Below are 69,260 nucleotides of genomic sequence, written 5' to 3'. Positions count from 1 at the left end.
AAAACCTCCCCAAAAACAAAAGCCCAGGACCTGATGGATTTACAAATGAATTCTACCAAACATTCAGAGACGAATTAGTGCCTATCCTTCACAAACTCTTCCAAAAAATTGAGAAGGAAGGGACAATACCAAACACGTTCTATGAAGCCAACATTACACTAATACCAAAACCGAATAAGGACAACACAAAAAAGGAAAACTACAGGCCAATCTCCCTAATGAACACTGATGCAAAAATCCTCAATAAAATTTTAGCTATCAGAATCCAACAATGTATCCATAAGATAATTCACCACGACCAAGTTGGATTCATTCCAGGGGCACAAGGATGGTTTAACATCCGAAAATCAATCAACGTTATCCAACACATCAACAAAAAGAAATATAAAAACCATATGATAATATCAATAGATGCTGAGAAAGCTTTCGACAAAGTGCAACACCCATTCATGATAAAAGCCCTTGAAATTCTTGGGATACAAGGAACATACCTCAACATCATAAAGGCCATCTATGACAAGCCAACAGCCAGTATCATTCTCAATGGTGAAAAGCTGAAAGCAATTCCATTAAGATCTGGAACAAGACAAGGATGTCCACTCTCACCATTGCTTTTCAATATAATACTGGAAGTCCTAGCCAGGGCAATAAGACAAGAGAAAGACATCCAAGGAATCCAACTAGGAAAAGAAGAAGTCAAACTATCACTATTTGCAGACGATATGATATTATACATAGAGAACCCCAAAAACTCCACAGAAAAGCTAATTCAACTCATCAATCAGTTCAGTAAAGTGGCAGGATACAAAATCAACACGCAAAAGTCAGTAGCCTTCCTATACACAAACAATAAATCTGAAGAAGAAGAAATCAAAAAAACCATCCCCTTTGTTATTGAAACAAAAAAAATCAAATATTTGGGAATAAATCTAACAAAAGAGGTAAAGGACCTATACAAAGAAAACTATAAAACACTGTTAAAAGAAATAGAAGAAGACACAAAGAAATGGAGAGACATCCCCTGCTCATGGATTGGAAGAATAAACATTATTAAAATGGCCATCCTTCCAAAAGCAATATACAGATTCAATGCTATTCCAATCAAAATTTCAATGTCATTCTTCAAAGAAATAGAACAATTATTGATGAAATTCATATGGAATCACAAAAAACCCCGAATAGCCAAAGCTCTCCTGAAAAAAAAAGAAGGGAATGGAGGCATCAGACTCCCAGACTTCAAACTATACTACAAAGCCATAATCATCAAAACTGCATGGTATTGGAACAAGAACAGACATACAGACCAATGGAATCGAATAGAAAATCCAGAAATAAACCCACAGATTTATGGTCAACTCATCTTTGACAAAGGAGCAAAGACTATGCATTGGAGCAAAGAAAGTTTGTTCAATAAATGGTGCTGGGAAAACTGGGTCGCTACATGCAAAAGAATGAAGCTTGACCACCACCTCACACCATACACAAAAATCAACTCAAAATGGATTAAAGAACTAGACATAAGACCTGAAACCATAAAATATATAGAAGGAAATATAGGCAAAACACTACGTGATTTGCACATCAAAGACATCTTTACAGACACATCACCCAAAGCAGTGATAGTGAAGGCAAAGATAAACAGCTGGGACTATATCAAATTAAAGAGCTTTTGCACAGCAAAAGAGACAATAACAAAAACAAAGAGAAACCCCACCAACTGGGAGAACATTTTTGCACCCAACACTAATGATAAAGGACTGATCACAAAAATCTGCAAAGAGCTGATGAGACTCAACAACAACAAAGAAAATAATCCAGTCAAAAAATGGGCAGAAGAGCTTAAAAGAAACTTCTCTGAAGAGGAAATGCAAATGGCCAACAGGCATATGAAAAAATGTTCAACATCACTTGTCATCAGGGAAATGCAAATCAAAACTACCATGAGATACCATCTTACACCAGTGAGAATGGCACATATTAAAAAAACTAGCAACAACAAATGTTGGCGAGGGTGTGGAGAAAAAGGAACTCTTCTGCACTGTTGGTGGGAGTGCAAACTGGTCCAACCACTGTGGAAAGCTGTGTGGAGATTTCTGGACCTACTAAACATAGAGCTTCCATATGACCCAGCAATTCCACTCCTAGGTATTTACCCAAAGGACACAGAAACATCAATTCCAAAGAACACCTGCACCCCTATGTTTATAGCAGCACTGTTTACAATAGCTAAGCTTTGGAAACAACCCAAATGCCCAAAAATAGATGACTGGATCAAGAAGATGTGGTACATATATACCATGGAATATTACTCAGCATTCAAAAAAGATAAACACATGCAATTTGCTGCAACATGGATGGCGCTGGAAGGGATCATGCTCAGCGAAATAAGCCAAAAAGAAAAAGAAAAATACCGGATGGTCTCACTCATAGCAGGAATCTAGAAAACTTAAATAAGGGACCAGGAAAATGAATAACTATAAGAAAGTGAAAATCAAAATCAACAAAAAACTATGAACCAGAGAAACTTTTAGGGGGGCGGGGGCGGGAGGGGAGGGATTGGGGTCAGAATGGGGGGCTGCAATTGTATGGGGAATATAACAATAAAATTTATAAAAAAAAAAAAAACAAGAAAAAAAAAAAAAAAAATAAAACTGGCACCAAGACTAAAAAAAAAAAAAAAAAAAAAAAAAAAAAAAAAAAAAAAGCCACTGCCAAGGGGTTAAGTCTCAGCACTAGGAAGCTGTCCGCAGCCATTGCAGCACAAGTTCGATCCCCAGCCAGGGAGCAGCCCACATGGCGCAGCAGGCCTCTCCTGACTTGCCCGCTGCTCCCCTCAGCAGTGTATTTCATTCACTCCACCTGTTCTGCTCCCCGCTCTGTCTCTGGTGAATCCTCTCACCAACCCACCCCCCACCTCTGGCCTGCACCCCAGCTCTTGTGTGCATTAATAAAATAAAAATCTTAAAAGTAAATAAATAAAAGTCATTGCCAGCAAACACCTGTCCTCCCTCAATCAACCCCTCATCAGGGACTCTCTGAAGACTGGGGAGAGGAAAGCCCCCTCTGCAGCGCAGCAGGTCAGGGTCACACACACCAGCAAAGACTTGCTGGGAACAGGTTTCCCCATGTCCATCCCCCTGAGAACTTTGAGTTCTCCAGTTCTCTGATGCCCAAGAGACCAAGGACATCATAAAACGCATCAGGAAATACATGGCCAGAGGGACTTGGAATGAGGAAAATGTGCAAACACTTGCTGGCCATGCTAGCCAGCTACCCTGCCCAGGACCAAGGGCCAAGCCACGCTCCCCTCCCATTTCTCAGCACCCGTCCCCACACCGTTAGAACCCCCCAAGATGTACCGAAAAGCATTGCAAATATGGAATGAATCAATTAAAAGCACAGAATGGAGTTCACTGATCTTGAGCATGTTTGTGTAGAAATGAGTACAAGTTTTCACAGCTACACCTGTGCAGGCAGGGCTAGCTCCCCCTAGAAGTGTCTCCAGATGCCAGTCTCAAGCTCTAATTTCTCTCCCAAGACACCCAATGAAATAACTTTTCAGGCGCACATAGGTGCACACAGGGGCCTGTGTGCATTTTATGAGCACGAAGAAGACATTCTCTGGGGCTGTCATGAAGACCAAGTCATCTAAAGGCCAGGAGGCCATGGCTTCCTTACGAAGGCAGACGAAAGCTCAGTCACATCCTCACATCCAAAAGCAACTAAACTTAATCCCACGTGGGACTGACCGTGGCCCACCTGGATGGGGAACGCTTGTGTGACTGTCACCCCGAGCAGAAAGCAGTCAGCTTTACTCCGATCCGCCCACTCCCCTCCGGCTGGAATAATGTCAATACACACCTATGTCCTCCTGCGTACCAGAAAGCATTGGTGTGTCACAGGAGAACACACACCAGAGGGAGCTGGCTCAACCCAAACTCACATTCTCAACTTTATTCACCATCTGAGCCATGGCTCTTCCTTACAGTGAAGAAGGAAGGGGTACCACCACCGGGGGGTGTGGAGGACAGTACAGGCCAGACTTGACCATCAGCAAAGGTTAAGAGGATGACCCGAGACTGGTCATCCAGGGGTGGCTCCTTCCAAGTCTCCTCAAGGACTCAGAGCAAGTTCCAGCGCCCCAAGAACGTAACAGTGCCAGCCCCAGAGGCTGGGGTCTAGGAGCCAACAAGGAGCACCCAAAGGCCCCAGCCAGGCCTAGAGGGCAAGAGTGTCTTTGATGAGCCTGCGCATGGTTGTGGTGACGGAGGTGCCCAGGGCATCAGTGATCTGGAAGGAGATCTTGTAGAGGTAGGGCTGCACATCCCGCAGGCCCGTGTCAAACACGTTGTCCACCTCCGACTGCGTGGGCATCTTGGGCAGGTACTCGTGCCGGTTCATCACCTCCACGATGTTGATGATCTTCTCACAAAGCTTCTCGCCCACCTTCTCCCGGCAGATCTGCCGCTCCTGCTCCGTGGCCAGGGCTACCACGTGCACCTTGACTGTCCACACTTCCCAAGGGATGCACTCGTCTGAGAAAGGCCAGCGAGACTTCTTCTTCTGGTAGAATTCTAAGGACATCTGCCCCAGCCCATCGCCACCTGAGTTTCGCAGCGCATCCTGGGGAAGAAGGGTGACAGGGATGAAACCAGACGAGTTCTCACCCGAGGAGTGCCTGCTTCCGCCACCCCAGGGAATTACGCTCTCCTGGCTCTGCTCATCCCTCAGCAAGGGCAGAGAACAATACCCACAGAGGACAAGGCGAGTGAAAGGACAGAGCAAGTGCCAGCCTAAAATTGAGTGGTTGGAGCAAACCTAACTGTCCTCGCCCGGCTGCTCCGGCCTTGTACAGACGCATGACTCAACCTGAGCCGAGCACTTTACCACAGAATCCCACGGGCTTCTCTCAACCCCTCTGGGAGGCAGGTAGGCCACCTCCACTTGAGATAAAAAGAGGCTCAGAAGAGTAAGGTAACTTGCCAAAAGTCCCAGGTAACTTGCCAAAAGTCCCAGGTCAGTGAGTGGCGGTGCCAAGGTTTGAATCAGACTCAGATTTCAAAATCTTTGCTTTTCGCCTTTACGCGAAAGCCCTTCTCCTTCCAGAATCCCCCACACGAGAGGAAAACTGACTGCTTTTCTACTTTTAGGCCCCCACCTTCATCATATTCACAAAAATCACCCTCCAAGGTCTCCACCCCGGTAACTCCTCTTTGCCTTCCCGCCGCCAATTAAACACAAGCCTCCCACGTCGTTCATGTGACACAGCTTAAACTCAGTTTCGAAAACAGAGAGGGGCCGGCAAAGCCCAGTGACTCTTTTTACAAAGGAAGCCAAGGACAGAAGGGGGAAGAGACATGGACCACAGACCAGACCTAGTCCCTGGGGCTCCCTCTTCTCTTTTGATAAGCAAATGGGACCAAATTCTGCCTATCCTGGGGGGGGGGGGGGGCCTTGGGAGGGAGTCCCCTCATTCCCGTCCTAGGACAGCTGGGACCCTGAAGCACCCTTCCATCTGAGTCAGGGCCAAGCCAGAGTGTAAGGATACTCCCTCAATCCTGACTGCCCTCCCAGGGAATAAGCAGATAAACCAAGCTCGCCTGACTTCAACGATAGCAGTAACGGCCCACACTTCAAAGCTCACTATGCGCCAAGCAGTTTCAAGCACGTCACGTATTTGACTAAGCCCACTGCTCCCTGCAACCTCTGCGGTGAGTCCAGTGATCATTCCCACTTCACGCACAGGGAAACAGAGGCCCAGAGGCATGGAGTCTCTTGCCCAAGGGCACACACTGGTGCGTGCCTGTCTCATGGGCTCCTGAAGACAGAGGGCTGAGCAGCACAGCCTCCCTTGAAGAGGGACCTGGAAACTTCTTGTAAACTTGCTCCTTCTGGGCTTGGGGGGTGGTGGGCCACAGGTGAGTGCTTTGGGGAGGGCCACCCTACACTGGCAAGCTCCTACAATAAGCACACAGTGCCTGACAGCATAGAGGAGCTCCAGACAGACAGATGACCCTCCTCCTCTGGCCCGAGATTAGTACCTTAAAAAAAGTTGCCTTGGGTCTCCTTGGCGGCGCAAGGGGTCAAGTCTCAGCACTGTGAAGCTATCAGCAGCCACTGCAGCATGAGTTTGATCTCCCGGCCAGGGAGCTACCCACATGGCGCAGCAGACCTCTCCTGCCTCGCCCTCTACTCCCCACTCTGTCTCTGGTGAATCCTTCCTCTCACTCCACCCCACCCCGCACCTCTGGCCTGCACCCCAGCTCTTGTATGCATAAATAAATAAATCTTTTTTAAAAAAAGTTGCCACTGTTATTTTAAAATTTAAAGATGCCCCACTTGTTGAAAGAGAGAGGCAGTGCTACCTGAACAAAGCAGGGTAAAACACTGCCCTCCCGTTCTGATCTAAGTGCACTGTGGCGGGTGTCTGCCAGACCCATCTCCACACCCACACAGGCACGAACAAACATGGACAGCCAGGCCCAGCAGCCCTCCCTTTCAGGGAGTTCTGCCCAGGAAGGGCTCAGAAGGTGAGGGTAAACGTGGGAGCAGAAGCAGGTAGAAGGTCAAGACCACTGGGACAATGACCAACTGCCTGCCGAGCCTGCAAGGGCTTCCTACTCACCTTTCCCAGGTTTTTTCTACAAGGGCCTCACATTCCCACCCCGCACCTCCCCAATACAGACAGACAGCCACACACACGCAGGCTCCGCCCTCAAAGAGCTCTGAGCAAACCTGTTTATTAGAACCTGAAAGAACCCAACACACACACCCAGAAAAATGAGCTGGCTGGCACTTGGGGTCCACTTGTCACCCACTGTGCCATCCCCCTACCTTGAATTCGCCGACAACCTTGCGCAGGGCGCGGTCCAGCTCCTCAGAGGAGACGCGAACATAAGTGAAGTCAATGAAGTCACAGTCAACGTCCTGGGTGCCCACGGTGCCGATGGAGTAGGTGCCCTCCTTCTTGTAGTGGAACTTGCCGGTGCTGCGGTGCAGGAGCACCGTGTGCAGCACGGCCAGCATGGCCTCCTCCACCTGCCGCCCCTCCACCGACACCTCCAGCACCTCCGAGCGACAGTTCATCCTGCAGCCAGCGGCCCACGGCACAGCAAAGCCCAGATTAAAGTGCTTCACCCCAACAGGGGTTACCCTGCAAGAGAAGCCCAGGTCAGAACGCGGACACCTTCTGAACGATCTGTACCATGTCCTTCTAGACCCTTCAAACCTTCCAGACCCAATCCAGCCCCTGCTCCCATGGCCTTGTCTGCATTTCAGTGGCACATACTCTCAGAAATATTATTAGGTTGAGAGAGGGGAGACCTTCAAATTACCAATCCAAACAGCGGGCCAAAGCCGGAATTCCATTCTGGCATTTCGTGCGGTTTATAGCAAATGCTCGCCGTGCAAGAGCTGCCAGCCACTGGCCAGTCAAAGACAAGCACAGCCCCGCCCCTAAGAAGCCACCAGGGAAGGAGAGACAAGCAGGTAAATGCTACCATTCCCACAGCGGGGAGAGCACAACGTGGAAAGAGAAAAGGCAGAATGGAATCTGACTTCCCAAGACCTCGAATGACCGAGTTAAGGAAGTCAGACTCTGTCTTGAGGACAATGAGGAGTCCATGCATCACTGGCGAGATCAAGTCTGTGCTGCAAAATTAACTCTGGCTCAAGGAAAACCAACGGCTCCTAAGTTCTTTGGGGTCACAAACAGCGATGAAAAAGGCAGTGAAAGTTATGAAGACTGGGCTTTAAAACCTGACTGACACCTGCACAAACACACCAAATCTTGCCTATTTCCAGGGTCCTCCAAGACTCTCCGGTTAGGACTTGCAGATTCAGGCAGAAAGTCTGTGTGAGCGCATGTTAGAGGGCACTACGGGAGAAGCAGTGGGGCGGGGTGCAGGGCAGTGTGGAGGTTTTCATGGCCACCAGTCCTGGGTTTGAATCCCAACTGTCCTCCCTCTGCTCTATGACTCAACCTTTCTGAGTCTGATTTCTGATGCATAAATTTGGCTTGTTGTGAGAATTAATGAAACTAACATCTGCAAAATACTCTAGCAAAGTCATTAAGAACAATGACTCTACAGTCAGACAACCTGGGTTGCAGCCCCAGCTCTGCCATTTGCTTACTGGAATCTTGGGCAAGCCGGTTAATTCCTATGAGCTCAGTCTCCCCGTCTACTAAAAGTGGACAGCAATAACAACCATCGTGAAAGGAGTCGATGAGTTAGCATCTGTAAGGACTTAAAGCAGTACGTGGCACGTAGTAAACAGTAACTATCAGCTGCTGTAATCTGGTATTATAATGTTATTGCTGAGATGACAGAGGTTACACTCCAGCACTGGAGGAGCCAGGGGAAGGAAAGAAGAGACTTGAGAACTAGAACTTGGTAAGTCACCGAACATGAGCCCGGGGGAGAGTGGCTAGTTGGGTCCAGCTTACACACCGTCCCTGACAGGGGATTCATCACCTGTCACAGCAGACTACTTCATCTTTACACCGCTCTACTGAGTCATTCCTTCTACCAAAACCTTCTGCTTCAGTCCACGAGTCTTAGCTTTGATGTCAGGAGCCACGTAGAGGAAATCTCAACCCTGTCCCACAAAGGAGCCTTCCAGATACTCAGAGGTAACTTTTCTATCACCACCCTCACTCCTACTACAAGTTAAAGGTCTCCAGTCCCCATAAACTGGTCAGTTCCACATCATGTCTGATCTGCTTGGGATCCTGGCAGCAGAGTGTTTTTCCATCTGTGTCCAGCCCCCTGCAACAGCAGCTCAGCACAACACAGGGCAGCAATTTGCAGGCGGCTCAGAGAGGGTGCTGGCTCTTCCTCTCGGGAGGCAAGCAATGGGGTCCATCTGCACCACCTGAGCTACCAGTCACCTTCTCACAGGTATTGTCCTGTGCCTCCCACTAGGCAGTTCCTTGACAGCAGAGACTAAAATCCAACTCATCACCATAAACACAGTTCCTGGAACCTACCCCAACATAACTGCTAATTCCTACACTGCTCTCTAAGCTACCGCCAAGGGCTGCGGGACAGCTTCCTCCCACACTCTCAGATGGAAGATGAGCAGGGATCTCTCGCTCATGTCCGCCTCCAGATTAACTCCATGGAGCAGCTCTGTCCAGCTCCCCTTTCTCCCACAACTGCCTCCCTTTTATGCGCCCCACACACCTTCACATAGGCCACCTCTCTGATCACTTCTGGCCCAAGCCCAGGCTCTTCGCCCTCGTCTGCAGAGCTATTCTGGGATCCAGCCCTGCAGGATGTCGGCACTGACCAACCCCAGCCTCCTTCCCAGAGCAGCCAGCTTTGGTCTGGGATGAGCTGGTCTGTCCCTTCGTCCTCACCCCTACCTCTGGTGAGCAGAGCTAGGCCCGGCAAGTCCCACCCTGGGTTCCCCCCAGCCCAAGCCTGCCGAGCACAGGGGCGGAGGCCCTCGCAGAGCCAGGCTGGCAGCCAGGGCACCCCAGCCCCACCAGGCGCGGAGGGGATGGGGCGCGGGGTGGCTCAGGCTCGGCTCTCGCCCTGCCTCCTCCTCCCCGCGCCCAGGTCCAGCCCCCGCCGCACGCCCGACCTCCGCGGCCAGAGCCGCGCCAAAAGCAGGAGGAGCAGCTGCCGGGCCCGGCCTCGGGCGCCTCGGCGGGGCGCAGGGAGACACCCCGCCCGCGCCCCGGTTCTCCCCCCGCCACTTCCCGCGACCCTCCCCGCCCCGGAACAGGGGCGGCGCCCGGCCCGCGGGCGTCTCGGGCGCGGGGCCCCGGGGGCGAGGCCGGCCAGGGCCCTCCGGCTGGAGCGACTCCCTACCTGCCCGAGCCCCCGTCCGGGCCCCGCAGGCCGCGCAGCGCCCTCCGCCCGGACGCGCGAGCACACGCAGGAGGCGGCGCCGGCGCCGGAAGCCCCGCCCCGCCCCGCCCCCCGCCGGCCGCCCCCACCGCGCCCGCCTCGGCGGGGGGGCGCGTGCGGGGAGCCGAGCCCCGGCACCGGCGCGGCCGCCCGGGGGCTCTCGCCCACGCCAGGGGACACGCGGAGGCCGTGCCGCCCCGCCGCCCGTGTGCCACCCCTGTCCCCTCGCTGGGCCTCGGGTTCGCAGGTGCGGGGGCGAGACGCCCCCCCCGGCTTGGGCGAGTCCATCCCGCCCACCACCGAGACGTGTTGTGTTTCGGCCGCGGCGCCGCCTTCCGCCATAGAGACGCGCGGGCAGGAGCGGCCGCGGGCGCGGCGCCGCCTCCCTCGGCCGGGAGGAGTCATCGCCGCGAGCCCGCCCGCCCGCGGGCAGACGGGGTGGGTGGCCCCCGCAGGAAGGGGCGCGGGTGCCCGAGGACGAGGGCGTGCTGCTCGGGAGGGGCCCTGGAGGGGAGCCCAGGCCCGGGTGCTGCAGATGCCGAGCGGATGGCAAAACTGGGGTTCTTGGGTCTCCCCAGTGGCGCAGCGGGTTGAGCTCAGCGCTGTGAAGCTGTCCGCAGCCTCTGCAGCGCAGGTTCAATTCCCGGTCGGCCAGGGAGAGTCCCACCTGGCACAGCAGACCTCTCCTGTCTTGCCCGCTGCTTCCCTTAGCAGTGTTTTTTAAAAAAAAAAAAAAAAATTTAAAATAAATAAATAAATAAAAGAATACTGGGGTTCTCCCCATATGCCTAAGAGACAGCATCCCTGGTCCCTCAAAGATGCTGGAGGAGGGGCCGAGCCTGCCTCTGTTGTCTTCATGCGGGGTCACTGCCCTGCCGTGACCCATCTCGGGGGTTCTTGCGAGGCTCGTAATTCTGTCCTTGCGTCCTGGGTGACCCTTGACGTCATTCATCCTTTCTGATGTCCTTCTCCGTAAACGGGGAGACGTTGCAATGCTCACAGGAGAGAATTCCTATGAAAAACTTTTGTGAAGTGGAAGGTGTGCATGCCTTTCACTGCTGTGTCATCCCTGAGAGTGTGTTCCGTTCTCCTTGTGGGTTGTAGGCTCGGGGTAGACAGGTTTGTCCTGTGTTCTGTTAATGTCTGCTGAAGCTGACACGCTCCCAACATCAACAGGAGGCACTCTTGAGTTGTTTACTTGGGGATTAAGAGCCATTCCCTAACACACCCTTTCTCTCCCGGAATAATAATAGGTAACATTTATTGAGTGAAACAGAAAGGCCATGGTCCCAAGTGACTCCTGTATCTATCTGTCTTATCTATCTGCCTATCTATCGAGAAATTTCAGCCTCATACCAATAAATGCTGTGAAGTAGGTGAAGAAATTAACCCTGGAAGAGGTTAAATAACTTGCCCTCTGCCACTCAGTAAGTGGCAGAGTCTGGAGTTCAAATGCAGCCGTCCTTACCACAACAGAAACTCTCTCTGGTTTCTCCACCCCACCCCTGCACGATCTCTCTCCACTACAGCCCACCCAGTATCTGCTCTCTGGTAGGAAAATAGCTTGATTTGTAGCCTGTGCCGATTTTTACCATGGCCCATGTCAGTAGAAGGCCTGAATAGAATAAAAGGACTCATCTTCCCACAAGTAAAGGATCTGGCCCTTTCTGACGGCCTTTAATCTGGGGTGTGGGTTTTGTCATGGCTTCACATTTGAATTGAAACATCTGCTTTTCCTGGGTCTCCCTGTTCTTCAGAATTTGGAACGACTCACCTGGTTCTCAGCATTTGGACTTTGAGGGGAACTACATCATCAACTCATTAGCTTTCCCACTTACTGACTAAGGATCTAGAGACTTGCCAGCCTCCATAACCATGTAAGCCAGGTCCTCGTAACATCTCTGTCTCTCTTCCAATGTATATGTGTGTGTGTGTATATATGTGAGTGTGTGTATGTGTGTGTGTGTGTGTGTGTGTACATCCATTTAGGAACCTAGTATATTTGCCAAGACCAAAACCATACGACACTCTTTCTTCCTTCCACTCATCTTTCTACCCACTCTTGTCCCTACTCCAAAACTCACCTCTCTGGGGATCCTTTCCTGACTAAGAGGGAGGCTGGGCCCTCTCACCTCTCATCTCAGGCCCCATTACTGGCCAGTCCTTGCTTATCACCCCTCCCTGATTCCTCACAGAGCCGTTCTCACTGCATCTCAGACCCTGGGTCCTAAGCCCCTCTAGCTCTATCAGGAAGGGAAGGTCTAGATCAAAAAGAGTGAGACTGTGTAGAATAAATTCCCCATCCTATAGCCATGATAATCAAACATGATGGTCCGTTCATTTATGCAACACAACTGTAACTGTCCACATGCCCTGCCCATGGCATTCCAAGGTGGGCAAGTCACAATCCTGGCCCTGGGGGAGCTCAGAGTCTTACAGAGGAGATGGACCAGGAGATGGACCTGGACATGAACACATGACAGGTGGCGTGAAACAAATAGCTGGTTTTTCAGGGGCCAGAGAGATGGAGGCCCTTGCTGTCATCCCGGAGAGATCCCCATGGCCTAGAATAGAAAGTGAGAGAAGAGAAGAGAGAAGATACCTAAGTGCTGCCTCATCAAGTTGGGATGTGATTGGACACCAGGATAGCTGCAGAGAGCACAGGATGGCAACCTGAGGAGACGGGTGGGAAGGGGGGAGGTGTTGGTGATTCCAGGAAGAAGTGGGGCTGCGGGGAAGCTTCACGGAAAAGGAACTAGAATAGAGACCTCACTGAAAGCAGAGGGTGAAAACGGAGAGCAGGGTCCAAAACAGAGCAGACTTCCCAGAGCCCAGAGGCCCAGTGAGCCAGGCAACCAGGCACTGGCTGAGGCCTCTGAGCCATGCCTCCAGCAGAGAGAACTTGAAGGCCAACCCAGGACCTTGGGAAGAGGCAGCTGGCTCTGCCTGGTGAGTGTGGCCTTGGATGGCCCCACCCCATCCCAGCCTGAGCTCAAGGGAAGAGCTGAGCCCTGAAGGTGGCCCTGTAGTTCACCCCCAGCCGCTCCAGAGCTGACCCCAGTGGCGTCACAGGGATTGACTCAAGTCCCAGCAACAACAATGAGTGGGACTGACGTCAGGCTGGGGGCTCCTGACGGTGGCCAGCCTGGCTGGGTAGCCAGCACTCTGACCAGCCTGCTGACCCTCTAGCCCAGGCCAGGCCACAGGGGTGAGGAGGACCAGCTGTCCCCATCGCACAGCTTGTCCTGGGATCCAGGCAGGGGCTCCTCCTCCTCCCGCCCTTCCTGAGATGTCACTCCCAGCCCCCCTCCCCCGTGGCAGAGGAAACGACAGGGCGGAAGAGAGAGTGGCAGAGAGCGTGAGAAAGAGGCACCTCCCAGCCCTCACCTCCTTCAGCAGCCTCTAGACCTGGACTGGGCCTGGAGGCGGCGTGTCTGCTGTCTGTCCTCCTGGAGCAGGTGGGGATCTGTCTGCTGTGCTGGGGAAGCGCCGCGCGGCCCTTTCTCTGGGAAGGTCTGTGTGTTTGTCTCTCTGACCAAGCTGGGGTGGAATAGGGCTTTATTTCTGTCTGTCCCTGGGGGTAAGGAACTGTCCCTCCTTCCGGCAAAGTCTGTACGTCTGTTTCTTTGGGGGGCGTGTGTGTATCTGTTGTTCTTTGCTGAAGAGAATTCTATGCAATTGTCCTTGCAAAAGAAGAGGGTTGTTTATCCAGCCCTGGTTAAGGATATCACTCTACCGCCCCGGGAGATGTCCTTTCTGACCCTAGTTCCCTGTATCTACCCTCATGGTCTCCCAGTTAGCTGGGATGGGGCCCAGTTTTCCTGCTGGGCCCTCCCCAAAGTGGTCTCCCTGCCTGAGGACTACTTGCCTCTCATGTGCCCAGACAAGGAGCGCGGTGACAGTCAGCACCCTGCCTGCCTGGCTTGCAGCTGGGCACTGCTTCCTGCAAACTCAGCAGCATGTACCAGGAAAGGCACCCCCCCCCAGCCCCGCCTTGCGCCCTCACTCCCCTCCCAACCCAGCTGCCACCCCCAGCCCCTGAGGCTGCGCCAAGCCTGATTTATGGTTCTGAGTAGGAGCTGGACAGTGCCAGCGCATGGGTCAGACCTTGAAGGAACCTCAAATGCTCCCCCCCCCCCCCAGCACTGCCTGGCAGGGTCAGGGCCCAGTAGGAGGTAAAGAGGAGCCAGGGTGTTGGGGACAGGGACCGTGGCCAGAGTATTGCCTGGGGGTGCAGGCGCTGGTAGGAGGCAGAAGCCAAAGCTGAAGCTCTAGTGCCCCATAGCCCTCAGGCCAGCTCTGAGTCCAGCTGTGAACCCTGGAATGTGCCTCCTGCCCTCAGAATGTCCCCAGTGAGGGGAGGAGATATTGAGGGGGGGAGGGGGCTCTTGTTCAGCATTGCACTAACTCCTTCTTGTCCTCACCACAGGAAGGAACAGCCAGCTTAGGCCTTACCAAACAGTACCCAGCCTGGGGTCAAGGCAGGGCTTAGCAGAGGCCGAAACCAGAGAAGAACTGGAGATGGGTTTGGGGCTGGGCTCTGGCTGCCCCAGGACAGAGTGGCTGCGGCTGAGCCATGGGCCTGAAGACCAGACCTGAGCAGCTCGGGAAGGCAGATGAACAGAAACCCAGCCCTTCAGTCTCAACCTTTGAGAGGCCCAGCAGCTCAGGTTCTCTGCTACAGTCGGGCATTTAGAGGGGCTGATACTCACCCAGATGTAAGCCAGAACTCCCTGGGAATCCCAGGCATAGCTCTCACATAAGGGGAGCCCGGCACTGTGCCCAGCCAGGACATGTCCAGCACAGTTGCCTCATGATCAAAAACAGACATCGCTACCGACGTGCCAGGATACAGAGTTAGCCATGCGGCACGGTGCAGCTGAAGACAGCCTGGTCCTGTCTCCTGGAAGCCAACTCTCACCATCTCCCTCCATGACCAAGTCCTGGTGATCAGGAATCCAGGTGTGAGGCAGCCTCTTATATCCCAACCCTAGGGAAGCACCGCCAGGTAGCCCCTTGGGGTGCAGAGCCCCCATTCACATCCTGGAACTGAGAGTCACCCCTTCTCAATCACAGTGGCACCCCAAGGCTGGGGAGGGGGCTGGAGCCACTGGGCACGGGGCCCAGCATTCGTGGGTGGAGTGGGGGGAGCCAGGGGGGCTGGCTTCCTGGGTCTCCGTGCAAGGACAAACAGCAGGCTTTGAGGCCTTGGAAAATCCCGCTCGGGATTCCAGGCCCGCCAGCGTCACTGCCTTTTGACTATTGTTCCTGTCGGAAATGGGCCCAGCCCCCGGCCAACAGGGACAGAGTAGCCATTGTGAGGCCCCACCAGACTCAATGCCCCCTTGTTCGCCCTCCTGGCCCCTAGCAAGACTTGGAGGCCAGATCTTCCAGTTGTTGAGTGGAAAGAAAGGGTCTTCCTCCAGGCTGCAGCCCTTGGGCGGGGCAGGGCGGGGCTGAAGAATCAGTCCCCCAAAGCAGCACCCCCATGGCTGGAATCCTGGAAAAGAGCCATCACCATCACTGGAGCTTCTTTTATTTACAAAACCCTGGGCAAGGAGACCTGGTAAGTCATGAGACACACCCAGCTCAACCCCTTACAAGCCAAGTGTCCTTGGGAAAGTCATTTCCTTTCTCTGAAATGATTTCTTTTGTAAAAACAATGAGCTCTTCTTGGGTGCTTGCTGCATGAGGCACTGTTGCCTCACCTTCCATGGATTCTACTCATGTCATCATTATGGCATGAACTTAGTACCATTATCTTCCCCATTTACAGATGAAGACGCCCAGGCACAAAAGGTTAAGCAATTTCCCCCTAATTCCACACCTAGGAATAGCTGGAACCAAGATGTAAACCCCACCCCAGGGAGCCTGGCTGCAGCGCCCTTCCGCCTTTCTGCTCTGCTGTATCCCTTTGAGGTGCAAATAACCACACTTCACTTCACGGATAGAGTAGAAAGGACTAGGAAGGGGGTGGAACATAATACCTGGCAGCTGTCATCTCTTAGCCACCTGTAAGGACCGAAATTCCCCGTTGCTTGACCCCATCCCCGGTCTCCTCAGCATCCCTGTGCTGTCCCTAGAGGCCTGCCCTGTTCCATATCTATCTGTGTGATTGGGCAGGGACACGGAGAGCCACTCATCCAGCCTCAGCTGTGCGATTTCTTAGCAAGCTCTGCCACCAGCCGGAGCACCGTCACCAGACTCACAGCCCTCTGAACAGACAGGGAAACTGAGGCTCTGTGAGCAAGAGAGCCTTCTCAGAGAGCAGCGAGGAATTGGAGGCAGGCTGAGAACTGAAGATCTGACACCACCCTCATCCCCCACTTACCAGGCGCTGGCGCTGCAACGAGGGCTCCCTTGGGGTCCAGTGGAGGTGTCAGGGACACGTACTGCTGGGAGTGGTTACCGGGCCCAGGGCTCCGGAGCCCACCCATCCATGGCCTTTCAGGCCTGAGACTGGACTGCCTTCCCAGAAACATGCCTTCCCAGAAGGCATGTCGTTGTGGGGTCTTGGGGAAGCTGCAGGCCGTGGCTGGAGCATAGGGAAGGCCCTTGATTCTCAGTCTGGAGCAGAGCCCTCCTTCCAACAGCAGCAGCCCTCCTCCAGCCAGTTCTGGGGCTGTGACTCAAGAGGCTGGGGGACTGGGCCAAGGGTTGAAGAACAGTCTTCAGGGCTCTAAGCCCTGGAGGAGGCTGAGACTGCACGGGCCTGCGTGCAGTAAAGGGGATCAGCCTCTGCAGGGCACCAGCTGCCTTGGGCTTGAGGCTGGAGCTGATCTAGATGCAGATTTTCTCCAGAGGCTCCCTGAACCACTTCATCAGAAGCTTCTGGGTGTTTGAATCCAAGTACATATTCATAACCCCACCCTTCGCCAAAAATCCTAGTCCCTGGGGTAAACCCTAAGAATCTCCCTTCTAAGTCAGCTAAGCAACAGATGAGCTGGGAGTTTGGAGAACCTGTAAGAGGGCTCCCGGGCACAGGGAGAGACCTCAGAACCTTCTTCTTGCCAAGAAAGCAAGGGTCGTCACAAGGTGGATCCTGTTGCTGGGGTGCTGGGCATGTGGGGAGGAAATGTTGAAAATGGGTATGAAAAAACTGGTGACAGCTGCGACCACTGCTTTTTGGCTGACTTCTACCCAGGCCCGCCCCCCTAGCCTGCACTGAGCACCACACACTCTCCTGCAGTCCCAGCAGCAAGGCGGGGTGGGTAGGCCCTTTTCCTGCTTTACAGGTGTAGCAGCAGAGAATGAGCAAGCACCGGCCCAGGCTAGGAAGCGTGCCAGCCAGGCCTGCGGGTTTCCCTCCGCGGGCAGTCAGCCGCCACGGCAGGCCCCAGCCACGAGTCAGGCGAGTTTGCGAGAGGCTCTGCTTGACCGCCCCACAGAGCAGAGGCCATTATTACTCACCTTTCATGAAAGCGGAAACGGCCTGCTGTTAGCTCAGGTTGGTGACGTAGATTTATCGGGAGCCCCCTCTGTCTTAGGTACTGATGGGGGTGGGGTGCAGGGGAAGGTGTCAGAGACAAGACCCCAGTTTCAGCTACATGACTATTTTTTATTCAATATATTAAATATATTAATCAGAAAAGTCACATACTATAAATCCAAGAAAATACACAAATATAAATGTCAGAATCTGTCATTTGTCTTCTCCTTAGAGTGAGTTTATGTACATGTGGAAAGGGAGCGGGAAGAGAGAGCAAGGAGGAGGTTGGGGAAGGCCGGCCCGGGCGTGGGGGGCACTGTGCCTCCCCTCCAGCCCCACTCCCAACGCAACCTCTTCCTGTATTTACAGCAGCATCTGGCTTATTTACAGCATGGCGGCGTGTGTTAAAAATGGTTTATCTTACAAAAACATGAAGGCCAGAACGGGGCTGGGGGTAAGACAAAGAGTAGGGGTCACCTTCCCTGCCCCCCCGTGAAGCATCCCTCTCCCCCAGGATGAGAGCTCCACGCCGACCTCCCAGAGCAAGTGAGGAGGTTGGTCAATGTGCAGCTCGAGCCCAGGCTGGGCGCGCCCTGGAACCCAGGGGTCACAGGCTAAAGGCACATGCGGTGGCGTCCGAGCACACACAGTGCACGCGTGTCCCCAGGCCGGGTCAGAAGGGCAGCGTGTCCATGAAGATCTTGTCAACGATGGGCGGAGGGGGCACCAAGTCCTCCAGCTTGAGGTAGAAGATGCGCTGCAGGCCCTGGGTGCACAGGGTCCGCAGCTCGGGCAGCTTGCCCAGCAGGCGGGACAGGCAGCTGGCCGGCTGGAGCTCACCGACCGTGGCCGAGACGTGCTCCTTCAGGCAGCCGGCGATGCAGTTCTGCAGCTCCTCCACCCGCCGGGGCTCCTGCAGCCCGTGCCGGTCTGCGGGGAGGACACAGCTGAGTCACACGCCTGCGGACTGGACCCCAGGGCGAGCCAGCCTCCCCCAGATCTCTAAAACCGAGGCCACAACTGGCCTGCAAACTTCCCTGGCACTTTGCCAAAGCCTGCCACACAAGCTCACATCCACCTATTTTTGAGTCCCAGCAGAAGTCTAGAAGGCAGTCATGCTCATCCCTCACCTTCCAATGGAGAAACAGAGGCCCAGAGAGGTTCAATGACTTGCCCAAGGTCACAAAAAAGAAATAAAACGCCAGGGCCTCCCTGGTGGTGCAGGGGTTAAGTCTCAGCGCTATCAAGCAATTGCCAGCCACTGCAGCAGGAGTTCGATCCCCAGCCAGGAAGCTGACCCACACGGCAGACTTGACTGTCTCGCCTGCTGCTTCACGCAGCAGTGGATTTCAATAGATCCGTCTGTTCTGCTCCCCACTCTGTCTCTGGTGAATCCTCTCACTCCCCACACCTCTGGCCTACACCCCAGTTCTTGTATGCATATGTAAATAAATCTTTAAAAAAAAAAAGAAAAAGAAATAAAACTCCAACTCAGGTTTTCATTGGGCCAGTGGGCTCTTCCCCAGACTGTTCTAAGAATAGCCAGAGGCGAACAACAGAGTGTAGAGACCACCTCCAGGAATACAGGCCTCAAAACCCACCACACCACGTGTCTCAGGCTTTATCCTAAGAGCTCGGTCCCTGGGAAATTCACAAAAGGAAAGAGAGCTGCCCATCTCCACATTTAGCTCCAGGGAGTCCATCCCGAGTGATTACATCCACAGCAAGCGCACCAGGGCTAGGGGGGCTAGTCTGTGCACAAGTCAGGTGGGGGCGGATGGGGGGGCGGGTCCGAGGTGCTGGTCATGCCTCTCTCTTGATGGAGGTGCTGGCTCAGCAAGTGAGCTTAGTCTGCGTAAGTTGGTCTCTGTGCACCTTTCTGTCCCTATACGATGTAATTAAGATTTCAAAACGAGCCAAAGGCCTCAGCCCAGGATGCCCGCAGCTGGGCCAGGGCTAGTGTGGGTCATTCTCAGACTGGCTTGGGCCTTTTGGTCACATGCAGCTAGGCCTGAACCCCAGTTCCGCTCTCTGCCTGAGCAAGTGCCTGCCCCCTCTCCACGAAGAGAACAGTCACCCTCGCTTCACACGCGGCCCAGAGTCCCGCCCGCCAGTCCTCCCCAGTTCCCTGGGACCATGTCCTCCAAGGACCGAGCAGTTCCCACCCCCGGGGACGCAGCGTCGAGGTGCTGGTCACTCACCTGTGATGAGGACCAGCGCAGACAGACAGGCGAAGGCAGGGACATCAAGGACCAAGCTGTGCAGGGACCGAGAGAAGGCCAGAATGCTGTCGATCCAGTCCCCGAAGCCGCGGGCGCACTGCAGCCGATGCAGCACCAGGCCTGAGCAGAAGATGAGCTTCCCCTCAGCAGGCTTGGACCTGGTTGGGGGGGACACAGATAGGGTCAGGGGGCTCAAGGGTGGGGCAGCCAGGAAGGGGACCCATAGGATGGCAGGTGGCTCACCGGTAGGCCAGGCGGAGAATGAAGAGCTCTAGGAAGGCCGACTCCAGCAGCAGGTCCTGGTCTCCTGGAGACAGCTCGGCGAAGCCAGGGATCTTCTCGGCCCACTTGCGGATAACCTCCAGGGAGCTCGAGAGCAGGTCGTAGAACTGCTGCACGTCCCCAGCATCTTCCTTCCCAAAGTGAGGCAGCACCAGTTCCTGGAACTAGAAGGGTGGTCCAGGTGAGGGGGCCGGAGAAAGTCAGCTCTAGGGTGAGAGAGGAACTGACATTCCCCCAGGCTCTTGCTTGCCCATTCTCAAGTATTAACCTGGGCTACAGGTGCTAGGAGCAGCACAACTGCCAGACTGGCCACCCACCCAAGGGGGTACATTTTCCCATCTGGTCTACCCAGACTGGGCTCCTCTTTTTTCAACTTGTCGAACTGGGGGGGGGGCGCCCTTTTAATGTCCATACAGGCACGGAATATGCTGGCAGGAGCTGGCCGGGGCGGGGAGGGCCTCACCTTGGAGTAATCCAGTTTGGCAGTGCTGGGCCCTGAGTCCAGGTGCGCCCGGACCAGGGAGGTGAGGAGGTTGGCAGGGGAGGCATCCGGAGGCTGCTTGGGCTTCGAAGGCAGTCGACCCCGCCGCCCCTTCAGGCTGTCTGTCCGGACGACTGCAGAGACACGGCAGGGGTGAGAAAGGCCGGAAGGGACCCAGGGAAAGAACTCTAAGGCCAAACTGTGTGGACCCATACTGGGGAGCACCCCCGAGTCCAAGGACCTAGAGCCCCTAAGATCCAGGGAACCCTCCAGGACCTCCCCCCAGGAGCCAGGCAGGTGGACCAAAAGCAGATGAGAAGGGCGGTCCAGGCGTGCCCTCCCGCAGCCCACCGGGACAGGTACTGGGTGACGCGGCCTGCCCCCCACGGCTCGGGTCTGCTTCTGGCCCCCAGCCCCGGCCCAGCCACCCACCTTCCTTCACCATGCCCACAGCCAGGCACTTCTGGAAGCGGCAGAACTGGCAGCGGTTTCGCCGCCTCTTGTCCACAGGGCAGTCCTTGTTAGCCAGGCAGATGTACTTGGCGTTTTTCTGCACTGTGCGCTGGGGGGGGGCAGGACGGAACAGGCTGTCAGAGTGTGCATGGGGAGGGGGAGCCCGGGGAGGGGACCGTCCAGATCCTGCTGCCATCGCAGACAAAAGCGCTCTCTGTTCACAGCTATTTTTCTAACATTTGGGTGGCAGGGGAGGGAGAGACGGAGGGGGTGGGGGAGGGAAAGAAAGTCTTGGGGACACTGGGGAGACTGCTGCCTCAGGTGGAAGACCCCAGCACACAGGATGAGGGGCGAGGGGCTCTCTGGAGCAGGGCCACCTGTGCTTCCTGACGTGTCTGCTTCTGCCCGCCCTTGGGGGGCTGGGGGTGGGTGAGGGCAGACCAGAGATGGGGGGCGGGGCCGGGAGGCCAAGCAGGCACCCAGTGCTGGGACAAACACACAGCCTGTTCCCGCGTCCACCCCCAGCCCTCGAGCACCAAGTCCTCTCCCGAGCGTTTCATCTCACGCCAGGAACATGAGTGCCTGCGGCCCCTTCCACCAGGCCCCGGCGTGCGGGGAGGGCCGGCAGGGGAGAGCCAGCGGCCGGCCATGGCGACTCGCCCTCCTGAGTCCCCCTGAACTCTGTGCCCTGGCCCATCTCTCACCCCCTCTTCCTCCCTCTGCTGTCGCACTGGCCCTGCAGGTCCCAGTGAATCAAAGGTCTCGACTGTGCCACGAACGGGCCCCCAGGAGGGTGGCCCGCATGGCAGAGCCGCCCCCTTCCTGACAGCAGGACCAGCTGGAAAGTGAACCCCAAGGAGGCGACCCCACGCCCCAGCCTCCCGCCACCTCCCCCAGTGGCGCCCAGGCCAATCCGTACCTTGAAGAAGCCCTTGCAGCCCTCGCAGGTGCGGACGCCGTAGTGCTGGCACGAAGCGTTGTCCCCGCACACGGCGCAGCGGCCCTCGCTGCCGCCCGGAGCCCCGTGGCGGGCCTTGGCTGCGGTCACGGGGACGTCGAGCATCCTTGATCCGTCAAGGTGTGGAGAAGTGGGCACCAGGCCCGGGAAAGCTGTGGGCATGGAGCAGCTCTCTGCGTCCCCCAGCTGGTGGGGGGCTTGTGAGGGGAACAGCTTCAGGGGGCTGTGGGCCAGGCCGGGGCTGGGGCCTGCAGGGGGGCTGAAGGAGAAGAAGGTCGGAGGCTGGGGGAGCCCCGAAGCCTTGGGCAGCTGCTCTGTCCATGCCCGCAGGCCTTCGTAAGTCTGGCTGGGTGAGAAGGGGCCGAACGAGCCGTCCCAGGGGGAGAGCTGGGGCGGCTGGAAGCTGGGCGTGGAGGGCGAGGGCACCGAGCAGGGGCTGCCGTAGTAGTCGGAGCCGCTGGAGGACAGGGTCTCGTCTAGGGGGCCGCTCAGGGTGCCGGGGTAGCAGCCGTACACCTGGAAATCCTCGAATTTGAAGGAAGCAGAGGCAGGGGAGGTGGCAGAGGAGGAGGACGTGGAGGAGGCCGAGGAGGAGGCCGAGGAGCACGGCTGCCCTGTGCCCGGCAGCTGGTAGAGGAAGGTGTCGAACTCCCCGGTGTAGCTGTCCATGAAGGTGCTGAAGCTGGGCAGGGCGGTGGGGGCCGCGGGGGCCGCCTCAGGGCTGGCAAGGTCCATGGTGGTCTTGCTGAGTTCAGGGGTCAGAGGGTCATTTGCCAAGTGGTCACGGGGCCCTGGGCTGGGTGCCGGTGTCCCATATTGGGCTTGGATACAGGGCATCTCTGCAGAGGAAGGAGACGCGGGCAGGAGGGAGGAGTCAGTGAGTGGTCTGCAGCCTGATGGCGAAGCACAGGCCCCAGAGCAGCCACGTGGCCGTGTCCCGGCCAGAGAAGGGACACTGAGGCATCCGGGCCACGGCACGCCGCAGAGCCTAGACGTCCCCGGTGCCTGGCCCGAGCACCACTCCGACCTTCATGTCCCAGAGCCCCGAGGCAGTGGCCCAGGGAGAGTGGGCTCAGGAGGAAGGCCAGCCACACCCCGGTCAGCCTGGGAACCCTGGGGAAGGCAGCCAGCCAGCGTTTCTCTGCTGGAACAGGGGGAAGCTGTGTTCCTCCAGCCCCCTGCCCCTCCCGCACTGGGTAAGGCATGGGTGGGGGCTGGGAGAAGGGTGGGTAGAAAAGGCAGCAGGCAAAGCCTGAGCCCAGGCCCCAGGAGCAGATACGCTGCTTCTCCAAGCAGGCATTTCTGGGAATATTCCCAGGCACAGCCCAGCCTCTGCAAACCCCCTCTCTCCTCCCTCCACAGTTCCTGGGAAGAGGGGAGGGCCTCCCGAAAAGGAAGAGGAGCCAGGGGTTAAGGCCGGGTTGTCTGAGAGAGAGGCCTAAGGGCCTGTCCCCATGCTCGCCCCCACCCTACATACTGAGCAAAGGCTGCGGATCCCACGCACACCCGAGTCCTGCCATCTGGGGATGGGCACCCACTCTGCCTGCCTGGGATGCTCCCAGATGCCTCCTCACCCAGTCCCCAGCTCCCAGGAGATGGGGTAACCTGGCTCCAGACCTTTAAAGGCCATGTGCTGGAGGGAGGCGAGGGGGAGGCTTGGGGGGGAGACCCGGAGAATCCAGCCCCTTGGACTTCCAGGAGAATAGACAGTCCCTGAGAGGAATCCATCTGCTACCCCAAAGCATTTCTCCCTGTTATTTTTGTAAGAGTGCTCTCCAGGCCGGCGAGAGAATGAGGCAACCTATGCAGGAAATGGAGCCTGCTGGTGGGAGATGAAGACAGCCTGCCCATGCCTGTGTCCCGCCACTAAACAGCCTCTGTACCCCACAGAGTCCGGGAGCTCAGGCAAAGAGGCTACAACTCCTCCCATCCTGAGAGCCTAAAGGAGCAGAGAGACCTCCTTGGGGGGGGGGGGGGGCTTTAAATCCACAGGCTGCCCGTAAACCGAGAGAAGGCTCCAGGACTTCTCCTGTCCCACCTCCAAGTTCAGAGTGGCCTCCCCGGTCAGGGAGGAGACAGGGTGACAAGCAACTTCCAATAAAGATCAAACCATCAAGGAGAACAGCAGGAGGGGGCGCAGGCTGGCACCAACTCCCCGCCAAGAATCCAGGGGGTCCTGGGTCCGCGCCCCTCTACCGCCTCCATGGGCCCTCATACAAGGCAGCTGCACCCCTGAGCTGACGGAAGTTCCCACAACCAACACAAACAGAGCCCCTCCAAGCTCTGGCCCCACGGGCCAGGGGCGCCCATCCACAGACACACGGCACCTCTGGGAGACACGGGGAGCACAGCCGGCAGCGGTGGGTTTGGGTGGAGGAGGAGAGCACAGTCGTGCAGGCTGGGCCGTCCAGTCTTATTCAAATCCTGTTTCTCCACTTGGATGTCCCACATCCGGATCAACCCCCACCAGCCCATCCTCCCCCATTAGCGCAGGTACTTCAGGACACAAGATAGGGGCCTACATCTAGCCTCCAGGTGTGTGGGGGGGGGCGTCCCACAGGGAGGAGGAAGAGGCGGGGCTGGAGGAGGGAGCAGGGAGAATCCGGCTTCAGGCAGGTCCTGGCAACAATGTGGTTTGCACCTGTTATGCCCAACAAGCCCTGGGGCTGCACCCTACCTGTGGGATCCAACAGTGGCTGCGGGGGGAGGGGAGGGCACAGTGATCAGCATGTGGCGCTGGAGCGTGTGTGCGTGTGCGTGTGTGTGTGTGTTGGGGGGGTAATCTCCCAGGTAATATCACACCAGAGACTCCAACATTAGCAACTCCCATCCGGGATCCCCAAGGGCACCGGCTTTCCACCTCACACACAGCCCATAGGGGAGCCGAGCCACCGCTCCAGCAGTCCTGCTTGAGCCTCCGGGCACCCTCCCGCTGCCCCCAAGACCGCACATCTAGCGGCGCCCCCTCCACGGTTCAGCCGCCAGGGCTGGCAGTGCCTTCAGGCAACTCTGGCTTCGCCGTTTAGTTCTAGTTGGGGATCCCTGCACAGCGCTAAGGAGACAACCGGGGGTCTGGCTGAAAAGGCGGGCACGCTGGGGGGAGATCCTTTCAGGAATCCGGTGGTGGTGGGAATCAGATGGATCCCAGCTGCTCAGGCTCTGGATCTTTGCCCCCACTTTTTGAGACCCCCATCAGCTACGGCTCCCCCATCGGCTGCACCCCACTCTGGCACCCTGGGAGTCTGAACGACAGTGATCCTTCTGCAGGACAAACCATCACACCCGGCTGGCCCCTACCCCCGAGGATTCCACCTTGCACAGACACTCCACCCGCAAGAGCCCCTGGTCCAGCGCACCCCAGTTCGATCTCGGTCACCCACCGGTTCCGACCGCTACAGCCCGACGGGGCCGTAGCTACTACACCCCGCTCTCTGCACGCGGACCCGACAGCCCCGCTCCCGCCGCGCGCACCGCCTCCTCCAGCAGCGCCCCTGGGCGACACCGAGCGCCCCGCTTACGCGCACCCCCAGCGCGGGCACCTACCTCCCCGGCGGACTCCGGCTCCCCAGCCTGGGACCAGCGCCCCGAGTCGCAGGCTGGCCGCTCTCGGCTCTCTCGCTCCTGCACACTCCCCAACTTTCGCAGTCTCCGCCACTGGGGCTCCCCGGGCGAGCCGGACCCTCCTCTTAAGCGCTCCGTGACGCACGGGGAGGGGCGGGGGCGCCGCTGACGCAGGCGGCCCGGGCGCTGTGGCCATACAAGGGCGCGGGGGGCGGCGCGGTTCCGGCGGGAGGAGGCGCGGGCCGGGGAGCCCGAGGAGGCGGGGCGAGGGGGGGCCTGGAATGTCTGCGCGCGTGACGCACGCGGGGTTCCATTGACGCAGGGAGCGCGGATTGTTTGATCTATAAATAGGCCCCTCGCGCCCGCCGTGCCGGCTAAAAATAGCAGCTCGCGGACGGGAGAAGCTCCCCCCACCCTCCCCAGGACCCAGCTCCGGGCCCCCGGGTCCGAAATAACCCAGCCGGAGGCCGGAGCCAGCGAGAAGGCGCTGCGGAGCCGCCGGCTCGGGGCTTCCCCTCGGAGGATCTCCTCACCCTCCGGCTGCTCCCGGGAACTCTGGCCGCGCCCGGCCCCTCCGGCGCCCTCCGAGCCGGGCTCCGCCTCTGCACCCTCCCAAAGCGTCTCTGGAGGCCCGGGGTGGGGGTGGGGCCGCGAGGGCCCGCCTAGGGCTGGGGCAGGCAGCTCGGGGACACCCCCGGGGAGCCAGCACCCCACCTCGGCCCGTGGCGCAACACGTGCGCTGGGCCAGTCATCACGCAGGGTGTCGCCTGAGAGGCTGCCCCGGGGACCACGCTTACTACCTCCCTGTCTCCCCTGCAGAGCACCTTCCCAGGCCTCATCCAAGACCCAGGAGGGCCAGTGAGCTCTGCGCCACTCTCGGCTGGACGTCTCTCCAGGCCCTCGCCCAGCCCCTTGCGGGGTGAGCGCACCCTCCTTGGGAAAGCACCAGATTTCAGAACCGGGTGGCGCTGAGAAGTCCTCCAATTTGTGTGAACTCTTCCTTATTTTATAAATAGGCTCTGAGAAATAATGCCACTTGCCCAAGGTCACAGGAGCGGGGGTGGCACACTGAGGTGGGAGCCGGGGCTGTCTGGCTTTCTAGGGGATCATGTCACACCGGCTACCAGGCTACCAACACACCCTCCCCGCCCGAGGCCAGAGTGTCCGCACTGGCCCCTCGCTAGCACCTGCGGGGCGCGGAGAGCCTGCAGGAGAGGGGCAGCCACCTGGAGGCTTCCACGGTCCCGTCGGTGGTCACCCCGCCACCCACTTTCTGCCCAAGTGGAGAGAGCCCGCCCCTTCTCGGTGAGGGAGAAAGAAGGACTAATGTTTACGAGAAAACCACCTGCCGCCACCATATTGGGGGCGCGTGGGTCCTCCCCTCATGTAAACTCAGGGTTTCTGCTTCCACTGAGCCTGTGCCCGCCCACCCACCGGGTTCTCACCTCCTCTGGTCACCCTGGCGCACTTCCTCCTGCCCCAGAGGCACTTCCTGAGCTCACCCTGCTCTCACCTCCAGCTCCGGGTTTCCCTCACTGTCTCCAGCCCCCGCACCTGCCCACTCCAACACCCCGCCACCACCTCAAGCTTCATTCTTTCCAGAGCTCGTCAGCTCTGCTCCTGGCGCCTGACATACAACTTTTCTCTTTTGGCCTGAAATTCTACATTCGAACCCCTCTTGGATTCCCCATGCCCACGGCCAGCCCCTGCCCAGGTCTCACTGGACTTAAGGCAGTAGAGACTCTGCGTGTGGACAGTGACCCCCGCTTTGTCCACACCCACCACGAAAACTGCACCTTAACATTTGTCTCCTCTTTCATTGACTGCCGTGGGGGGTGCGGGGAGCAGTCTTCCCTGGACCCCAAGCTCATTCAGTGATCAGGGGGAGCCTCCGTGCATCACCACAGCACACAACCTCAAGGTAGCCCAAACCATCTTCAGCATCGCTCGTCCCAAGCGGGAAACCCACCCCCCTTCAGTAAGGTTTGTCTTTCTTTATCTTAGGGTTTTGCCTAAGATTTTGTTTGAGGGAAGGAAAAAAAAAGGGATTCCACCACTTACCAAAAAAAAGGTTTGAAACTACTCATGTCATTCAAATCCTTACACTCTGCAGAGCAGCCACACCCTGCTCATCAGTGCACCTCAAATCTGGGCTAGTGAAACTAGCCCCCCATTTCTTGGGCTGGCTACTCCACCCTAGGATGCCTCCCCCACCTCAGGACTTGGCTCAGAAAATAAAAACAATTTTAACATGTCGGCAAGAGATGACTTAGACAGGTCAGTACGCTTCCCTCCCTCCGTCACGAGTGGAAACAGGTAGATCGGCTGCTGCTCAAGCCCAGATTCAATCCAGGCTTTTGAAGGCTGGGCGGCCTTGAGCCCCAGCGCCCCTCCCCCCGCCCACCACTTTCTGTGTGTTAAAAGCAGCCCTGGCCATCCCTGCCCTGTGGCGGCTGACCCACCCAGGAGACCCTGGGAACCTGTGCGGTGAGGAGCTGCCAGGCCCCTGGCCTCGCTCTCCTCATCCCAGCATGAGCCCGCAGGGTGGACCTGCCACCCAGCCCAGCTCCCGGCCCGTGGCAAGGGGCTGCCGTCTCACCGCCCCAAGGTTAGCGGGAGGATGAGGCAAACGCAGTGGTCACCAGGCTGTGCTTGTGGACATGGAGATGGGGGTGGGCGAGTGAAAATAAGGAGGCAGGGGCAGTCTCTTTGTGGGAACACAGTGGAAGCCACTCACTGAGACATCCATGTGGATGACCTAAAGGTTAGAGGGGCCTGGGAATCCCCAGATTCAATCCTGCTGGCCACAGACCCTCAAGGAAGGTGGGCTGGGTCTCTGAGAGGGGGCAGGGTCAGCTAAAGTGGAGTTCTGGGGAATTATGGCACAACTCATGCAGACTTGAGCTGACCCCAGGCTGTGCATGGACGCCCAAGGGGCAGGGAGGCAGAGGTATCCCCAACATGACAGTGAGGACCGGAAGATGGTGCTGAAGACAAGAGACAGCCACACACACAGCAGCCCACACTCGGGCACCCATAGCCCCGCTCGGCCTAGCAACCTGCTCCCCTCGCCCTTACAGAGGGACCCCAGGCTATGCGGCCCACACACCAGGCACGCTGCGCCTCTTCCTCCTACTCTAGTCCTGCTGATGCCCCAAGACTTCACCCCACACGTCACCTGCCTCCACTAGCCTTAATAAGCACCTTCCTGGAGAACATGGGGTTACAGACCAAGGGTCAGACCTCAGGTCAGGGCTGGATCACATGGACTCTTCCACTTCACCTCTCCCCAACCTTCCAGGATTGGAATCATATGTATGAATCTCCCACATTTCACAAACGAGGGGCTGGAGGCTCAGGGCAGGACTTGCTCAGACCCCCAACTCCCACTTGTGCTGGACCCAGTGCCCCTGACGCGGAACTCCAGAGACTGTGGCTTCTGGTCCCGTGGGTCTGGATTCTTATAAGGGCACCACAAAACCAGGTACACACACACACACACACACACACACATGCTGAACACAAAACAGTGATGGTGACAAGACAAGGGTCTCTGTTGGGACTCGGAGCATCCACTTCCCAATCTGGACGCTGATCACCCAGGTGCTCACACTGCAAAAGTCCTCAAACCTATGATTTGTGCACTTTTTTACACAGATGTTTCAAAAATAAAAGTTCATTTAAATAATAGTGACATCTAGGTCAAGGGGGGAGACCTTGATTCAGAAGGTGCTAAGTACAATCCATTCACGTGTGTGTTTCTGAAATCACAGAGGAACAGTGGCTGCTTCTCATTAGGCACTTGTTCTACTGACATTTCCTTAGCGGGCAACCCGGGCTAGGAGGGGCTGCAGCAGCTGGCACTGGGAAGGGCTCCTCACACGTGTCTTCTGTCACTGCGGTCTGCTTTCTAAACCAATCACCAGGCCCTCGCCTCTCCTCGTCTTACAGCCCCGGGTTTCTCACGGACTCAGACCACCCCTCCCTCATCAACAGGTGGGATAAAGAGAGGGTGAGGCCCTGTCTCCCCCACCTTGGCAGAGGAACCCCTCATCCTCAACAGTACGCCAGGACAGGCCCCAAATAGGCAACTGATACCCACCACTGTCCCCCAGCCAAGAGGGTGGGATAAAGGGTGGAGGAAGTAGAACTGCACCGCCCCTTTCCCACGCAGCTCCCCCCTATCCCCACCTAGGCAGGAACTTAACCTACTTTCCCCAAGATCACCCCCACCCACGGGCCTCCACACCCCTCCCTCAGGGTGGGCACCCTTCCCTCCTGAGAAGGGGCCCTGGGAGTGTCCCCTGCTCAGCCCCAGGCCCTATGCCAGCCCTGACCCAGCCACTTCCTCTTCCTGTCCTGGCAGCAGGCAGGGGGATTTGTGCTGCGGGCAGGGAAATACTGCCTACTGCCCGGGGGGGCTTCCCATGGCAACTCTGGGACTGGGGCTCTAGGGTCAGGTCCAGCCTCTGGCTCTGATCTCCGGGCCTATGCCCGGGCCCTGCCATCACCTCACATGTTGTTACTGCCCTGACAACAGCTCCCAGGACGCAGGTAGGTCAGTCCCTGGCCCCCGCCCTTCACCCCAACTCCCAGCAGGGGCAAAAGATGGAGATGCTCTCAGGCTTCTCAGACCAGGAGCCGGCACGCCTGGCGTGTGGCCTGGAGCGGCCCCTTGCCGTCTCCGTGACCATTTCTTCATCAGCCCAATGCAGACATCGAAAGTTCCAGGGCCATGAGAATTCTATCCATTCATGGAAGAGGGGGGCTCCCTTCCACTATCTGGGGTCCAGGATTCTAGGACCCACAGCAGGACCACGGGGCAGGGAGGGGCACGGCCGGGAAAGGAAACAGCAGGGTCCTCAGCTCCCGCGGGGAATTGGCAGGCCCTCGTCAAGAACCAGAGATGGGCTGTCACCGTACCCCTACCTCCCCCTCCCGGGGCCGGGTGAAAGGAAATGAAAGTATGTCCAGCGATGTGGCTCCACCCAGCACCAGGGACATTCCAGACTGGATGTAGTAAGCGCTCAATGAATACTCTGAAAAAGCTGGCTCATTAACGAGGACAGGGTCTCTAGAAAGACTATCCTCAAGAAGCCTTTGAGCCGCCAAAATCACTTCAGTCATTTCTTCACCACCAGCCCCCGTCTGAGGCCAGAAGGAATCAACACACAGCACAGAGGCGCAAGATCAGACTTCAGAAAGAACAGCCAGCCGGCGCTGGAAAGCACAGCAAGAGCATGGCGCTCCTTGGGGAAAGGTGGGCCCACACCTCGTCTGCACCCTCCTCAAATCTCCTTCCTTGCCCCCACGGTCCCCTCAGCTCCTGGCCAGCTCCTCGCCCCTCCACCCAGGGAGGGTCCCCACTGCACCTTGCAGGACATCAACACCCACCCGGTTCTCCTGCCCAAGATCTCCACCCAGACTTCTTGGGCAAAATTTCAAATTCCGAAATAAAAACCCTCTGATAACCAGCCCCAGCCGGAAAGACTGATGCATTTTCCTATTGTTAAAGTATTTTTAGTCACAGGCTCTGGATTCGTTTAAAGACTCACGTTCAGAAAGGGAAAAAATGTTTTTTTGAGAACTGAGGAGCACACAGCGCCTCCCACGTAAGGAGCCGCCACTTATTTCATGCCGGGCCGAAGCCCCTGGCCCCGGGCCCAGAGAGCGTGTTTGTGGCAAGCTGGTTGGCAGACTTGCCAGGCCTCGCACCAAAACCAGCTGGGAAGCAGAGCAAGGAGCTGAGGGCTCAGGGAAGCCAAGGCCTGGTTCAGCCAATTAGCCCCCACCTGCCGGGGGAGGGGCTCAGGCACCCTACTCAGAGACCACAGCTGAGGCGCCCCGATGGACACCTCACCCGCATCCCTCACCGGCCTGAGCAGAGCAGTGCCTCAGCCAGGCCTGGGGCACAGGAGAGAAGGGCCAAGACCCTGCCGGGAGGCTCCAGAGAAGGAGAGAAACAGCATCGCCCCGTCTATTTCCATGTCTCCTATTCCCGGGTCACAAGGTGCTCCCAAGCTCAACTCCCATCACCCAGCTGTGGTCAAGCCCTTACTTTCCTTCCTCTGGGTGGACAGTGCCCCTTGCTTCCTCCTCCTCTTCCTTTCAAGGCCAAGAAAACCACAACATAGACAGTCACAGGGAAAAAGACCCAGGCGGGCCGCCTCCCGCGCCTCGGCTCCCCTTCCCAAGACTCACCGGCGTCCTGACAATCCCAGACGTCCTGGCCAACAGCACTGAGGGAGACGCCTGGGCCCGGTCGGGGGCTCTCGCTGGCAGCCTCAGGGGGGCCTGTGGGAAGAAGAGACGTGACTGCCCGGTCAGTCCGTCCTGCCGGCTGAGGCTACGCACCAGCTGAGAGGGCTCGGGGCTCGGAGCTGTCTCCAAGCCAGCATATCCTCCTCTGTTTATATAGCAGAAACCAGAGCCGGCCTCTGGGGACAGGGGGAGCTGCCTCAGGGCCCTTTTGGCTGAGGCCTGACTTTGGCCCAGGTCAGCAAGAGCCCAAAATAGTCAGCTGACAGGAGCCCCGGCATGAGCGTGACCCTGGGCTCATGCCCAGGCCTGGCAGACAGGTGCCCACGTCACAAGACCAGCAGCTCTAGCACTCATGGGGCCCAGTTGGCAGCCCCTCAGGGTGGCCTTGGCAGTGTTTGGCATAGGAGTTCCACCCAAAAACCAACCTCACCCAGCCAAGGGGTGAACATAGGGATTCTGCCCACCAAGGCCACCGTGTTCCCAGCAGGAAGGCTGAGCGCTCACACGCCGGCCTGAGCTGGGGGTAGAGGAGGGGCCTGTGGAGGGAGACACCTGGTCCACTGCTGTCATCTCCACTCACGTGCTTCCCAAGTCCAGATCTCCGGCCCAGCAGGGACACCTGCCTCTCCCACTTATAGTAATTCCCCTCTCCGCCCCCAGCCTGAGGCTGGCGGCCCCGAGCCTGCTGCCAACCGGAGGCCAGGTGCTTGCACAGCCCAGTCCCCAAGACAGCTTTCCCCAGCTTCCCCGCCTGCCAGCCAGGTGGGAATGGACACCCCGCCAGCCCCATCCCAGTCGCCACTCTGGGACTCTGCCCCATAAACACCAGCTCCACAGGATGCACCGTACTGGGGTGGTGGGGGGAGTGCGGAGATACTAGGTCAGTTCCTGCTTCCCGCAGGCATTTCTCAAGCCCCATGGAGGCCTGTTATTCAGAGATGGCCTCGGTTCTAGCGGGGGAAGAAGACAATGACAGGGTCCCTGTCTTAGGGGCCAGGCTGAACTCCAGCGCCCTCAGGTAAACACAGTAACCAAGACTATTGTGCCCTGGGCCCCATCCCAGCGTCTCAGGTCCCCAGGGCGAGGCCTGGAAGAAATCCCATCCCCAAGGCCTCCCTGGTGGTGCAGGGGTTAAAGTCACAGCACTATCAAGCTATCTCCAGCCACTGTGGCACGAGTTTGATCCCTGGCCAGGGAGCTACCCACGTAGTCAAGACCTCACTTGACTCGCCCGCTGCTCCCCTCAGCAGTGTATTTCAGTAGACCTGCCTGTTCTGCTCCCCACTCCGTCTCTGGTGAATCTTCTCACCCTCTGCACTTTGGCCTACACCCCAGCTCTTGTACGCATAAATAAAAAGAAATCTTAAGAAAAAGAAAAGAAAGAAATCCCATCCCCAAACTTCACAGATCAATCCATGCCTTCACTGGAAGCTTCCTCAGACAAGCAAGGTATGTCCTCCAGCAAACCATGCCCCAGATTTCCCAGAATCCAGGAGACCTGGTTCTATGTATCCTCACTGTAGGGCCTTGTAAGTCAGGTCTCTGCCTATAACTCTGTATCTCCACCTGTAAGAAGAGGAGGTAAGCTACCAGCATCCCTCTGGTCATGGCCATAGGCCTGAGACTTTTCCTCCCAGGGATATTTGATGGTCTGTCCCAGCCCTTTTTCAGCAAGATCCCCCCATTCATAGAGACACCTTCTCAAGCAAGATCCCAAGGCCCTCAAAGCCGGCCGTGGTGAGAAAAGGATGCTCATGGCCCTTTCGGGAAGAACGGAGCAGCCCCAGCCTTCCCTTCACGCCCTGTCTTGGTACAGTGTCTATACCCTAGGAAAAACCAGCTCCCCCTCCCCCACGGCTGACCCCAAACTCCCAGCCCCACCTTGAGCTACCCCACCCCACCAGATCAGCTTCCTGGAAGCAGGCACAAGCTGCCTTAGGCACAGCTGTTGGATCCCCATTCCCACCAGTCCAGGTCATCTGGGTCAAGAAACCCCCAGCTTACCCTGCTAAGAAAATCAGGCTTCCCCCTTCCCCACCCCCACATTGCTCCCACCACTGAAGAAATCAGATCTCCATATGCTGAGCAGCACAATGCTGCCGCCTCTGCAGGGCTTCCCCCTCCATCCCCCCAAACCACATCCGCTTTGGGGCAGCTCCATACCCACTTCTGCCCCCCAATCCCACCTGCTTAAGAGCCCCAGGGTTGTGCAAAGGACAACAACAGAGCACTTACCAGTCTTGGATGATACTCAAATCATCCCCTGGGCCTTCAGGGCCTGGCAGAGGCCAGAACACCAGGGAGGGGCAGGGGCTGGCCTCTGTCCATGGTGGAGGCCTGGAGAGGGAGAGTTGGCGTAAGCGAGAACCAGCCAGCAGCGGCAAGACAGAAATAAAGAGTGGGAATAGGGGCAGGACCCAGGCCATGAGGCACAGTGTAGGGTGGGGGTCGGCAGCAGAGAGCCCAAGGACTTCCTGAGCTAGACATCAGAGTCTGGGGGCACGTGCCCCAGATAAACAGCTCTCAGGGATGTAAGAGAGCTGCTCCTGGGGCATCTGGAGCTGCTCCTGGGGCATCTCAGCGCCAAGGAGACACATGCCGTGCCCAGCCCCTCAGTCTCGTGCCTGCTCCTCGGTGAGGGTTGTCTCAATCCAGCTCATAGCCTCTCGTGTGCACAAAGGGGCACTTTGTATGCAGAGAACAGGGAGCACTATGGGACAGAGCTAGATACCCTCTCTCCTCAAGGGGCTCCAATCAGCCCCCAAAGCCTCAGAGGCCTCCAGGGGACGGGGGTTCAATTTCCCATCTCCAAGCAGCCCAGCCTCCTAACCAGAACAGTGCGGACACTTAGGAAGTCTCCTGCAAAGGGATTCCAGCAGCAAAACAGGAAGCACAGCTGAGAGTAGCTACAAGGTACTGGGTGTCAGACTGCCTGGGCTTCAAACCCAGCTCCTTCACTTATAGCCCTGGGAGAGTTACATAACCTCTCTGCACCTCACATTCCCTACCTGTAAAAATGACAGTCGAATTGACATCACTAAAATTAACAGCCACAAGGTTACCATCAGGTTTCAAATGCCTTAACATGTGTGAAGGACCAGGGCAGTGCTGGACACATCTGTGGGCTATCGTGATGAGACCTCAAACAGGACACATAAAAGCTAACCCCAGACCCTGGTTCCTACTGCAAGTCTAGCTTCTCCTTCTGGACCCAGCTGTGTGTGCCAGAGTTGTAAACAGTTTTAAACTTTCCGCAGTCCGTGGGCTACACCAGCTTCCCAGAATGCTGCTGGCACTTCCCCATACCCCAGCAGCCCACCTTCTTCTTTCTGTCCCTACAGCACACAGCTGAGGAGGAAGGGCAGGGAGGGCCAAACACTTCCTGCCAGTCAGACCCCACCTGAGCACCCAGGTCTTCCCTGCTGCGTCTGAGGACAGGGGCCAGCGTCAGGAGGCCAGGTGGTGCCTAGAAAGTGATTCATAACATTTGAGAGCAGATATCTCAAGCCACCTCCTTTCCCAGATCAAAATTCCCTCCTCAGCAGTCACGCCACAAGCAGTTGCTGGAGGCTTACTGTGAGGCAGGCAGTGAGCCACGAACAGTGGAAGATCCTAGAAGGAGCAAATCCAGATCCCTGGGCCCTGGAAGGTTGTGATGGGGAATGAATCAAGGTCGATTACAATGGGCACTGTGCCAAGGGCAAACCAGGGGCTCCAATCAGCCCTCAAAGCCTCTCCTTCTGGACCCAGAAGATAAAAGCAATGCCCCCCTCAAAGGCTAGACCTCAGTTCCCAGCTCCTGCTCTACCCCACCCCCAAGTCTCCTATGGACTTTCTTTCCCCAGTCAGGGCCTTTGCTCTGGCTGTTCCCTCTGCCAGGAAGTCACTGCCTGGACATCTGCAGGGTGGCTCCTTATCAATCATTTCCATTTCACCTCTTTAAACAGCCCCGCGCGCGCGCGCGCGCGCGCGCGCGCGCGCACACGCACACACACACACACAAGTTAACTGTTTTTATGTCCACCGCTAATTTGTTCATGCATTTGTCTTAATCACTGCCGAGTCTGAGCTCAACATTCTGCAGGTCTCTGTGGGGTGGGGGGAGGAGGCGTCACAAAGCCTGCACTGGGACAGGGCTGGAAGGAAGGTCAGCCGGTGGCCTGGAGGGAGATGCGGAGGACAGTTCAGTCAAGAAGTCATTCCCTCCACTTGGGGGCAGATCCAAAGTCTGGGGGTTCCTCCGTATGTTGAGTCACAACCCAGATTCCAAGTAGCCCCAGTTCTGGGACCCAGCTCTGTATGGGCCCACCCCAACCTCCCTCTTATCGTGAATTTGAGTCTTTTCTTAACTCCTCCCTGCAACAGGATATGGCTGACAGACAGCTGTGGTGGCCTCCTGGGTTCAAACTGCTTGGCCATTGTCTGCACAATAGCAGCAGGGCCTCCCCGGTGGCACAGCAGTTGAGCGCTGGGCTGCGAGAAGCTGCCCGCAGCCTCTGCAGCACCGGTTCGATCCCCGGCTGCTCCCCGGCCACTGGAGGAGGGTCCCACATGGCGCGCAGACCTCTCCTGCCGCCCGCTGCTCCCCTCAGCAGTGTACTTCGGTCCTTCTGCCTGCTCTGCTCCCCGCTCTGGCTCTGGTGAATTCTCTCACCCTCCCGCGCTTCTGACTATACCCAGTGCTTAAATAAATAAATAAATCTATTAAAAAAAAAAACAATAGAAGCAGCAGCTACAATCTGTTGAATGCTGTGTGCTAGATACAAAACTAATCACTTGACAAGCATGTTCTCACTTCAGCCTCACTTTCTCTTATGAAGGAAAGATTATGAAGAACATTTTACCCCCTGAGGAAACTAAGGCACACAATGTTAAGCACCTTATTCAAGGTCACACCGCTAAGGAATTGGCAAGGCTGGGATCAGAAACCAGGGAGCCCAGGGCCTAGCATCCTCTGTCACCCTTGGACTTGCTTAGCAGGCAGAGGCCTCAGATTGCACAGAGCAGTTTGACAACGCTGCCAGAGAACTGGTAGGAAGCTCCAGGGTCTGGGCTGCTGGGCTTCTGAGTCAGGAACTAGGCCTGAACTCCTGAGCTGATTTCTTTTTTTTTTTTTTTAAGATTTATTTATTTATGCATAGGATTCACCAGAGACAGAGTGGGGACAGAACAGGCAGACTGAGTGAAATACACTGCTGAGGGGAGCAGCGGGCAGACAGGAGAGGTCGGCTGCGCCTTGTGGGTTGCTCCCTGGCCGGCCGGGGATCGAACTCATGCTCAGAGGCTGCGGATTGCTTCACAGTGCAGTGCTTAACCCCTTGTGCCACAGGGAAGCCCCTGAGCTGATTTCTTAACTCCAGCATAGACCTCAGCATCCATAATCAGTCACATTCCTCTTGTCCGTCTAGGCCCATCCTTGGCCCTCGGCTGCCCTTTGGAAGCCTGGTCTGAGTCCACTGTCCGCTTGTCGCTCCTGCAGGCCCCTCGCTGCAGAGTCACTGGTTTCCCTTCCCCGTCCTCATTCAAGTCACTCCTCCAAGCTCCTCCAAGCCCTGTGGCCGCTACCAGGGCACCCTCCCTCTAACTGCGGGGAGCCTCACCACCTGCCCCGGACAGTCTTCGTTTTCCCAACACGCCAGCACCCGAGCCCGAAGCCCCGACCGACGCTTCACACCCTGAAGCGCACCCGGGCGGCGCTGCCCACCCCAGTCGCCCCGACTCCAAGGGACCCTGGCCCGGCTGCGCCCCGCCACTCGGCCCCCGGGGAGGCGCGCGCCAGGCGGGCTTTCGATGCCTCCCGACCGGGCGTCCTGGCAGCCGAGCTCCCCAAGGCTGGAACCCGCGCCCCGAAGCCGGCGGGAACATGGAAGGAATGTCTCCGGCCTGGCCACCTCCAGCGCCCCTCGTGGGCCAAACCCCACCCCTGGCCAGCTGGGGAGAGGCGGCGTCGGCCGCCGCGCCCGGCCCAGACTCTCCGCTGGCGGGTTCCGCGGGGCTCGGGCGCCCCCCACCCCCAGTTTCCCAGCGCGGCCCCGGCCCCCCGCGCGCACCTCGAGCCCCGCGCGCCCCGGCCGCTCCCGGACCCCCGCGCCCGCGCCCGCGCGGCCCCTCACCTGGCCTCGCCGCCCCCGCCTTCCGGGGGCGCGCACCAGCCGGCGGGGCGCTGCTCCGCGCCGGGGGCGCCCATGCCCGGCCGGCCGCGGGCCCCCGCAGTTCCGCCGCCGCCGCTCGCCTCCTGCGCCGCGCCGCGCGCCCCCCGCCCGGGAAGCCCCCGCCCCGCAGTTCCGGCCGCGGCCGCGCCCCCCGCCCCCGCGCGCGCCCCGCGCCCCGCGCCCGCCCGGCCCGGCCCGGCCCGGGCGCGCCTCCCCCGGCGGGCGGCGGGCCCGTGACGCGCGCCCATTGACGTCTCCGGAATCCCGGCGGCGGCTGCCGACGCAGACGCATCAATGGGCTAAAAATAGCGGCGCCCGGAATAGCCGCGAGCGCCCCGCCCCCCCCCCCCCCCCCCGCGCACCCGGTTACATAACCCGCGCGCCCGGGCGGGTCGGGGGGCTGGTCCTCGCGCGGGGGCGCCGTGCCGGGCTCGCCCTCCCCGGCGGGCGGCGAACCTGCGACTCGCTGTAAATAACTCACCCCGGGGCTTCCCCCGAGCAAGGGGTGGAAAAAGCGAGGCCCAGAGAGGCGCTGCCGCCGCCCAAGGCGCACAGCAGCCAGTCCGCGGGGGACAGGGCCCCGCCCGCGGGCCCCGGCACCCCCACCGGCCAGGCTGGGTCTGCGGGGCACCCCACGGCGGGGAGCCCAGCAAGCAGGGGGCCCCATCCGCAGGAGGGGCAGCTTAGACCGAGAAGAGGATGTCTTGGGAGGGGGAGATTGCCCCTGAAAAGAAGCATTCCCCACAGGGCGGGGGGGGGGGGGCACCCGGGGGGGGGCCCCCCACCCTGCAGATGCGCTGACCTGGCTGCTCTCTCTGCTGGGTGACCTCGGGCAAGTCACATCACCTCTCTGAGCCTCCCCTTGCTTGCCTGTAAAATGAGGGAGATAACATTACCCACTTTTTCTGGGTAGCCAGAGGCCTGAGCAGCTGTGGGGGTGCCTTGCACACAGCAGGCACTCAGAGGTATCCGCTCCCCCTGGCAGGCCTCTAGGAGTCTGGTTCTCCCACCCCACAAAAGTGTTGAGCGCAGGACAAGGGACTGTGGATGGGTTACGTGTGCTGTGGTGGCCGGAGAGCTACCCGGACGGCACCTAAGGGAGAGAGCAGATACGGTACAAGAATTACCAAACCTATCAGAAAATAAGTAAATTTAATAACAAGTGAAAAAAGTGCTTGGAGACACACCACAGAGACCAGAAAGGGCTGAGTGCCTCTCCCTCCCCTGCTGCCCACAGTCCCCAGGAACAGGTTCCCAATAAGAACCTTCCTGAGGGGTGGGCGTGCTTGGAAGGTTTCTGCAACACCCATTGGACAAGGGAGGACCATCTTGTCCTGAGCAGATCCTTCTCCCTCAGCAGCTGCCTGTCTTGGAGTGGGGACCTCAGAGAGGCCAGGCCAAGGCTAGAGCAGTGGGGCTGGAGCTCTGCTGGGCAGGGTTGGGGTTACAGCGTCTGCTCCTCTACTGCTAGGCAGGCAAGGCCCCTGGGGAATACGGGGCTGGCAGGATCCAGTCATGTGCTCTGCTGCGTCAGCTGCCCACCCCTGCTCATTTTTGGAGCCATCTTAAAATTATGAGCTTGCTATCCAATCCCCAGCACCCAGGCCAGGCCCCACGCAGGGAAGAATCTTCTGCATTCAAAGTTGTCCAAAAGAGGCCCCATACCCCCACACAGCCCTCATTCCAGGGGCCACATTCCTCTCCCGCCCCCCTGCCACCCCCAGAAATCCTTTTGTGGACCTATCCTAAACTCCTGCTGCCTATCAGAGGCCCCTTTCTCTGCTTCTTCATCATGATGCCAGGAACCTCTGGTTTGTCTCAAAATCACCTTCTCAGAACTTTGACATTGCTCTTCCAGATTTCAGGTTTCAGTATTAGGCCAAAATAAAATTTAAAAACTCAAATTTCAAACATGGCAAGTCAGGGATGTCATGGACCTGGCTCCCCTATTTCCTACTCAGGAGTTCCTTCCAAATGGGCTTTTTAAAGAAGCTACTACCCCCCTCACTTTCTTTTTTCAGAAATCCAACTTTTGAAATACATTTTAAAAATATTTGCTTGTGTAGGAGAAATACATTTATTTGGACAGGAAGAATTAAAAAAAAAAAAAAAAGGCTCAGTTACCAGTTTTTCCATGAAGCCTTCCAGCCCACAGAGGTCTCTCCGTTCTATAAATACTTAAGCACAACTTGTCTTTATTATATACTCTCCTGTCTCATAATCAAATAAAACATGTTAAAATATGTAATGCTAAAGCACACACACCTCTGTGGCTGGTGATGGCCGTGTCAAGAGGCCTGGGTCGACAGTAGCTTCAACTGTTACTGACTGTGTGACTTCAGGGCAGTTAATCCACTTCTCTGGGCTTTAGTTTCTTTCTTTGAACACAAGGGCGATAGGGATGATAACAAACCCATCTTGCAGGGGGCCCTGAAGAGGGCATCTTTCATAGCAGGTATAAAGAATGCAGGGAGGGGGCTGGCACCAAGGAGCAGCCCTGCCACTTCCACACGGGAGGATTTGGGGGCAGGCAGGATTGAAGACCTCGTCTTGGAGCTGCACTGGCAAATCCCTCATGTTTTGTCCAGTTGGCATGTTTCTGTGGGAGCTTGAGGAGGGGGATGGGAGCCATGTTGGAACCGGGTGGTCCCCAGGGTAAGGGGAGAGTCCAGGTTCCCTGCCCCACCCAAGGATGGTGGAGTGAGTAGGGAGGAGAAGCTGGAGAGAAGACTGAGAAGGGAGAAGGATGGAAGGCAAGGAGAACTGGCAGAGGCACTTGCCAAGAAGACGCCATGCTTGCTTCTCGGCCTTGGACTTGCACCATGGATTTGGGAGATATGGAAGGAGACACTTGAAACGGATGCAGGTAAGAGACCCGTGGGGAGGTGAAGGCTGGCAGCGTTTATCTTGACTTGAGTTTTAATCTTGCTCTTTTCCTTTCAGTCTCACCTGGCCTCTTTTACCCTTTCCTATGGGTCCCCACCAGCAGGGGCCTTAGATTTGAGGCAAGCGTTCCAGCCTCAGCAGTCCTGCTTTGGGTCAACCCCGTCTGACTGGGCATTTACCTATGAAGGGATGGGTGACTTTGGGCTTGTGACTCGCGGGCCGGTGCTCTAATTTCTATCCACCTGATTGTTTGTTCCTTGATACCTTAGTCCCTCCTCTTTCTAGACAAATTCCAGAAACTGCCACACAGCCCCTGTTGCAGTTTGGGAAACTGAGGAGAAGGTCAACTACTTGCAAGACCCAGGAACTAGGGCTAGAAGAGAGAGCAGACACCCAGGCCAGTGCTGTCATGCCTTCTGGGACATTTCTAAGGGAGAAGGACAAGACCTCGCCACAGAAAGCTGGTTCCTGGCCTGAAGGGGAGACAGGACACGACAGCTATGAAAACATTGCCAAAGGATCCAAGAGGCCTCCAGCTGATCCTGGAGCGGAATCTAGAGAGTGAATGTGAGAGGCCTCCCTGGAAGAAGAGAACAGGGGGTACAGCATAAAAGGGGAGACAGGACCAAGCAGGGCAGTGGGAAGGCAGGGCAGCCCAAGGAGAAAAAAGGCTGAACTTTTCCTCCTTGGGCATGGGATGGGATCCAGGACACTCAGCAAGACCCTTGGAGGTCTTTCCCTTTGCACCACCCCCCCCCATCTCACAAAACCCTGATCCATGAAAAAGAGAGATACAGAGGGTGGTTTCACTCATCTGTGGAATAGAAATAACAAAAAAATACACTGGCCAAGCACAGCAGAAACAGTTCTTAGATTCTGTGAAAAATATACTGGTTCCCGGAGGCAGCAGGGGTAGGGCACTGCCTGGGCCTCCAGGGCTGGTGGAGGTGAGTGAAGTGTGTGCACACATGGAGGAGTAAAAATGTAACCTCAAGTTATATAGACAGGTAGATGGCTGACAATTTAATTTACAAGGAAACACTTGATGCTACTACATGCAGCCAGGGAGACGCCATGACACCTCACCTCTACTTTGGCCCTGCTCCTGCTGGATGAAAGGATGTCTGGGGGGTTCCCCAGACTCTTGGGTCCAGAAGGAACTCCCCTCCCAGTTTCATCTTGAGGATGGAGAAATACCTGGCTGGGGTCCCCCCCAGTATCCCTCAAGCCTCCCCGCAGCTCCCCCCCCTACCATGTTTAAGAGCAATCAAAGGGGGAGGGGAAGGGGAGCCACAAAGACAGGGCCTTGCAGGGGCTGCCTCAGGGAGGGGCCTCCCGGGCCACCACCGCGCCCACGGGAGTCTGTCACCGGCTCTGAGTTACACAGGCCTGGGTCTAAGAAGCGTCTCCTGTTTGCTCCATCCGGGCCGCCACCACGGGCTGTGGGTCCAGCACCAAAAGCCACGAGGTCACTGGCTGGAAGGAATGGCAGGTACCCCCCTAAAATCCAAGCAGACTCTTTATTAAAAACAAGCATGGGGGGGGGGCTCCCTGATGTCACAGGCGGTTGAGCACCGCACTGTGAAGCTGTCCGCAGCCTCTGCAGCGCGGGTTCGAGTCCAGCCAGCGGGGAGATACCCACATGGCGCGGCGGACCGCTCTGTCTCACCCGCTGCTCCCCACTCTGTCCTGCTCCCCACTGTGTCTCTGGTGAATCCTCTCACCCCCCCCCATCTCTGGCCTGTACCCCGGCTCTTGTATAAATAAATCTTTAAAAAAAATAAATAAAAGCCGGCAGAAAGCCTCTAGCTTTATTATTTTTTATTGCAAAATCCTGCACGCTCGTTGTCAACAACGCAAAGGCGTGACGGGGCCCGCGCCTGGGAAGGGCGCGCCTGGGGTCCCCCGGGAGGCGGGTTCGGGCACCTCGCCGACCCCGCCGCGCCGGCCGGAAAGCCCGGGCCACGCGCGCCGCCGCGAGCCCCACGCCGCGCTCCGGGGGCGGCCGCGCGCCAGGCCCGGCGGCCTGGGCGGGGCCGGGGAAGCCGCTGCGTCACGCGCGGCCGGGGGGCGGGGGGGGGGCGCCCAGCGCCGGCCGCCAGGATTCCATGACCTCACCCGCCCGCGGGCCCCCACCGCGCGCGCCATTGGCTCCGGCGCCGCCCTGCCAGCCAATGGCGCGGGGGTATGCAAATCAGCCCTGGGCAGGGCTTCCTCTGGGTCTGGCGGAGAGAAGCAGGCGGCGAGGGGGGGGCACGGGCCCTGAAGAGGCGGGGCCCCCAAAATTAATGGGGAGTCGTTTGGAACTTGTCGCTAATCTGGTTAGTCAGTGCTGAGAGCTATGGAGGGGTAATGAGGAAGTGTCAGCGCCTTTAATTCTTTTTTTTTAAAGATTTATTTATGCATACAAGAACTGGGGTACCGGCCAGAGGTGTGGGGGGGCGTGAAAGGAGTCACCAGAGACAGAGTGGGGAGCAGAACAGGCAGACTGACTGAAGTACACTGCTGAGGGAAGCAGCGGGCGAGGCAGGAGAGGTCTGCCGCGCCATGTGGGTAGCTCCCTGGCTGGGAGTCGAACTCAGGCTGCAGAGGCTACGGGCAGCGTCATAGGTTATGTCTTAACCCCTTGCGCCACCAGGGAGCCCCGGCCTTTAATTCTTAAGGCTTCTGCGTGGAAATTCAGTGAGGCTAAGAAACAGTGCAAAAAATATTGCCCTCATTCAGGGAGGAAGAAATAAGAAAGGCAGAGACACGGAAACCCGGAATGATCTTTGGAGGAGACCTAGGCCAGCCGTCTTCCCGGGGCACAGCAAAGAACAGAGCAGACACAGCTCTCTGGCCCAGTCCTGGCCTCTCATTCCCTGGCCCCAGGAGGGTCTTGCAAAAAAGTAGAGAGTGTCCAGAAGAGAAGACAAGACGCAGGTGGCCAGTGGGATCACCGGGCTGTGCTGGGAAGGGTGCGCAGGGCGAGGGAGTGCTCTTCCAGGGAAGTCGCCTTTAATGGAGGGTTTTCAGGTGGAGAGTGGGGGAAGGGGCCACTGTTCCAGGAGCAGGAATCCTCTTGTGGGGAGCATAGAGGTGGAGGGAGCAAAGGTCATTCCAGGAGCAGAATGGCCCAGTGCAGTCATGGTGACCGCAGTCCAGTGACGGAGGAACACTCTGGGACGCGAGGCTGGAGCTGGAGAGACCAAATCACCAAGGTGCCGGCACTCACTGGGTATTTTCCTTGCTTTGCGACTTGTTCCTTCTTTCTGAAGTGGGTACCACTTAGTGCTGAGGGGACTAGGTCTCCAGTGGCCAGTAGTAGTATGACACCCCAGGCCATACAGTTGAGACATCACAGCATGGATTTGTATTCAAGCCTGTGTGGCCTCTAGGTTTATGCATGGAACGGCCGGGTTGTTGCCTCCCAGAACGGAGCCTGGGCTGCTAGTCACCGAGAGGTGGTTCCCCCCAGTGTCATGGCTTGCAGCAGAGCTGGATCCCTGGAGTCTGTGGAGTTTTCACTGGGCCCTGAAAAGAGACAGGGCTGAGACAAGGGAAAGGGTGAGGGAGGTAGGGAAGAAAAAGTCTCTCCAGACCTCGGGTTTTGCTAGAACTTGCCTAGAAGTTGGGGTGTGCTGCAGTGGAAAGAGGTAGAAAATTGTAACTCTCAGTCTCTGGGGGGTGCTGCTGGCAGCAGGCAGTGGCCAGCGGGCTGTAGAGGGCTGGGCTTGCCAGGGTAGACCAGATTAGCTGGATCTTGTGTGCTGTCCTGGTTGCCCAGCGACAGCCTCTGCTCCTGCTCTCACGGGGGAGCCGACTCCGGTTACTGGAGACCGCTCCCGAGTGTGTGCCAGAGACCAGGAGGGAGGCAGGCGGGCCGGAGGGCTGGGGAGGCCAAGCCCGCCTCCGCGCGGTTAGCCCCCAGGTGTGGGGATTTCCTTAGCTGGCTTTCATGTCCTTGGGACCTGTCTCCCCTGTCCTCCAACCATGGGCTCAGGGTCCAAGACCCAGCGACACACAGCGTTGGCACAGGCAGGGCCTTCCAGGGAGGGAGTCCAGCCCCCACATCCAAGCACCAGGGAGTCCAGCCCCCACATCTGAGCACCACGCAGGGCAGCAATTCCCCCTTCCATTCCGCCTTTGTAACATTTCCCATAGCTCTCCGTCTGGGGGAGTCCCACATGTCAGAGGGTCCTGGAGCAAACATGGCCTAGCTTCCTGGGGGGACCCATGCTGCTGAAGGTTTTGCGGAAGAATAATTAGGTGATTCAACTGTTAGGCAATTTAAAGCCTCAACTTTATGTTTTCAGGAAGTTTGTTTCGAAGGAGTAGGTATCTTAAAGACAGAATTGGAAGGGCCGTAATCATCATTGTCCCCAGCACGTGATCACGGTACAGAGGGGTGACACCGGGTCTGCCATGGTGAGCACACATCTGCCCAGCGTGCCTGGTCCTTGGAAAGAGTGTGGCTCTGCCCTCTCCGTGGGCATCAGAGTGGGTGGGCACCACCTTGGATCCAGGGGCCATGAGTGAGTGCGGTGATAGAGCGTGTTGTGACGTGGGAGGGGTGGGGGGTGGGGGTGGCATGCAGCCCTGGAGTGATGGAGCCTGTGGCCTCAACCCCTCCTGCACTTGCCAGGAAGCAGCCTTCCTCTCACTCCCGATTTCTCAGGTTCCCCTTGCTCTCTCCTTGAGGTCCTTAGCAGAGGACCCCAGGGGAGCAGAGTTCCTGGCTCTCTCAATCTTGGCTGCAGAGATCCCAAAGCAATTTTTCTGGCCAAGTTCCGGCTCCCAGCACGCAGGAGGCTGCAGTGGGCCTGGTGTGGCTATGAGCTGCCTCAGCCGCTCCGGCTTGTGAGTGGGACGATCCCTCCGACACTCACACCATAAATGTCCAGACACAGAGTCACTTTGTCACTGTCCTCTGAAGGCCAGGCCAGGGCCTCTTCCTGGGAGAGCTGGGTAACCTGAGCTGCTGGCAGGCCCTTAGGTCACTTTAGGAGCCGGTCAGCTGATGCTCCTGGGGACCATTCCTCATGGCCCCAGCCCAGCCTGGCTGCAGTGATTTCCAGGCCCTGGGTATAGAGCAGCTTATGTAACAGGCTGGAAGTCTGTGACTGGGTTGGGAACATTGTGGCAAAGGAGGCTGCTCCCACCTCCCCTTGTCAGGTCCAGAACCCCTGTTCTACCTGAGGGGGACCTCCTAGGTGCGGGTGAACAGCCTACTGACTTACCAGCACACCTGCACTTCCTCCTTCCAACCTGGCCTAGAAGATGACCAGCCTCCTTCCTTCCATGAACTTCAACTCACCTAGCAGCCTCTGCTCCACCCACTCAGCCCTGGATGGCCTCTGTCCGCTCACCCTCCCAAGACAGTCAGGGAAAGAGGCAGCTGTTTGCTGCTGGCTCCCCAGAGAGCCCAGCCCTGTCTCCTGAGCCCATTCCTGAGTCCAGTAGTGCTGGGAGGTACCACTCGGTGGCTGAGCAGGGTTTAATACATTTATTCAAACTGTGACTTGAGGCAGGCTGTGGAAGCTGTCTAAGCCTCAGTTTGCCATCTCGTAAGTGGGAAACTGAAGGTATCTCCTTCAGGATGTGATTGTGCCCTGAGGGCTTAGGCACACACGCCAGGAAGCAGAACATGCAGGCCTGAACCCCAGCCCCAAGTATCCATGTGACCATGGCAAGTTGGTTAAGCTGTGTCTCAGTTTCCTCAGGTACAGAATGGGGACACTGGTACCGCTGAGCCACCCGTTTCTCTGCATGAAGCACTTCACAGAGGCTGGCACGAGGTCAGCACCATCTAAGTGTTGTCTATAATTAGACAATGTTTGGAGATTACTTTCCTTAGCCTTGCCTCCTAATAAGCTCTGGTGAAAGGCAGTTGTTATTTTTAACTCCTTTCTCCTTTACTATCTTAATCCTCCGCAGAAACCCACCTTCATTTAGTCTTGTAATTCCCTTTAAGTGCCCTCTAATCTCTCCTCTTTTGTTGCTAATCTGCTGCCACTACCAATAAATTCTATTTCTCTGGTGTTTCTCACAAAACATTCCCACTCACTCCTGTCTGCGTCCAGCGAGCCAGTGAGCAGGCGGTGGGGCTCATGTCATTGCCCTAATTTCGCAGAGCCGGGGACAGGGTGTGATCTGTCCCAAAGCATCAGCTGCTAAGGGGTGTGTCCGGGACGGCAGTCAGGGTATTCCGACCTCAGGCACCGGGGCACACAGCAGCCAGGGCATGCCAGCTCCACACCGCCAGGCCAGATTAGCATGGGAGGGTGGGGGGAGAGGAGAGAGAAGAGAGGGAGCTCTTACTTCTGGTCCCAACCCCACTGAGTACCCACAGAGTGGGAGGAGAGAGACCTGCAGGCCTTACAAATATCTGTATCTTAGCACCAGCCTCAGAGACCCCCAAATGCTGTGTGGTGGTGCCCTCTACTGGACAGAAGTGGCCTCCACCGGACTGCTGCTTTTTTTTTTTTTTTTTTTAAAGATTTATTTATGTATGCATACAAGAGCTGGGGTACAGGCCAGAGACGCAGGGGGTGAGAGGATTCACCAGGGACAGAGGAGGGAACAGAACAGGCTGACTGACCGAAGCACACTGCTGAGGGGAGCAGCGGGGAGACAGGAGAGGTCTGCTGCACCATGTGGGTTGCTCCCTGCCTGGCTGAGGATGGAACTTATGCTGCAGAGGTTGCAGATTGCTTCATAGTGTGGTGCTTAACCCCTTGCACCACCAGGGAGGGCCCTGAACTGCTGCTTTTTTTGAAGGGAGGAAGGTGAGTGGTGGATTTATTCAGATTCACACAAAAATTAAGTATGTCAGCCAGTCTTGAAGTAATCACAGAGGTGGGGGAAAAACTTATACGAAAGCATTACTTAAGACAGTACCAAAATAATGCCAAGCTTGGGGACAGGTCACTGTGGGTTCTCACCAGTGTGTACAGTTGCAAGACCACTCAGGCTCAGCATGCAAAAACAACAATGGGGCTTCTTTAGCAAACAGGAGATTAGGGCAAAGGAAAGAGTCTCTAAGGCCACAAGTGGCTGGCTGTTTCACCCCAGATAGCGCCCAGTAGTCCCAAGCAAAGCCACTGTTTCACGATGCTATCCCTTCAAGGAGAGCCTAGAGCTGGTGGCACACCAGTAGGCAGTGGACTAGGATCCAATTTATAGTGGCAGCTGGAAGTGCTCACAGATGAGGCTGCTGAGAGGACACCAAAGCAACAGTCTGAAGCAACAGCAACAGTCCACAGCAACAGTCTGAAGGCTGGGCTTTCAGCCTCAGACACCAGATTTGACAGCAATGGAGGTGGCAGCACTGGAGGCAACAGCACTGGGAGGCAGTGCCAGATGACCACAAATGGTTGGCAGTTCTCAAAGGTGGCCTGACACAGTGCTGGTCACCTGTGAGCAGTGCTGGTCAGCCCTGGTCAGCAGTGCCAGTCACCACCAGGCACCAGGAAGCGGTGCACGGGATACCAGTGTAACAGTGCTTTGTGCGCTATTGGCATGAACCAATAGCAATCAGCTCCTTGGGACACCTGGCTGAGGCCAGTGGTGCTTCTTGCAGGTGATGCCAGAGGCAGGGCTGGAGGCAGGTTGAGTGGCTGGGTCCCTGTGAAGGTCTATGGAAGTCTGGAAGTCTGTGGAAGTCTCGGAGCCCCACAGAGGTCATCTGCTCAATGCTGCTTCTTTGGAGCCCATCTGCTGAAGGCTCTTCCCTTTTGGGGGGTTATCTGCTGAAATGAATCAATCTGGCTGCTCACTCAGCTTATATCCTCTTCAGAATCTCCACCCTAAAGCCTAACTGGACTTTCAATCCTTGCTTTGCCCAGTGTCTTTAAATACTAATCAAACTCCCTCCTTATTATTTTTTTTAAGATTTATTTAAGCATACAAGAGCTGGGGTACAGGCTGGAGGCACGGGGAGTGAGAGGATTCACCAGAGAGAGTGGGGAGCAGAACATGCAGACTGACTGAAATACACTGATGAGGGGAGCAGCGGGCGAGACAGGAGAGGTCTGCCGCACCATGTGGGTATCTCCGCGGCTGGGTGGCCAGGATTGAACCTGCACTGCAGACGCTGCAGACAGCTTCACAGCGCTGCTCTAAACCGCCTGCGCCACCAGAGAGGCCCCAAACTATATATATATATATATATATATATATATATATAAACTATATATATAATGAGCTCAAGCCTTTGACTGACAAGTGGGGAATTTGAACTTGACTGGTCCCTTTACCATCCTGGCACCAGCTATAAAAAGGAAAACTCCTGCATCTGCCCAGACTCCACCTGTGCTGAGGTTGGGGCAGGCTGGTGGGCTGGAGCCCATCTCTTGGGGGCCAGAGACACGCTGCACCCTGCTCCGCTCAGTGGGGCCTGGTTTAATACAGTTCCTGGAGACTGCAAGGTGGGCCACCACTGGGAGCTTGCCCTGTTGACCCAGCACTCCTGTGGGCCTCTGGAGCTGCCCCAGCAGGGGCTCAATGCTCCTCTCTGAGGCCCCAAACTTGAAGCCACAGGGAGTTGCCTCCAGTATTGGAGTCCAGGGGCTGGCCCACGGGCTGTTGCCATGCAGGCGTCCAGGGCTCCGCCTGCACAGAGCGGCCTGGGTGTACTTGGGCAGAGGAAGATCTGCCTGCAGGCGGAGGGCTAAAGCTGTGTGTGTGTGTGTGTGTGTGTGTGTGTGTGTGTGTGTGAGAGAGAGAGAGAGAGAGAGAGAGAGAGAGAGAGAGCGCGCTGCACCAGCAAGCCCACAGGGTACACAAATAGGGTGCACAGGGAGCTGGGAAGGGGCAGCTGGGCCTACACAGCTGCAAACCCTGGTTGCTCAGCCCGCGGGCCTGGGTGGGGCCCTGTAACAACACAGTCCCTACAGTCTGGGGAGCTGGCTGGGGCTGGAGGGGGAGGGATACAACATGCATGTGAGGGGAAGTGCGCTACAGAAAACTGGCGCAGGTAAGTGACCACATGGACACTGCCAGCCGCAGAGGAACGGTCTCCCCCAAGGGGCCACCAACGTCACAGGGAACCGGGGCCGAGAGGAAAAGAGCCTTTATGTGGGGAAAACCAGCAGGGCTGATGACAAGCTGGAGGGTGCTGAGAAGGGGGACTCTGGGTGTGCTGGAGGGATCGTGCCCTGTGGCTGGCAGCCCTGGGGAAGGCAGCGCGGGTGGGGCTTGCTCCCTCTCTTCCCACCACGGCACAGTAGAGCGAGCGTCCAGGACCCTCCTAGGACCATGTGGCTCTCGGGAGCACAAGCACATCAGCGCCAGCTGCGCTGCCCAGCTGGCTCCTCCCCGGCCTTTAACGTAGGTGAGGACACGGAGGCTGAGGAAGGTGGCAGCTGTGTGGTTTGCCCAGGGATGGAAAAATAAAGTCGCAGAACAGGGGCTTGCCTCTGCAGTCTGTGTGACTCCCGAGTCGGGGCTTCAACCCTTGGAAGGCAGGAAAGAGGCAGGACGTCGTCGAACAGGATGTAAAGTGAGTCACGTGAGTGTTAAAATCCATGCACACGCTTCCATATGGGGGGCAACGGAAAAGAATATAGCAAAACAAGATGCCCTGGCGGGGTGCCTATGCCTCTTCTTCCTGGGTGGGCCAGCCGCCGGGAGAGGGGCTTGTTCCTCCCGCAGAAGGCGAAGAGCAGGAACCAGCAGGCCTCGCCCAGATGCCTCTTCTGTTCAGACGTGACTTCTGCATGGGTCGTCGGGGCAGATGTTCCACAGAGGAGGGCAGCAGCCTCTTGGAGGCCGCGACTCCTCCGCGGATAGCTTGCAGCCCGACCGGGCCCAGAGCTGACACCCACAAATTCAGGGTCACGTCGGGCAGAGAAGGGCGGCCGGGCGGGGCCAGGAATTCTGCAGCGGGCGGCCCAAGGCGGAGGGGCCGGCGGTTCCGAGTCCTCCCAGCAGAGGGCGCCGTCGCCGCAGAGCCCGGCCCCGCCCGTCGCCCCACTCCAGACCCAGGGAGCTCGGAGGGCGGGGTGTCTCCCCAGAGTGAAAATCTGGGGATCGAGGGGCCGCGGCTGGGGTGAGGCTGGGGACGGCGCGAGGCCCCGCAGGGGCGTGTGGCCCAGGAAGCGGCCGCGCGTCGCGGGCGGGAGAGCCGGCGCAGGAGCAGCTGGGGGTGCAGGAGCAGCTGGGGGTGCGGAGGGGGGTGGGCGTGTGCAAGGAGGAGGTCCGGGCGTGGGCGGGGGGAGGGGGTGCAGAATGTCTGTGGGACTTCCCGAGGCGGCAAGATTTGCTGCTCCGGGGAGGCGGTTACTCACTCAGGCTTTGCCACCTGCTTCCCTCCCAGCTCCCAGCAAAACACAGCCCAGAGTCCCCAGCTCCACCCCCACCCCGGCTAATGGCGCTGCACCCCGCCCGGGCGGTAACCTGCCTCCGCAGCTCAGCCCGCAGCCTCACGCTGGGCGGTGGGCGAGGGAGGAGGGGGTGCCCAGCTGACTCCAGTTCGTGCCCTGGCATGGCACGCCCACTTCAGCTCAAACCCAGAACTTGAAGGTCAAGTCCTGCCTTCAGTCCTACCCCTGCCTCCACAGGCTCATAGGGCATTCCCCCCTGGAGGGGGATCTCCCCCTGCTTATGCCCTACTGGGCCTCCCCTCTGCCCTCGCCTCACCCCTGAGCTTTGGCCACGCCCAGTCAACTGGTCCTGGACCCCAGTCTTGGTATAAACCACCCCTCTAAACAAGGTAGGGACACAGGTGTGTGGGATCCCCCTGCGCTCCAGGGGCTCCCAGTCTGGGGGCAAAGGGCCCCCACACATACCAAAGCTTCCACATAGCTCCCCAGGGTAACAGGACCTCCAGAGACCAGACTTGCCAGTGTTTGGAGTGCCAAGGCTCTAGGTTGGGGAGCTCAGAGATGTCTAGAATCATCTTCTCTCAACACTCTCTTGGAAAATCCTTATAGAGCATCTGGAGTGTTTTGAAAAAATACTGAGGCTCCAGCTCCACCCTCAAGCCCTGCCCAGAGTCTTAAGGGTGGGGATGGGCTCCTACCTACTGTAAATGGGCCCCAGGTGATTTGTTGCTGCACTTGGTCGCCACTGGTCTTGCATTCACTTTACCGGAGACTAATTTTCTCAGAGAAAGTGGGGTTTTATCCAGGCCTTGAGAATGAGTGCAATCCACACCAGGACCTGGGTGGCCTGTCCCTATGGTGGGGAAGAGGTTGCTGAGTGCAGCTGGCCAGCTGTGAAGAGGCTGTTAAGTGATTGTAGGGGAGCAGTGCGACAGCTGGGAAGGGGCCCAAGAGCCAGTATTTGCTTATTTTACTCATTGCATAAATGTGTGTTCTCTCCTGAAAGGCTAACCTCCAGGAATGGAAATTTCACTGAGGTTGTCGAGGGCTCCCGACAGCCAAAATGCTTGTGTCTTGCAGTGCAGCAAGTGTGCTTCCTCCCCCAATGCCCCCAATTCCATCAACCCCCCCCAACCCCCTCAACCCCAATCCATGAACTTTCAGACCACCCAGGGTTCCATGCTGAAAAGTTCTGTGAGTTGAAATCCATTAAGTTTGAAACAAGTTCTGAACTCATTGTTCATTCATCATTCATACGTACCTTGGCCACTGTTGTTTCTATGCCCAGGCAGTGAGTGGGGTCACAGAGATGAATGGGCCAGGGTCCACACCCTTGGGAGCCCAGGGAGGGGGGTTGGGAGCCCCCCCCCCACCAGAGGCCTTGTGAATGAGGGAGAGCTCCAGCAGTGGCATGTGGTTCAGAGGAGGCTCCACACTGTAGGTGTGAGGGGCAGAAGGACTGCAGAGGTGGGTTATCAGGAGAGAGTCACCTTCACAGCACCTGGGCTGATGGGCAAGGCCTGCTTCTGCCTCTGTTCCAGCTGGTAAGGTCAGCGCTGAGGAAGGAGCAGTGTTGTGAGGTCACCACTAGGGGTCAGGCGTGCTTGCTTTCCTCTGCAGTGTGTCTTAATGCTTGGTTAATTATTCTTTTATTCTATTCAAGAATCTTCCTTGGTCCCGCCCTCTCCCGAGCCACTTGTTCTTCCTCTCTCACTTCTCCGAGACGATCACTATCTCCGTCGGATCTTCTCATCTAGTGGTCAATGTAGGACCAGCAGCCTCCCAGCCAGACAACCTGACTTTCTTGTGACCCCGGAGAGGTCCATAGGCTCTCACTTCCCCAATTTCATGAGTGAGTGACTGTTGAGCAGAAAGCGCCTTCTGTTTCACCTCTTCTGCTGCCATTCAGCTCAAGGGCTCCGGTTTTGTGTCCAGGACACGGAACTATTCATGGATTCACTCCTCCTAGCAGGTTTCTTACACGTGCCAACAAAGCTCTTCACTAGACAACTATGGCCACTATAGCTAACATGGGTATTAAGCAAAAGATATACTGAACTACAAAAATAAAAACTCTTCCTCAAATCCAAGCCCCTCTTGGAAGTCCCAAGAAGCCCCACCCACCCACCAATTTTGATGAGAACATTGTCATCTCACTCCAAGACAGGACTCACATCCATGGAAGCTTGATCCCGCCGGACCTGATCTCCTTTTGTTAGCTGGCACTCTCAGCCCCTTTTCCTTCAGTCTCACCTTTCATACACCCTCTGCACTCCTGCATCCCCCACCACGGTGAGGCCCACAACTTGAAAGGTTCAGCTCCTTTACAGGACGTCTTACCCTCTTGACCCTGTCTTCACACGGCTTCCTTTCCCCCATCCCGCCTCGAGAGATGAAGAGATCTAAGAGAATGCCTGCCCTGCCAGGTGCCACCTCTAATTCTCAGTTTATCTGTGAAATGGGGACAGCGATACACGGTTCTCAGACGCGCTGTAAACCCCGCTCGAGGTACCAGATGTGGAATGCTTAGCTCAGGTGCTTTGGGGGAGCTAGAGCCCAGTGCTTTCCTTCAGGAGCAGCTGCCACCCCTGCTGCCCAGCTCCAGGCTGCTCACAGGAACCGGTCCTTGCGCCCCTGCTCGGCTGGGCGGAGCCCTAGCCTCAGGCATAGTGGGGGGCGGGGAACTAGGAGACTCCAGCGCAGGCACCTGCTGTGCTGAAGAGGGGAGGCAGCCTAGGGCTCTGTGAGACCCGGTCCCGAACTCCACCTGCAGGCTGTGTCGTCACTGCGCCGCGCGTGATGTGCAGATGTCCCTCCGGGAGACACTGACATCACCTGGAGTGACACTCTCCTTCTCCCTGGAGTTATTGGGGGTTCCTTCTGGTCTGAGGAGGGAGAGGCGCACCCACAGAGCCCGCTGAGGCTTGGAGAGGACCAGAAGGCTGGTGGGAGGTGAGGGGGGAGGCAGGGCGGAGGGAATACCGACCACACAATATTCCGAGTCCCTGCTCCTTCCCCATCCACCCCCACCCTCCACCAAACACGATCTCTGGGTTAATTTTTAGCATCGAAGCTCACACATTAGTCACTCCCTGTCACCCACCTACACGGCAGGAGGCTGCTGTGCTGGTGCCGTCATCCCATCAGCTGAGAGGTGGGATCCAGCCCCGCCCTGGGCACCCCCTCACCCTCCTCTGGGTGCACACAGCCAGCCAGGGGCCCTTGAGCCTGGGTGAGGGGTACTGACATTACTCCCAAGCCGAGCTGCGGGGGGTGGGGAGGGGAAGAACAGGCTGCAGGAGAAGAGCTGGGAATCTATTCCAGGAAAGCCAGGAGGTCCCTGCTGCCCCCCACCCCCAGTGAGGTGCTAGGCCATGCCCAGGCAGCTGCTTTCCTGGCAGCCTTGGGTCCAAAGGAACAAAGGTGCCAGAGGGCCCCTCCCCCCAACCTGAGCCCCCTGGGAGCTGCTGTTTGTCATCGCTGCAGAGCAGCTGTTCAAATAGGGAGCTTGGGGAAGCTCCATTTTCTTAATCAAATGTCCTTGCTCCCCAGTACCGGTTGGCCAGGGGGAACAGGACGGCCAGGTGCAGGAGCCACGAGGGATTCACGAGGGGCCCAGGTGCCACCTACAGATGGAGCAGGGGAGAGGTCTCCTCACCTCAAGCTGAGAGGTGGGGGTGGAGGTTACCCCTCCGCAGGGTTGCCCACCCCAACGGTGTTTATTGAGCACTTGCTGTGTACCAGGATATTCAGTGCTGGAGATGCAACTATAAACAAGGCTGAGCTTCCTGCAAAAGACCTCAGTGTAGCTGCCACTTGCAAGTAAGAAATAAAAGAGACAAATAGAGTCAAGATAAGAATAATGGAAACACAGACTACTTCTGATTAGATCAGGAAACCGCCCTTAGGAGGTGATTTTTAATAACTTGAGGCCTGAGGATGGCAGAATCAGCATGGCAAAGGAGAGAATTCCTTCTAGAGAACAGCACAAGCAGAGGCCAGAGGCAGAAAAGAGCGCGGCATGTTTGAGGAGTAGGACTAGAAAGAATAAATGTGACTTTAATATGATAAGTGATATCGAAAGAGAAACAATTTGAGCTTAGAGAGCGAGGCAGGCGCCAGATCCTGGAGGGACTCGCTAGGGTGTCCCGATGCAGTTGCAGGGGGTGTGCACTGCAGAAAGGCTCCAGGGGGGCCACCTTGTTGGGTCTGTGTGTCTGCTGCCGACCCAGAAGGAGAGCTGACTTTTTGTGATTTGTCTGCCCAGAGGGACAGCATGCAAACAGACCATGGGAAAGAGCTGGGATTTTATTCTTTTGTTCTAGGGAAGACATAATGAGTTTATTTTTTAATTTTTTAAAACATTTTAGTAAAATTAATCAATATGCTACACTGTAAAAGCTACAGGGACAAAGAGTAGAAGCCAGAGGGCCAGCTTTTCCCACTCGGGCCTTCAGGTCTTGCTCTGGGCTGGTTAGGACCTGGGACTTTAGGTCTGGAGTGGCGGGGTGGTTCTGGAATGGGTGATCTGGACTCTTGCCAACCATCCCTCCCTGTTGGTACACACAGACCCTGGTGCCCATGATGTCGTCTGTGGTCATGGTCAGGATCAGCTCTTCCCCACCCGTCAGTTCCCTGTTCCGGGGGGCCTTGGGACCCTCTCCCTTCAAAAGCCTCCGTTCACAGACCATTTCGTCCTCATGCTCCAGTTTCGCCAGGCTCTTACAGGGTCTCCCTTCCACAGTCTGCTCCTCAAACTCTTCCCCAATCCTGAAGTTGATCTCTACGGTGCACGCGGTGGTGGAGGTTTTAATGCACAAGGTGTCTCCCTCCTGTTTGAGCTGCGCCGCTGGCTGGGACACTGCGGCTGCAGCCACCTCCCGTGTCACATTCCCCCCCAGCTCTTTGACCAAATCCGTAAAGTTTTCCGATCGGATGATTTCCTAGTTGCCAGAGAAGCTGGGCGTGGTGACAGAGCGGTCAGTGGTCCCCTAAAACTGTTCAGTTGGAGCACTGGAGCCAGGACACATCCCAAGACAACCCCAAAGTCTCCACACTGAGTTTTCAGCAGAGGAGGGCTGAGATCTGATTTCCTTTCTGGAGAGATTGCGCTGATTCATGAGTGGAGAGGAAATGGTTGAGGGGTGAGTGAGGAAGCAGAGAACCCATTCAGGAGACAAGCACAGTGGTGCAGAGGAGAAGGCCGGAGGTAGCCCGGCTGGGAAGGCTGCCACTTAGACCGCTATGAAAGCTACCGTCTATATGCGGCCACTGCCAGGGAGGCGCACTGGAGCAGGGGTTTTGAGCCCCAGGCCCAGCTCTGCCTTTTATTTGCTGTGTGACCCTAGACATGTTGCTTGCCTGGGTCACCTCAAAGAAGGTAGTAACCATCTCTTGGAGATGCTTTGAGCAACACACCGTATTTACTGAGGTTCATTCTGTGCTAGTATTGGGCAAAAAAATAAAGGAGAGAAAGTCCCTGAGCAAGGCTCCACATGGGGCAAAATAAATCCAAATGGGTCAAAAATAAAACCTGTAAGTCAAAAGAGTTTCTGATGGTGATGAGTAGTGTCATAGAAATAAAACAGGCTCCATCAAAGAGCAGGGGGCAGATGTATTTTAGACTGGGTGGGAAGGCCTCTGGGAGGCAGAGCTGAAGAAGCCGGTTCAGGAAGAGCCCGTGGAGAGCCAGAGGGAGGAGTCTGCAGTCAGCAGGTGCAGCAAGGTGGCCAGAGCAGGGAGCCGGGGGAGAGACAAGGGAGTGAGATGGGCGGGTCAGATATCCCAGCCTAGGGGCTCGGATCATTCTAGGGAATCCACGGAGAAGTTCTAGAAGAATGCAGCGATCAAGGATTGCGCCTGTCCTGTGTTGGGTGGACAATGACAAAGGCAGTGTAGACCTGGCTTTTGCCCCACCAGGGAGATCTCAAACCCCAGAAGAGGGGATGCCCAGCAGTTTTTCACACAGGGATAGTTAAGGAGTTTGGAGGAGGCTGGGCCACCACCTGTTGTGGGTATGTAGGGAGGGAGGCTCAAGATGTGCTTACACAAGAGGCTCAGTTCTGAAAAGGCTGTGGGGCCTCAGGGTCAGGCCCATACATGTAAGTGAAAACCCCCCAGACTGTTTCTCTGCCTGCAGGCTCCAAGCAAATAAGATGTAAACTCGTGTGTGTGTGTGTGTGTGTGTGTGCGCGCGCGCGCGCGTTGCACAGGGTGGTGGTGGAGTCAGAGCTTGCCCGAGCTCAATCCTCCCCCTCAGGCAGTCACCACGCTGACACAGATGCAAAAAACCGTCAATTTTATACAGTTTGTGGTTCAGAAAGCAAGGGTATGCAAACGGCGCAACAGTCTGGGCTGCCCCGGCCCTGCCTGGAAGCCACATCCCCGACCCCCAAGGGGCTCAGAACCCAGGACCGCTGCCCAGCAGACCCAGCTTAGTTACAGGCCCCGGGAGGGGCCGAGCCCTTAGGGGTCAAGGCCAGGAGGGAGAGGGACCAGCACCTTCGGCCCCCCCAGAGGCCTGCCGGTTCCCTGGAACTGCGCACGTGTGGGTGGGTGAGGGCGCAACCCAGCGCAGGCCGCTTCTCCCCAGGGCCCAGGGTGGCCAACGCGTAAAGCTAAGGAGAGGGCTTCGCGGGACGGAAAAATGACTCCCTCCGAGGGGGGCTTTTCCTGGACACCCCACAAGGCACTGCTGCCCCCGATGCCGGAGGGCATGTCCCACTTCTGGTCTCCGAGCCTCTCCCAGCCCTGAGCGCTTCTGGGTCGCCCTGCTCCGCGCCCCGGCGCTTTCGGGCAGGCGGAGGAAAGGGTCCTGGGGTCCGGGTTCCCGGCTCGGCCAAGAGCCACAGCGGCTGGCCCGCCCCGCGAGGACCCTCTCCCGCTGCTCTGGGCTCCTGGGGTCCCCCGGCCGGCCCCATCCCTCCTCCTGCCCTGGTGGGAAGAATAAATAAATAAATACCTGCCCCGCCCGCCCCGCGCCCCTACAGCTGGCTCTCCTCCTCCTCCAGGGAGCGGTTGAGTCCGGGGATGAACTTGAGCAGCCGCCGGCGGAAGCTGCGGTACTTGGTCTTGCGCAGGCCGGGGGCGCACAGCGCCTGCTCGCGGGCCTCAGTCCAGAGCGCGCCGGGCGCGCCGCCGCCCCCCGGGCCCGCGCAGCGCACACTGGCGCTGCGGCTCAGCGCGGCCCGGGGGGGCCCGGGCGCGGGGGCGTCGGCGGGGCGCGGGCCGGGCGCGCGCGCGGGGGGCGGCAGGGGCGGCAGCGCGGGCGGCTCTGCGCCCCGAAAGAAGCACGTGTGGTAAACGGCGTCGTCGGCGTCGCCCCCGCCCCGCCGCGCGCCCCCGCGGGGACCCCCGGGCGCGGCGAGCAGGGGCCCGAAGGGCAGCGAGCCGGGGAGCAGCCCCGCGCCGTACAGGCAGGAGCGCACGGACTCCAGCGTGTCGTAGATGCTGGGGTCCTTCACCACGAGGCCTGCGGGCAGAGGACACGGGCCGTCAGGGCCGTGGGGGACCGTCTGGGTGGCCCCGACGGGTCACCACCCTGCGCCCCGCTCTCTCATCTGTGAAACAGGAATTGGAAGCGCAGATCCTCGTGAGGCCATTTAGGACGCGAGAGCCAAGGAAGAGGTTGGAAAGGAGCTCTGCGCCTCGGTGTGGCCATCCGCAGAATGGAGACACTGTCGCCTCCACGGCTACTGAAGCTTCGGGGGGCTGGTGGTGAGACTCAGCTCAAAGAGTGCCCTTCAGCCAGGCCGGCGTTGCACCCAAACCTCTCAGTTGGAGGGGGGAGCAGGACAGGATGGGGTAACAGCAGGGGCGCCTGTGACTGCACACCCCAATCTACTCACCATGCACCAGCCGCTGCTCCTGCACCATTAGGGACCTATATTCTCCCCACTTCTCATACAGGGTTTGCTGCAAGAGACCCCCCCATACACATACACTCTCAGGAGCTGCAGGAAACCAGCAGGGGGTGGGGACGGGCTCAGTGAGGGACAAGGGAATTGAACCTGAAGGTTAACAAGAGGCTTGGACACATAAATGACTCCCTAATAGTGCGGCCTGCGGGGGCTGGGGCTGGGGCTCGGGCTCGGGAACAGGAGGCTGGACGGTATCTGGGCAGCTTTACCTTAAGGTACTGTAGCCGCGCCTCCAGTTCTGCCTTCCGAATTGATGTCCCGTACAGAGTTTCCAGTCTGTGGAGGTTGGGGAATGAAAGGCTGAGTGAGCCTGGAGGGCGAGGACACACCCAGAGAGGCTGAGCTTAGGAATCCTCAGAGGCCTCGCTCGGCACCTGCACATACCTGAGGACATTGCCGGATGCCTTAATAATGTCAACAATCTCTCGGTGCCGAATGCCTTCCACGTTCAGGCCGTTGACACTGGCAATGGTGTCCCCTGCCAAGCAGAGGGGGGGTCAGCACCTGCTCCAAGGGGCATAGTGGAAGGATTCCAGCCCCCTACCTGCCCTAGCCAGAGGGGCCAGGGTAACAATACCAGAGTACCCTGACATCCCCTCCCCTACTCTGCATGGTGCTGAGGACACCTCCTCGGACAGCCTTCCCCACCCCGCCCGAAGTACATACTCACAAAACCACAGCCATCTCCCCTGCCCACGCCAGGCTAGCATCGCAGTCCCGGGGCTAGTGCCCGCATACACCCACACCTGCACTCCATCCTCAGGATGTCCCCAAAACTCTGTCCCCAAACACAGAGCTCTGTCCCCAAACACAGCCCTCCTAGCAACCTTGGGCTGCCCCTGGAGTTGGTTATTTCTGTCCAGCCCGCAGGCTGTCCTGAGTTCCAGCCAACACAGGAAGGGGGCAGGGTGAGAAGCAGAGCAGGGAACACAGTGGGCCCGAGAGACCTAAGCTTCTGACATCCTGTGCCACTGCAGACGCCTGCCCTCACGTAGGGCAACCACCCCCAGGGCCCAGTTCCCAGCTGGAAAAAGGGAATGTGGACGCAAGCTCTGGCTCCCGTGGGGATCAGGAGGGAGCGCGCATGTGAAACGGCTTTGCAAAGTTGCCCTATACCACTTGGCTACCAGGGGCTGCTGGTAAGTGGGCAAAGAGGTGAGGGCGTAAGGAAGGAATTGGTGGCAGAATGGGGGGGGCTGGTCAATTTATGCAACCTCAGGCTGCTCTTTTCTGGGGTCTAGAAACTCTACATGGGCAATCCCAGGGGTCTCCTAATGGAGGAGCAAGTAACACAGGTACCCTAGATTTGGGCAGGTTGGGGAAGGACGGGCCCTGTCCCCAGAATCAAGCAGATCGGACGGCATGTGCGCCTTCTCCAGCTCCTGCCCAGGCTGGGCGGCCGGATTGCCAGGAGAAGGTGGAACAGCAGCGGCAACACCTGCTATTTCCCAGTCCCTGGTTCTGTGCCCCGGAATCCCCACACCGCACTGTGATGGAAGGAGGACATGTCATTGTCCCCATTTTGTGCAGGGGATGACTCAAGATCACAGAGTAAATGGCAAATTTGCTCAGATTTGATTCATTCTTCCTTCTGGTCTTCCCAAAATAGGAGAAGGAAGGATAATTGATTTCAGAGATTTCTCATCCCCCTTCCCAGAGCTGTGTCTGGGGTCAGGCCCCACCTGGCGTGAGCCCAGCCAGCTGGGCAGGGCTGGACTCATGAACACGGCAGACGAAAGTCACCATCTCCACACGCTGCTCCTCCCGGTGGTGAAGGCCGTAGGTCTGTAGCAGACAAGGGGACGCTGAGCCTGGGAGTGGGGCAGGGCCCCTCATCCCTCAGTCTGGCCTCCCACCCGCTCTGTCCCTTGGCATCCGGCTTCTCCCACCTGAATCTCAAAGCCAAAGGTCTGGTTTTCCTCCTTCTCCAAAGTCAACACTTTCCTGCAGGAGACACAAAGGCCATCTCATCAAGACCGTCAGGGTGGAAAGGGGCTTTGGTGGTCCCACTCGGGGGCCCCACTGCTCTGCAGTCTGCTCTCAAACCCAGGCGAACGCGCTGTCTCCAGGGACAGGTCACCGGGTGCAGGTTGTGGGAACATCCATCCCCTGCCCCAGCTGAAATCCACCCCACCCGGCAGCACGGGATCCAGACAGCCTCAGCGGGGGCAGCAATAGGGATCGGCTGGCCCCCACAAGGGATGAACTAGCTGAAGTTTTTGGCCACCCCGAGCTTTCCAGTGAGCCCTAGAATACAACATATTGACTGAGGCCCCAAATTCGGCCCCAGCCTGCAGCTTCTGCCCCAGAGCCTGGGGGCTGGCCCCACCCCCAGAGGCTAGTCACGAGGCTCAGTCCAGACCACAGCTGCTCCTCCCAGCTGCGGTGGGGCCAGCCCACCAGATGTGAGGGCCGGGGGAGGGGAGCCTGGAGGCCGCCCCTTCCCGCACTGAAGTCCTGCCCACTGGACACAATGGGCTGGAGCCATTCCAGATCCTGGCCTGCTGGGGAGCCCGGAGTTTCCTCTGCCTACCCCCACCCCCTTCCTTCCCGCCCAGCCTGAGACAGAGTTAAAGCAGCTTCCAAAGTCTCAAAGCCTCCAAAGGCCCAGGAGACCAAGGCCCAGCTCCCTCCCAACCTGACCCAGATACCCCCCAAATGTGGAGGAGCAACTCCCAGCCCCAGCCTAAGCTCCTCCCCATTTTGAGCTCTGGCTTTTCCCCTTTGGTGTGTCCCCCCCACCCCCCCATGTTGGGTGGAGGCAGAGGGTGACTTCGGTGCTCCCTCTCTGGTTTTGGAAGGGAAAACAAACTTTTTCTGCAAAGGGCCAGATAGTATGTATTTTGGGCTTCCTTTGCAGATCCCACTCGGCCTCTGTCATCTATTGGTCTTTGTTTTTATTTTTATAACCCTTTAGAAATATAAAAACGACTCAGCTCCAGTGCCAAGCAGACTACGCTGGCCAGGAGGTGCAGTCTGCTGATCTGCTTTAGAAGTCTGGCCCAAACCAGGACAGGACGCTGGCAGCGCGGGGCCTGCGCTAGCGCCTACTTCTGCCCATACTTCCCGGCCTTCCCAAGAGGGCCGCCAGGGGCTGAGATCAGCACAGGACCGAGATCTGGAGGAAGGGGCAGCCAGATGCGAGCAGCTGGACACAGCTCAGCTGTGGCCTGCGTCCATGGGGTTTGCTAGGGCTGGGAGGAGGGCCTGGGGAGCCCCAAGACTTCTACTTCCCCCACCTCCCAGATCCAGATCTCCTCAGGGAGGGGTGACTGGCAGGGACTGGGGGTGGGTTGAGGAGCACCTGATGACTCAAAAGTCCCTACTCCTTTTTCTGCCACCCCCTTCACACAGCCTACACCCCCACATGCCCCTCACTCAGCCAGGGAGACATGCTAAGAAGCCGCGCTGTGCTATCCCCCACTGCACCCCAGCACCTCAGCCTTCGGACAGGGGCAGGGGCTGGAGGGCTGGTGACTCACCGCTGCTGTTCTGGGCTCTGGCTGAGGTTCTTCCAGCGGAATCCTGAGCCCTGGGTGGGAAAGCAGTCAGGAAGTTGCACTGAGGGGGAATGTCCTCAAGTGGGTGCTGACAGCCCTATGCTGGGGGACCCCTCACCTGGGGTCCAGCACCTCACTGCCTGTCCGTTGTGTTCCACACCTGCTTTGGTGCCCCCATAACTGTTCGCCGAGTGCACTGTCAGGATCAGTCCACAGCTTTCTCCCTGGGTTTTACCACCCACGCCAGGACTATGGGGACACAGGAGTCCTCCTGGGTGCCCGCTGCATGAACCTCAAAGCCCTGTGCTGGTTCTCGGGCTGGGGGAGAAAGTGTTCACTACTCTAGATACAGTCTCCTCCCCCGGGGGGCATGTCTCTAGGGCTCAGGCCTCCCGGACCCAGAAAGCTGAAGCAGGGGCTCTTCCCAGATGTCACCTGAAGAAGAGCAGGGGTCCCCCAAGCTTGCCTACCAAGCCACTTCAGAGACCCTCTGCCAGTCAGGTCTCTCCTCCCAATTTCTCAGCCACAGTGGCTTAGGGAGCTGGGCTCCGAGCTCCGGGGAGGGAGGGTGGGCGTCGCGGCCTGGACAAGGGAAGGCGGGGACAGGGGGCGCGCGGGCCTTCTTGCCAAGCCCAGGCTGTAGCAGGGGCCGCCGGTGGCTCCCCGCCTAAGTGAGCCACTGTGCCCGGCCCCACCTGGGCCTCCTGACGTTTTGTTGTTGTCTGACACAAAAAATCTTAGACATCAAACTTGCTCTTGAGTCTTGTTGTACTTGAGAGAGACTGGGATTCTTTCGCTTTTTGTAGGGGGTGGGGAGGTGGTGGCCTTGGAGGTTTTTGCCTCTTTAAGGCCCTGAGAAACTAAAGCTGGACTTCCTCCCGAAATTACTGGTCCTGCAAGAAACCCCGCTATGGACCCACCCAGCGCCAGACCTGCCCAGCTCCAGACCTGCCCAGCTCCAGACCTGCCCAGCCTCTTGTGCCCCAAGACCCTTCCGGGTCTGCTAACGGCTGCCCCGGCTGCCCCAAGGCTCGAGGGAAGGGGCCTGTCTCCAGAGCCAAGGCCAGGCCTCAGGGTGGGGACGGCTCCCCAACAGGGCACGGAGGAAGGACCGGGCAGCAGAGAGAGACCCCTTTGTCTTCCCACCCGATTTTCATAAAATGCAAATCCGCAACAAGCTGCTCATTGTTGGGGGGCGGGCAGGGGACGGTGGGGGGGTGTGCCGGACCGCGAAAGGCCACCAGCCCCCTCTACTTAACCTGAGACTTACGTCCCCCCTCTGAGCGGCCGGGTGCACCTCAGGCCAGAGGAAGAACCCCGCGGAGGGGCGACTCCGAGGGCGGGCGCGGCCGCGTCCTTCCTGCCTCGCGGGCGCCGGGCGACCCCTCCCACCCGTCCCGGCCCAAGGCCAGGGGGCCGCGACCTCGCACCCCGCTTCTCGGGCGCTGGGCCAGGCGGCAGGCCCCGAGCCCAGGCACCCCGGCGTCCCCGGGAAAGGGTGAGCCCCCCGGAGTCCAGGCGCTGCGCGCGCCCCCTCGGCCAGGGGAGGCCGGCGCCGGCCCCCGCGCTCCGCGCGCCCCGCTCTCCGCGCACCCCACTCTCCGCGCTCCCCGCACCCCGCTCCCCGACCCCCAACTTGGCGGTGCGAGCGGGGACTCGGCCCTGGGGCTCCCCGCCCCACTGGCGGCGCCGGGCACCGGGGCCTCCAAACACCTGGACGGAGGAAGGTGGGGCTCTGGGGTGCTGGAGGCCAAATGGGGCGCCAGGAGAAGGGGTGCCGAGCAGGAGTTGAGGCGGGAGAGGAGCGAGACGGGGCGGCGGCGGCCGGGACGGAGTGGGGACCCCGCGATCCGGGCGGGGGCGGGGGCGGTCGCGCCCCTCCAGGGCCCCGGGGGCGCGGCGGCTCCTCGTGGCGGGGGCCCGCGGGGCGCGGGGGGCGGCGGGCGCGGCCGGGGGCGGCGCGGAGCGGGCAGGTCCCGGGGAAGAGGCGGCGGGGCGGGGTGGGGGGCGCGGGGCGCACGCACCTTCCGGCGGGGCAGGGTGCCCCCCGAGACGGCGAGCGCGCGGTACAGCTCCGCGGGGTGGTAGTCCTCCAGCGCCGCGTACAGCTCGTCCCCGGGGGCGCCGGGGCCGGCGGCCGCGGCGGGGGGGCCCGGGGCCGGGGCCGGGGCGCGGGCGGCGGGGTCCGGCGCGGGCGCCTCCTCCTTCTGCTGCAGCTTCCTGAGGCGCCGGAGGGTCATGCTCGCGCCCCGCGCCCTCGCAGGCGGCGCCGGCAGCGGCTCGGGGTTGCCAGCCCCGCGGGGCGCCGCGCGGCTCCCTTTATAGCGGGGCGAGGGGGCGGGCGCGGCGGGGCGCGGTCTCGGGGTGGCCTCGCCCCCGCGCCGGGCCCCGCCCCAGGCCCGCGCGAGCCCCGCCTCGAGGCCGCGCCGGGAGGGGAGCCGCCCGGGGAGCCGCGCGCGGAGCGGGGAGACCGAGCGGGGGAAGGGACGGGCCGGACAGGCATCCCGGGCGGGGCCGGGGAGGGGGTCCCCGAGATCAGGGTGGCTTTTGGGGGGCCCTGGAAGAGGCCTATGAAGAGGCTTCTGACAGCTGAGCATTCGGGGTGCGTGGCTTTGGAGTCCTGGGGAGCGTGGTGGTGCGGGGCGGTCAAGGATCCTTGGGGATCCAGGGAGAGGGTCCAGGAACCCCGGGGGCTGCAGGGGGTGCTTGGCCAAGGGAGAGCAACAGCGGCCCCGTGCAGGGAGCGGGGTGAGGTCCCTGAAGATCCCCCTGGGCTGACTGTGCAGAAGCGCTGGGCGCGGAGGGCCAGGATCTCCCCGTTACACCGGAGCCCCGGGGGTGAGGCAGGCTGCTGCGCCCCTGCCAGGGTGCGGGCTGAAGGCAGGAGGCGGCGGCCTGCGGGCTGGAGGCCTGGTTCTGACCTGCCGCCTCTGAAGGTCAGGAGCCGCCCCTCCCAGACCAACCTTTCCTCCCCTCCGGGTGCTGGAGGTCAGAGCCCCCTTTTCAGAGCCAGCAGCCTTGGGTGGACTTGACTCATGGGGGTGGGTGTACCTGGGCCACCCCCGCCTCCCGCCCATGGGATGCCGCGGCTGCCAGGCTGTGGGAGAGGTGGGCCCTCCCGGCTGAAGTCTGTCGTCAGCGGTGCCCAAATCAGAAGTGAGAGGAGGAAGTGGAAGGCCAGGCTGGCGTCTGCGCGGCGGCCACCCCAGGGCGGCGGCACCACAAGCCGCGGTGCCGTGTCCCTACATCAGCCACCTCTATACGTCTCTGCTCCCCCCTAGTCTTCCCCAAAGCTGCCTTGTGCCTTCATGGCTGACGTTTATTGATCAGTTCCCACATGCCATGCGCGTTATTCTGTGGGTGCTCTGCAGACATGTGTGCTTTCATTTGCTCCTCCTCACAACCCGATGACATAGGTGCCCTCCTCTGCCACACAGGGGAAGACACGCAGGCCCAGAGAGGTCAGGAAGCTCACTGCAGGCCACTCCGTGGCAGAGCCGAGATTTAACCCTGGCGGCCTGGTCCCAGAGCTGCCTTCTAGCCTGACTGGCTCAGTTCTTCTTCAAGCCTTGCTGTGTGCCAGGTCCTGGCTAGGAACTGGGGTGACCGAGGCTGTAGGCCTGGCAGGGAGTGGTGCCGGCACCTGCCTGGGGGAGAGGCGTGTCTTGAGGAGGTACAGGCAAGTGACCACATCTGCCTGGGGAGGCCAGGGGAGGCTTTCTGCCTCCTGGCCACCTCTGTCCGCTGGCCCGCCTGTCTCCTTGCCGCCTCGTCTCTTCTCCTCGCTTCTCTGTTTCCTCCCCACCCCCAGGCTCCCGGGGCCTCAGCCCCCACAGGAGGAGTGGGTGGAAGGGGTGCTTCTCCACCCCTCAGTGATTACACAAGTCCAGATGGCAGGCTGCTTATTGGGTTGGGGGCTGGGGGTGGAGCGGGGAGTTTTGGGGAGCCGAGAGCTCGCTCCCTTGGTGCCCGCCGCTCCTCCTTCCCTCTCCCCCTTGGCACCACCAAGTGGCCATCAGCTGAGGGGCCCAGGGGGTGTCGGTGGGGAAACATGGGATTCTATTGTGAAGCATTAGCACAGATGGACCCCTGGACCGTCTGCTGTGAGCTCCGACAGACAGCATCTGTGATGGGGGCGGGGGTGGGGAGGCGAGAAAAGGCAGGAGAGGCAATGGCTTCTATTCTCCTCACGCCCCGTGCCTGTGTCTGAGGGCCCACAAAGGAGGATTTGGTATAACTTCCGGGAAGGATCGCCGCCCCTCCCAGCCTCCTCCCCGGCCCTCGCCTGGCCCTCACCTGGGCGCCCCTGGTGTTGGCGGCTGTGCCTGACAGCTCTGTCGAGACAGGGCCCTGCAGACCCAGTGGCTCCCCCTCGGTGTTCGGGTCACTCTGGCTCCCGGCCCCCTGAAGGTCAGAAAACCACCAGAGAATTGAAGTTCACACACGTGTTTTCCTGTTGCCAGCAGAGAGCCCTCAAGAAGCCGAGTCAGGGTGGGCCCAGGAGATGCCATATCTGTCGGGTTCTCTGCGTGATTTCCTCAAATCCTGGAATTTCACAGCCGGAAGGGCCTTGTGGTCCAGAGAGGATATCATGTGGTCCACGTCCTCACTTAACTGCAGAGGCAAACAGGCCCGGGAGGGAGAGAGGGCGCAGAACAGGTACTAGAACCCGCTAGATGCCAGGCCTCTTGACCCAAAAGAGCATTTCATTCAGCCACTGGCAGCTCCCCTGTTCCCCCTCCAGAGCTCAGAGACCCATCCTGCCGGCTTCCTTTTCCCAATCGCCCCAGTTTCTCCAGGGAGGCCTGATGTTCACCAGAGGGTGGTGGTGCCCTCTGGTGGCCACGAGTCTCCTGGTGGAAAGTTTCAGGGCCAGCCCTGAAGGGCGGTCAGGCTATGCCAGGCACCACCCGGAGTCCCAGTGGGTGTCTCTTGCCATGGGGGGGGGGGGTCTGTGTTTACGGAGACACCAAGCTCCACTGCGGTCGCTCGCGGGGTTCCAGGACCTCACACCTGTCCCAGTGAGGAAGTTGTTGTTGTTGTTTGACTCTAAAGCTGCTGCAGGTGAACTTCCTGAGGGAGAGACCAGGCAGCGGGCGGGCGCCTGGGTGACACACCACACAGTATCTGAGGCCCCTACAGCTCTGCTCCTCGCAGCCCCCCAGGACGTCTTCCGAAGCCGGAGTCTTTTGTCTCATCTTCTGCAACTTCTAAAAGATGGGGGGGGGCCTGCAGCCCCAATCTCGGGCGTCTCCCCCTCCCCCTCCTCCCTCCATGAAGGCGCCTTTCGATACACCCCCCGCCCCCCGCCGCGCTGGCTGCTCAGCCCTCTGTACTGTTTCTACCTTGTTCCTGAGCACATCCCTCGGAACGAGCCCTCGAGCTTCCTTCCTTTAGTTCCTACTGCTGGGCTGACACTCAGGATGGGCTGTGATGGGGGTTCGGCCAATGGCCAAGGCTGGGGGGAGACCCGTTCTCTTAGGGACAAGCCCAGATACCAAAGCATCCACAGCCCCCCGGGGAGGATGCTAGAGAGCGATCCCTGCCCACAGGCCTGCTCTGGCCCCAGGGACCAGAACTCCAGCCCAGGCCCCTTCGCAGCCACTTCATCCCGGGCTGGGAGGGACGCGGAGATTGCTGGGGCGCCCCTGCGTATCGCCAAGCTTCTAAGCTGGGGAGCTAGAGGGGGGAGCCTGGGACTCAGATGGCGCTGTGGTCCGTCAGGAATGAGGGGTGGGCCCCCAGTGGCGTGGCACTCTCTCGAGGACAGCAGAGACAGCCGGTGGGCAGCTGACTGGGCAGGGAGCGGCTGTTTTTCTTCATGCTCCTTTTGTCCAGCAGTTCCCAAGAGCTCAGTGTTTGTGTGTGAAACTCGGGCCTGCAGACCCAGTGGCAGGGAGCAGGGAGGGGCGAGACGGTCTATTTGGGCAGTTTCCTTGTGCAGGATGTGGGGGCCTCTGGGTCGAGTCGTGCCTGGAGATCAGGGGGCATCTTGCTTGCCTGTAGGATGTCTCTGGCTTGAACAGGAGGGTTGGCTTGAACAGGTCTCTGGCTTGGCGGAAGGGAGGGTGAGCGCTCCAGCCCTCCTCAGCGCTGTCACATTGCACACATAGCCAGAGCAGAGAATGCCAGCACTCAGGGCCCCGATCTCCTCCCTCTTGGCAAATAGCTGCTCTGGCGAAGGTCCCCAGTCCCTCTCCCAGGGGACAGTGCTGTGCCCCAGGCTAAGATCCTCCTGTTTGCTCCGAACAAGCAGGCTGGAGCACCCACCCGCTTCTGCCAGTCTAACCTGTTCAAGCCAGAGACATCCTAGAGGCAAGATGGCCCCTGATCTCCATGCAGGACTCGACCCAGAGGCCCCCGGATCCTGCACAAGGAACCTGCCCTAATAGACTGCCTCGCCCCTCCCTGCTCCCAGCACCCCTCGTTAGGAAAGTCAGCCTTTCCATGATGATGTTGCCCCAACCTGCGATGCTGCCCATCTGTCTCTGCCTTCCCCCTTCTGCGCTCCTGCACCGTGGCTGCCCCCCCCCCCCGTCTGCACTGTAGTTGTCCCGAGACACCGGGAATCTCATCACTCCCCAGTTCTACACCCCTCAGTGGCCTATTCCCCAAATCATGGCTGACTTGGGGCGCGACCCCACACATGATGAGAAAAACTTGCAAAGAGAAACTGCTGCTAGGTTAGCAGTCCGAGGTGGCCGTTGCAGGGAAGTGGTGGCATCAGTGCCCCCAGGATGTCACGCCTCAGGCCATGATAGCTGCCACCTGGTTGCCTTGTTCTGGCCACACTGAACATCTGTGGTCCTTGATGACAACACTCTGCCAGGACCCGTCTGTCAGCCAGTAGGGCAATGCCTACTCCGAGGTAGGGGCCGCTGCTTTTGGCCGCCCACCCTCCTGTGCTGTGCTCCCGGGACGTGTGCGCCGGCAGCACTGGCCTGACTCCCGTAGTTCTCGATTTGCCTCCACCAGCGAGGGGCCCCTGGAGAACA

At 58.4% G+C, this 69,260-nt stretch overlaps 3 protein-coding genes across 3 annotated transcripts; all 3 read right to left on the bottom strand.

Annotated features, from left to right (window-relative positions):
• Nucleotides 1-3,965: 3,965 nt before the first annotated feature.
• ATG101 (autophagy related 101) lies at nt 3,966-7,095 on the bottom strand. Its single transcript, XM_084256396.1, has 2 exons — nt 6,835-7,095; nt 3,966-4,623 (listed from the first exon to the last, which is right to left on the bottom strand). Exons 1-2 carry the CDS (start codon nt 7,084-7,086, stop codon nt 4,219-4,221), a joined length of 657 nt encoding a protein of 218 aa, XP_084112522.1. The 5' UTR covers nt 7,087-7,095; the 3' UTR covers nt 3,966-4,218.
• Nucleotides 7,096-17,959: 10,864 nt separating this feature from the next.
• NR4A1 (nuclear receptor subfamily 4 group A member 1) lies at nt 17,960-22,519 on the bottom strand (the record flags this gene model as incomplete). Its single annotated transcript, XM_084256355.1, has 6 exons — nt 17,960-18,216; nt 19,488-19,666; nt 19,752-19,954; nt 20,254-20,405; nt 20,704-20,833; nt 21,644-22,519. The coding sequence occupies 6 exons, from the start codon at nt 22,517-22,519 to the stop codon at nt 17,960-17,962; spliced, it is 1,797 nt and encodes a 598-aa protein (XP_084112481.1).
• Nucleotides 22,520-57,829: 35,310 nt separating this feature from the next.
• On the bottom strand, nt 57,830-64,505 carry TAMALIN (trafficking regulator and scaffold protein tamalin; the record flags this gene model as incomplete). Its single annotated transcript, XM_084256394.1, has 8 exons — nt 57,830-58,317; nt 58,694-58,760; nt 58,975-59,041; nt 59,150-59,243; nt 60,448-60,550; nt 60,655-60,709; nt 62,248-62,297; nt 64,290-64,505. The coding sequence occupies 8 exons, from the start codon at nt 64,503-64,505 to the stop codon at nt 57,830-57,832; spliced, it is 1,140 nt and encodes a 379-aa protein (XP_084112520.1).
• Between the last annotated feature and the right edge of the window lie 4,755 nt (nt 64,506-69,260).

The sequence above is a fragment of the Talpa europaea genome (assembly GCF_964194135.1).
Source record: "Talpa europaea genome assembly, chromosome: 15".
Classification (NCBI taxonomy): Eukaryota; Metazoa; Chordata; class Mammalia; order Eulipotyphla; family Talpidae; genus Talpa; species Talpa europaea.
This window is presented reverse-complemented; position numbering and strand designations above follow the sequence as displayed.

Coding starts and splice junctions, on each gene's coding strand:
- ATG101 (XM_084256396.1), bottom strand. CDS start 7,086: ATGAACTGTCGCTCGGAGGTGCTGGAGGTGTCGGTGGAGGGGCGGCAG. Junction 4,624..6,834: donor AGGTTGTCGGCGAATTCAAG/GTAGGGGGATGG, acceptor CTTCTTCCCCAG/GATGCGCTGCGAAACTCAGG.